At 39.4% G+C, this 62,742-nt stretch overlaps 3 protein-coding genes, 1 long non-coding RNA gene and 1 pseudogene across 4 annotated transcripts; 1 reads left to right on the top strand and 4 right to left on the bottom strand.

The window, feature by feature from the left end:
* Positions 1-3,721: 3,721 nt before the first annotated feature.
* LOC146448135 (uncharacterized) lies at positions 3,722-52,647 on the bottom strand. The gene is made up of 31 exons (XM_085102702.1): positions 52,468-52,647; positions 51,993-52,106; positions 51,105-51,361; positions 50,505-50,613; positions 49,573-49,704; positions 48,872-48,982; positions 48,691-48,774; positions 47,926-48,063; positions 27,761-28,011; positions 26,255-26,354; positions 25,254-25,349; positions 24,326-24,597; positions 22,987-23,095; positions 21,521-22,027; positions 20,663-20,806; positions 19,187-19,427; positions 16,951-17,105; positions 16,102-16,335; positions 15,112-15,374; positions 14,081-14,195; positions 12,365-12,709; positions 11,360-11,398; positions 10,718-10,835; positions 9,983-10,054; positions 9,815-9,886; positions 8,923-8,994; positions 8,132-8,203; positions 7,935-8,006; positions 7,259-7,330; positions 6,896-6,967; positions 3,722-4,207 (listed from the first exon to the last, which is right to left on the bottom strand). Exons 3-31 carry the CDS (start codon positions 51,321-51,323, stop codon positions 4,132-4,134), a joined length of 4,362 nt encoding a protein of 1,453 aa, XP_084958828.1. The 5' UTR covers positions 51,324-51,361; positions 51,993-52,106; positions 52,468-52,647; the 3' UTR covers positions 3,722-4,131.
* Positions 33,619-45,628, top strand: LOC146448136 (uncharacterized; annotated as a pseudogene).
* A 1,096-nt stretch (positions 52,648-53,743) lies between the features above and the next one.
* Positions 53,744-54,373, bottom strand: LOC146448134 (uncharacterized). Its single transcript, XR_014861283.1, has 2 exons — positions 54,344-54,373; positions 53,744-53,962 (listed from the first exon to the last, which is right to left on the bottom strand). It is a non-coding gene; the product is annotated as an uncharacterized LOC146448134 (long non-coding RNA).
* A 543-nt stretch (positions 54,374-54,916) lies between these two features.
* On the bottom strand, positions 54,917-55,474 carry LOC146448133 (uncharacterized). The gene has a single exon (XM_085102701.1). It carries the CDS (start codon positions 55,472-55,474, stop codon positions 54,917-54,919), a length of 558 nt encoding a protein of 185 aa, XP_084958827.1.
* Positions 55,475-56,251: 777 nt separating this feature from the next.
* LOC146448132 (uncharacterized) lies at positions 56,252-57,799 on the bottom strand. The gene has a single exon (XM_085102699.1). It carries the CDS (start codon positions 57,797-57,799, stop codon positions 56,252-56,254), a length of 1,548 nt encoding a protein of 515 aa, XP_084958825.1.
* Between the last annotated feature and the right edge of the window lie 4,943 nt (positions 57,800-62,742).

Raw genomic sequence — 62,742 nt, 5'->3', positions numbered from 1 at the left:
GGGTTATTTACTGTAAGCATTTTCCTACCTGTCGTTCTTTCTCAAATTCCGTTTCAAGGATCTCTTTAATCCTCCGCTGAGCTTGCTGCGTTGCCATGGCAACGGCACCTTGCTCAACAAGAAGTATCAAAATTTATTCCATCTTAGTCAATCTTGCACCATGCTAATTTCGGACATTCAGAAGTAAGTAGTTTTCAAAAAATGTTTACTAACACCTGTATACTGGAAAACGGTGTTCGGCCACCTTAAGTTCAAAAATTTTTCGTTTTGTGCATATTTTAATGTTTTTCTTAATCCTCCGCTGAGTGCGTTTCGATGCATTTTTAAAACGTGATGGAGGTCGTCCAACTGAATTTTTGACAAGTGCTTGGTGGCGAAGGCTGTACGATAACCTGTGAAGCCTTATGTAGCATGCTGCACAGCACCTTAAATTTCCAGACAGGGCCACACTGCCAAACTCGTTTTGCAAAAAAGAATTTCTTTTTTCAGTGGGCAAGTCACTCACTGACTGAGGCACAGACTTCAAATATTTGATCTTGTAGTGTGGTGTTTTGCATTTTACTGCAGAACATCTCAGGCGAATTGCCTCGTTTCTGCAGCTTTGGCTAGTTCTTCCAATTATTTTGTTTTCACCATCTTCAATAGGGCGAGATTCACTTTTTGTTACAGTTCTTAAACAGCTGATGCAAGTTACAGAAGACATTCTGTACAATCTAAGCAAAATTTGGAACTAACTTGACGATAGTTTAGACTTTCTTGTCAAACAAGCGCACTGAAAAATTATATATACAGGTGTTAATTTCCAGACGCTGAAACTTGCTATAACAAAACAACCAGTCTAGTAAAGTACAATGACTAAAAAAAATAAAAAATGGGAAAACAGGAACTCTGAAGTAATAGGCTTCTACACACTGACCCAAGGAGGAAACACCATTCGCGAAATATTTAGCAAGGGAGCCCACTTGCCATTGGCAGTTTTTAGTGGGGCCCAGCAAATAATAATAATAATAATAATAATAATAATAATAATAATAATAATAATAATAATAATAATAATAATAATAATAATAATAATAATAATAATAAATTGTATAAAATTATATTATTATAATATCCTATTTAAAATCCTGATTATAAAATCAGATAAAATTTGAAAAAACCTACTGAAAGTCCTAATTACAAAACCTAGCTAGAATTCCAACAATAAATAAGTCTTATAAGAAACAAACTTGAGTAATTTTAAGAATTTCCGGACAAAACAAGCGCTCAGGAAAAAAAAAATCTGGGGTAAATTTCCAGCAACTGTGCAATGACAGAAAAATCGACAAAAAAAATTCTCAAATATTAGGCCTCTACAGACCCGAGGAGAAAACGCCACTCAGAAAGCTAAGGAACAAACTTGGCTAATGTTGAGAATTACTTGACAAAACAAGCACTCGCTCGGTAAAAGAATTATCTACCAGTGTAATATTTCCAGAAACTAAAACAAAATAAAACAGCCACAGAAAATCCAATGACTGAAAAAATAAGAAAACAAAAAGCCTCAAATATTAGGCTTTTAAAAACAGACCGGAAGAGAAAACGCCGGAAACGGAGAAATAAACGACAACCTTTACAACAAATTTTAAAAGAAAGTGGAAAATTTGCCTGTACGGTTTCGAACAAGTACAAAAATGTACCGTATAAATTTAAAACTTACAAATAAGCTTACTGATTCTCTGAACACTAATCTCCGTAAAGACGGCGTACACTAATAGTGAAGAGCTGAGATTGTAACAGATTTGTCAACAGCTTTTGCGAAGTTGCCAAAAATAGTTTCAATCTCGGGTAAGCCGGCCGGCGCCGATCGTGTCTAAAACTACACACAAGTGACCACGAATGATCACGAGTGACCACAAGTGACCACGAGTGAGAATAACATGAAAATATTATACGGACGTCATTTTTATTAAACAGTCACTATTTAACTGCAAATGGACCGTTTTCGGACACCTAAATAGGTAAATTTGATTCCGAAGACGTTTCCGAGAGACGGGAGGGGAGTGGATGGGGGAGGGGTATGTGGGGTGGGGTGGTCTAAACCTACCTCCTCCCGTTATCTTTAATTCCACCCCTCCCCCCTTTTTTGCTGACTTTGCCATTTGAGAATTTTAGGACTGCAAAATGTAATTATGGAATAGTCATTTCCTTAGATTTGTTCCTCTGCAATGACTAATGGTGAAAAAAAAAAAGGAAAATCGCATTAAAAATAACTCTGTAGCATTTTGGGGCCGTAGGTCTTAACAGATCCGATATGCTGTGCCTTTTAAGCATGGTTTTGTCCATGCGTTTCAATGTTAAGATGGTTTTATCCATCTATATTCAGTTGACTTTGCAAGACAGGAATTCAATGCTTTGCCTGCTTTCTCCCTGAGGCACGTGATGTGGCAACGCGTGATTCGGGGGGCGGGCAGGCTCAAAGTACGAAACTTGATAGGACATGGGTTTTGTTGCACTTTATTTGAGCTGGCTCTGTAGCTGGTTTCATGTAAAACTGCTACACCGTGCTGACGAGTTCCAATAAGAACGAAACAGCTGTCCACGGTTGCAGCCCTGTTTTGTCGGTTTCTGTCGGGTTGTTGTCTCGCAAAGTCAACTTTTTCACGTAGTATCAGCCCTGCAGTTTGTGTTACAGTTTATTTTTGGCTGATTAGGTCTCTTGAAGATCCTACGTCAACTAGCAGTATTATCGTTCGCGGTCCTTTGCAGTTTTCACGTCTGTAGCATTTGCATTTTTTTAAAGGCGAAAATAAAGCCTTGTAAATGCTAGTCTCTCGATTTCATGAAACTAAGTCTTCTTGAAAATTAGGTATAATATAAAATTTGTTTCATAGATAAATATTCCCGCCATAAGAGCGTAAACGGAAGGCTACATCTGGGTACTAAGCTGGTGATATAAAAACTTACAGTCTTCTGAGTCTCGGTATAATTACCCCGGTTAAAAATTCCCACGCTGCCATTTAAAAGGACTAAATATAAATTTTGGTGCACGTCTCGACACATTCTATTTATACTCGACGCAAATCTCTTCGTCACCACCGCTATTTCACTGACAACGACCTTTTTATGCTAGAAGCATGAAACTAGTTTTAGTTTATTAGGAGAAAGTTCCTTTAATACATATTTTGCACCGTCAACTATTCATGCTTTTCTGAAAAATTTCTTTCGCATAGGCAAACGGGATAAAAGGGAAGTGGGGAAGTATAGAGAAGGCGGGAATAACATTTTACGGTCGAAAAAGCGCGAAGGCATGGAAGAGGCAAAGTCAACAAAAGGGGAGGGGGGTTGGAATAAAAGGTAACGAAATGCGGTAAATTTAGACACCCCCCACCCCCCTCCTTCTTACTACCGCTCTCTCCCCTGTCTCTCGGAAATGTATTTAGTATCAAATTTACCTATTTAGGTGTCCGAAAACGGTCCATTTGCGGTTAAATAGTGACTGTTTAATAAAAATGACGTCATTATGACGTGGTCATTCGTGGTCACTCGTGGTCACTCGTGTGTACTTTTAGACACGATCACCGGCGCCGGTTTAGGCGGGAAAATGGTTGGCGGCCGTCATGTCTTTCCCGCTGCATGAATTGTATTAGGTTCGAATATAAGATTAAAGACAGCACCGAGAATAATGCAAACAACTGTTCATTATTTAATTGTAAAACAACAAATACTCCTAAGTTACAATACACATTTCTGAACGTCTATACTGTAAAGTAAATTCAGGAAATTCAATCTCCAAACGAACGAGTCGAAATCTGCCGGCAAAAACAATCTCCATCGCGTACAGACCGTACAGTTTTCAAACGAAGATACGGTAAACAAACATTGGACTCACTGCCTCAAAAGGTTCCTCTAGGTTTCTCAGATCTTCTTCTCGAAGTACCAGAGTTAAACATTGAATAAAATCGTTTACAACTCTCCCACTATCAACAAAAACGTCACAAAAGCTGTTCTCCCCTATAATCGAACTACATGGCCGCGCGTTCTGATCGAAAGCGAAATGCGCGCGCAAGTTCTTATGGGATTTTTGACCGCTGGCTTCTTGAATTGCTCAAGGTTAAAAAAAAATCTCGTCTTAAATGTCATCAAAGTTACTCACAGAGATTTAAGATTAGCCAGTTGACTGAATGTATCAGATGGTACTTCTAATAGTTTGTTCTTATCCAGGTACCTGCGACGAAGATACAATACATTATAAATAAGTGAAGAAAAAGAGGCAATGTTGCCACAGGGCATAAAAGTTTTGCGATTGTTGTTTGAAAAAGACGTAAAAATTACTTCCCGCTTCCTGCGAATTTTGTCACGCAAAAATTAATGTTAGGTGAAATATATTTAAGTAGTAATATTTGATACAAAAGCCCACTTGTAGATATTTACTCTAAAGCCTCTTTCCTTTTAAAACAAGAATGCTGAAGTGAAAAGAACACAAGAACTACAAAAGTGCGACAAACAACACGTTTCCGTGCGTTTACAGTTTACAGGGAATCTCTAACTCAGAAACTAAAACAGTTCTAGGAGAACGCAAAAAAAAAGTAATAATAATAATAATAATAATAATAATAATAATAATAATAATAATAATAATAATAATAATAATAATAATAATAATAATAATAATAATAATAATAATAATAATAATAATAAAAATGAAATTCGCGAAACAGAGCCCCAGAAAAAAAATCATGCCTTGCAGTATTTAACATTTAATTTGCCTTTTGTGCATTCATCATTCATGAACGGTCAAACCATAGTTAACTGAGAGACTGGTTAGGAAACCTTGCCATGACAACAATGGTGCTGCAACTTGTGTTCGAAGGGCCGCGACCCTGCACAATCCTTTGTTTTAACGTTCACACCACAGTTGTTCCAACACATTCCAATTTCAATTGTTGTTTGTGCAGAGTCAAGGCCAAAAAGACAAACAAAAACATATAACTAGTAGTAATCAGAGATTAGTGAGATGCGTTCGACCATTTGGGAAAAGAAAGTTACATTAACTGCCAGATGTTTTTCACATGTTTATTTAAATCGCAAAAAAATGTTATCATTGTATAACCCAGTGTTTATAATATAATGGATATTTGGTGCGCTTGCTTGTCGGGTTTGACCTTCTCTTCACGTTTGGTGTGCTTGCTTGTCAAATTCTGGAGTGTGCTTCCTTGCTGTGTGGACTGTTATCAGGGAAGATGCATTGTTTACTTTTGAAGTTAGAGTTACTGGATCTTGCGAAAGCATATCGATATGTTCATTTCCTTCGTTTATTGCGGGAGTTGAGTTTCACGTTAATAGAGGAATAAAAGCCAAAACATTGATCTTATTTTAAAGCGTACAACATTTACGGTAGAATTCGGCAAGGAACTGGGGAAACTTTAACGTGGCCGTTCATATGCCATTGCCTTTGAGCAGACATTGAAAGCCGCCACGAGACATCTTCGGCGTAGCGTTACAAATTTGCATAAATATTATTGAGATCATCTCAAAAGGCAATGTCACGTTTTCTCCATTTTCTATCAACTGATTTAGATTGTAACCGTGTCTTCCACTGATAGATGACTGGATAACTTGTTCACTAAACCCAGTTTTAACAGTGAATGAAGCGAAACTTAAATATTGCGACTTTTTGGCCGCTGTTAATTCACAAGCCGAGAATTGAAACACGCGCGATCGCTTTTAACCTCGCTAAACCAGTACGCTGCACATAATTATGCTTTAATCTTTTGAATCAAACCTTCGAAAACAGCATTTCCTTGATTAAAAAATGCACAATACTTTCGCTTGTAATTGGCAAAGAAGCGAGAAAACGCTTGAAGAGCGAACTCTTTCCAGCTCGAGCATACACGTGCGCACATCCATCGCTCCAACAAAATTAAAAACGCAAACAAAGTTGGCGGAAACGGGTAAACAACACTACGCTGAACTTATCCATGTGTCTTCGCAGTCGTACACACTTCGTGAAGGCGTTGATAAATCTAAATTTAACCCGAAAGTATTTTTTTCTAACTTAAACAACGCAACTTCCCTAACGAAGCACAGCCGTCCAGCCAGCACACCATAAGCGATGCAAGAACGTGAAACTCCACTCCCGCTGAAACGAAGGAACTTTCGCAATAATTTCGCAAGATTCCAAATGCCAGTAACTCTAACTTCAAGCGTAAACAACACAACTTATCTGATAACAGTCCACACAGCCAGGAAGCACAGTCCAGAATTCGACAAGCAAGCACACCAAACGCCAAGAAAAGGTCAAACTCCCAAGCAAGCACACCAACAAGCACGCAAAACGTGAAACTCGACCCGCTAGCAACATTAAAAGATGGTTCTAGCGCGAAAACGAGGGGGCGACTCTTATACGAAAACGGGACTAAAAAGATGGCTTGGCTCTAGCGCGAAAACGAGGTCAGAGTCGTCATAAGTTCGCACCAGTTTCCCGGCCGACACATGCCCCTGCAAAACTCAAGCGGGGGGGCTATTTGGGTGTCCTTACAGCAATCTCGAAAAGTTCTGCATAGCCGTACACAGGCACACCAACTCAAAAGACACAGGACACAAAAACGAAATTAGGCTTGCGTTCTCCTTCGTCGAACGCAACAAAGAAGTCTGTCAGGTTTCATAACCATTGCCTTTAATAAACTATGGCCAAACTAGGAAATCGTACACTGAGCCATCTCTTGACAGCCACTTTAAAGCAACGAAAAACACAAACAAACAAACATATAAGCCGAAGGAGCGCCCGCACTACCTAACGACACTTCGCTTTTTGTAATAGCTTACCATTAAATTTCATCTGGTCTAATGGTCACGTGACGTGTTTGTGACCTGACCCAAGAGAGAATGACCGGAAACCATTTTAAAGACTTACAGATATTCTAATGACTTTAGTCCGCGAAAAGTTTCCTTTGTAACTGTTGTCAGCTCATTGCTGCTTAGGTCCCTAGAAAAACAAAGAAAGACAAAATATGGTAAGCTTGAAAACAGTCAATCGTATGGAAGTACGTTGACTTTTATTTTTTAATATGCCTTGCGACCGATTAATCACTTATCCCAACTCTCCAGTCAGTTGCTCAAGGACGAATGCCTCTAAAGTTTTGCTGCTAAATTTTTTCTTCACTTATTTTCAAACTGGAAGTCCTCCAGAAAGCCGAGTCCAGCTGAATCAAATTTTAATACAGTAATTGTTCCTTTCTGAAATAAGAGTGTAGATCTTGGTGCCACATATACTCACAGCAACTTCAATTTCGAAAGATCCGCAAACAGGCCATCTGGCAACGTTGTTATCTTGTTGTCCTGAAGGTATCTAAATTATAGAACAAAGAAAAATAAGGGGAAATTGAGAATGCACTGGCACTCTATTTTCTATCTTAAAGTTTCAACTATAACACAGTTATTTTGAGGACGGTGCATGTCTTCATCTGTAATTTTGATACGCAGCAGCACTTTTAATTGTAGATGATAATTTCATTCTGGGATCTAACAAAAATCACTTTCCTTGGGTGAACACTAGCGCAGAGAACTAATTGCGAATGCTCTCCACTGATATACATAAAAAGAAAAGAATTGTGGAAAGAGGAACACCGGAGTGCCCGAATAAAAACCTCTCGGCGCAAGGGACGAGTATAAACGACAAACTCAACCCACACGTGTGCCGGGTCCGGCTATCAAATCCGGGCCACATTGGGCGAAGGCGAGTGCTCTCACCACTGCGCCATCCCTGTTTCCCTAAACTTACCTCTTTCAGATTTAAGAGAGACGAGATCACGGAATGGGAAAACGGACAGGACGAATAAACAAACAGGCAAAAATAAGTAAATAAATAAATAAATAAATAAATAAATAACAAAAGCCAAAGTAAACAAAAAACAACTCTGAAAATACAAAGATATAAGTATGCCAGTACTTACAAATGAGTTAAGTTACTTTTGTTGTCAAATGCGCCATATTCTGTCTCCTTTATTTGATTTGAACGGAGGCTCCTAAACATCGAACAAAAATATTGGAGTTACGATAGAAATTATATTAGTATATGCATTCATCACCTATAAGTCAATAAAGCAAGATATTTATCGTTGATGTTCAGATTATTTAAGCCAGTACTTACAAAACTTCTAAACGTGATAGGCCATCAAACATTTCCTTATCTACTTTGCGAAGAAGATTCTTTCCCAAATCGCTGAAAAAAAGAAGTAAAATTAAAATGCTCTAGTTTCTATCTCAATTACATGCATAGCATGTGTGAAGTTTTCTTTCTTCAGACAACCTTGTAAAGTTTTATACAAGTCAAATGTTCCAGCATTCCTGTGATTTGTACCATGTCTTTAAGGCGTTCAATACAATACCTACATGATAGCCAACCAACAATTATGCAGTTCAATCCAGGTTAATGAACACCCCTGATGGCCGTGGTAGATGAATTCACGAAATTGCACTTTATTCGATATTGTACCGCAACTGTTACCTTTATCGGTCAAACTACAGGAAATGATCAACTATAAAAAGGAAAGCATACGTTTCAACGTTTGGCTCTAATCCAATCTCTTAACTTTAGGATCAACGTAAAAGTTTCAAAATATTTTGTTATGACTTTTATTTCGTTAAAGAATTGTCTTCTGGCGGTTTGACAACGTATGCGCAACCCATATTCAGCTATCCCCAAGGTTTTGGGGGCGTGGTGTTATCTTGAATACTGACAAGATCAGAGGAAAGATTGTCGATCACAGTGCAGTTAGATTCATATGTTGCAACATTCCGACAGTTTTAAGCCAGTGTGTTTACCTTGAAGCCTGATTCATGAACCAAATCAAACTGAGGTATTTGTAAACGAGTACGATGAACGTAAGCAGTTAAACACAAACGCAAATAATGCAACTACTTACTCGCACGGATACTTACAGAACGCGAAGGTTAGGAAGTCCAGCGAGACCACCGGCCGGGAGAGAGCAAAAAAAGTTGGAGTTGAGTCTCCTGCGACGTTAAAAAAAAAAAAAAAAAAAAAAAAAAAAAAAAAAAAAAATAGAAGAAGCCTTAAGTCGCATATGGGGAATTAATACACTGTAGTACGAGTGACGACCACCTTTGATTGCAACAAGTCCTTGAAAACGGTCTTGCCTTCTCTTCATGAAGCCATCAGCACGGGCTATGGACTTAGAAATAGTGACAACAAATTGGCTCTGCCTAAGCCTCGTACCGATTTTTTGAAACGTAGTTTCTGCTACAGTGGGGCACATTTGTGGAACAGCCTTCCATCTAACCTCAGAGCCATTAGATCTTTTACTAATTTTAGAAATGAGATAGATCGCCAATTGTCCTCCTCGTACTCCCACACGGCAAACATGTAAATCAGTTTTAATTTTAAATTTTTATCTTGTAACTGATGTTTAGATGTCTAAATAAAGTTTATGTATGTATGTACGTATGTATGGATGTAGTTTGGTTGCATTACATTGTGGGATATTCGACTCGCACCCAGCTGTAATGTAGTGTATGCATTTTATGGAAAAGGAATCAGCGATTTCCTGATTCCAAGAGAGTGGAATTAGCGGAGACGGGTGTACATGCACGCCACTTGAATTATTCACAGATAGAGAGTAGCCACTTTGTTTCTTTGGGCGCGAGGAAAAATCAAAAATAGAGCTATCTTCGAGAAGTGGGTGCGCACAATGCGCTTCAGTTGTTGCGGCTCTAAGCTTTGTTGCTCATTACTCAAATATCACTCTATTCTCGCTACTACCTTTAACGAAAATAACGACGAATTGAAGTCTAATTTGGTGTTTTGTGTACTTACAATGTTTTCACAGACGGCACATTTTGGAAGGAGTCTCCATCGAGGCGAAGAAGGATGTTGAAACTCATGTCACTTAAAACAAGAATAAGAAAATAAAAGCATCCAGTTAACCAAGATAGTGTAGACGCGTTGACGCTGCGTCGAGGCCAAGTGCAGTTTTATACTCACATATGCTCCAGTTTTGTAAGATTTGCGAAATCTTTCTCACGTAATTGAGATATTCGGTTCTCTTTAAAAAACCTGCGGTAAAAAAAGCCCAAATTAGCAAATGTTTCTACTATTCTATTAATTATTATTAATGCAGCTATAAAAGCATGTCCGGCATCTTCCAGAGGTAGGTCAACAACACGCTAAGGAGAATTCGAGAAATTTAACAACCATTGCGATAACCCAAGCCGAAAATGAACATGCGACTACGAGCAAAGGAACGCCCTTGGAAAATTTGAAATATATTCGAGCGAAAGCCAAATTTTACGAGCTATGGAAACTTCAAAGGAACCGTTTGATACCCCTTGAAGAAGAGCAATTAGACAATTTTAACATGTTTGAGACGTTAGACAAGCTTAAGGCTCTGTTACAATACGCAACTTTCCTTGCAACTTGTATCGCAATTTTGTTGCGACACAAGTTGCACCAATCGTTGCCAAGTGTAACATGCTCTGAAATGAACATGTCTCATAATTTTTTTGTTGCCGCAATTGTTGCGAGAAGTAGAAGTCGGTTCTACTTCTCACAACAGTGACTGCAACAAAAACGTTGCAAAACACGTTCATTTCAGGGTATGTTACACTAGGCAACGATTCGGGAAACTTGTGTCGCAACGGCGCGACGAAATTGCACGACAAGTTGCAAGAAAAATTGCCTAGTGCAACAGCACCTTTAAACTGGTGATCCTGAACTTACACTGCTCTAGTGTTGAAAGGAAAGTTGCTAGGTACTGTCAGCAAGTCGTCTCCTGTCACCAGAATCCTTTTGTCTTTACCTTCACCAAACGCTTCACATTTACAGCTCGATGGACACCCTAGATACATGTGTGCATGATCTTGATTAGCAAATCAAGTTAGTTACTTGAAAGGCAAGTAAAACACTTCACTAACGAAAATCGTTGAATAACACTAAAGCAATATAGTTATTAAGGCCAATCCCCAAAGACGCAAACAACCAACAAACTCGGAGTTAAAAATATATGTCAGGACGGAAATGGCATTAACTCTGTTACTTTGCAATAGGGGGCATTTCGTTTGGATTTATCCTTATTCCAAAAAGGAGTCATTTACTTCTTTGTTGGATTTAAATAAAGGAATTCAGATAACTCCAAAGGGTTAGTTTGGAGTTAAAATAACTCTTTGCAGTAAACATTACTGCGTAACCGGTGCCAAGCGCTGGAAGCCGGCACGCTTAGATTTGGCATTGATTGTTATTGGTAGAGAACTAAACTGTGCGGGTTTTAGCAAGTTAATTAAAGAGCGTGATAGAAAACAAAAATTGAATTGCTTTTGTTCCTCAATTGACAACCACTGGTTCTTCCCGGATTACATTTCTCACCTTGTTGACGCGAACAAGACTCTCCTTGATCATCATGAGCTAAAGACAGAAATGATGAATACCTTGGGTTAGCTTCTAGAAACTCTGAAAATGTTATAACTATATATCTTATTGCGTTCGACGTAGAAAAAATGCACCCCTAATACAGATTGGAGTGGAGATTTTATGGGACAACGTTGATTAAATGAATGAATCTTGGGACGCGTATCTGACATCCCCCGCAGATTTTGCAGGGGTGGATGACATCATCACCAACTTGGCAAAGGAGAGAGAGCCTCGGATCGAGATCATCGAACGCATTCCTCAATCTTTGATTACTACTAGTTGTATAACTTGTCGCGAAAGTTCCTGCTCGTATTTTAAAGGTATGCACCATGTTCAATTTTAGTCGATGTGGCTCATAATTTCATCAAACTATGAACTCCTGCAATGGTTCAAACTCCAGCACAGAAATTATGGAACCACTTCTCTATAGTTTCAGCTATTACAGGGAAACGTAATATCGCAACCAGCAACGTTTTTTTCCTGAGTCGGTCTGATATCGCTAAACGGGGATAATAAACAAAGGTGATGGCCAACTTTCGTTTACGCTGCGTCTACCTAACCGACAAAATAAAACAAAAACTCAACCAAAATAATGAATGCAATGAGTCCCGAAATTCCTCATATTATATTATCCCATATATGTTATTCCAAGTATTTTGCTTTCTCAAGTAAATCTAATTCTACCCAAAAGATTGCAAACTAAAACAGCTATGGAATAAAAGCCTGAAAAGTTATAACTTGGGATTTTGTAGTATGATTCGATTTGCAAAACAAAGCGGAAGAAATATGCTATCTTGGAACGTTTGGATGATTTTGTTTAGAGGACGAAAAAGTTAAGTATACTGCACATGTACGATCCATTCGTTCAAGACTGGGGCCTTTTAAAGTTAAAACACTATACCATGTTTAACTGACTAAGAAATGTTGAAGGAGCAGACTAAGAAAAGAAGAAATGCTTACCTGCAACAGATTGATAAAAGGCTTTAAATCTTGCTATGGGTGGTCTACCATGACAACGAAGGACAACTGTCAAGTAGCTTGAGGAAGACACAAAAACCGGAGGATAGCTATAACCGCAGACTTTGCCTATCGAGGGCGCAGTCTCGTCGCCACCATCAAAAATTTCCAGAAAGCAGTTTTCGCAGGTCGGGTGGTCCCTCAGGCGGAATTCTAGGAATGTGAGGCGAATGATGTTGCGGTCTGGTACTGTGATTTGCCACGTGCAAAAACTGTCATCTAAGTAAAACCCAGGGAAGGAGGGCGAGAAGAAATATCCTGAAATGTTGGATAACTTTTCACTGCAGGCTAGAAAAGAAAAAAGTCTAATGAATGAAAGACCATCAAAACAGAGATAGCAATCTGCGCTGTTGCAAACAAACAAGCCAAAAAAGCAAACAAACAAATACAACAAAAAGTATTATAACTCAAGCACAGTTTTTCTTTTTTTTTCTTTTGCAACTGCCTTTAAAAGTTACTAAATTTTCAAGATCACACTCATACTAAAGAGTCGTTTTTGATCTCCGAAAGAATGTCTTTTTGAAAACGCTTTAAAGCGTGGTTAAATTTGTCATCTAGTCTTTAAAACGTAGACGCCACAAATGTGTCCGGATTTGTGTGAACGGGGTCTAAGTTAACATTTATGATCACTTCATTCCGATTCAGATTCATTCAATCATGTTTCTGAATTTGTTTTTAACAAGTAGCCAAGTGCATAATTATGGAACGAGAACAGCCAAACCACTATCGATCGCATTCTTGTCGCACAAATCTTAAGCAATTTACAGTCCTTTACCCAGGTCCCAAAATCTAGAGCTCTCTCCCAATATCAATTAGTTCTTCATCTAGTTTTTTCACCTTTAAGGAAAAATTTTGCAGTTTTTATCTGCAAACTCATGAATTGATCGAGCCGCTCTTACGCAGCACCATATTTTCTGTTTATTAATGACAGCCGAGGTGGCCTCTGTTATAAGCCTGGTGGTTTCTTGAGGTCTCCTCGCCATTAGTGTGCTATTTTGTATTGATTTTCTGTTATTTGTTTATTTCCTATATAATCAGGACTCTGTTTAAACTAGCTATGCTAAACCAGATTCCTGTATAAATAAATAAATTAAATTAAAAAAGAATACCTTGACTTGTAAATTGAATGATTTTTTTTTTTAGTAAGGCAAATAAATGATGTTGATGATGATGATGATTCAAACGAAGAAATCGTAAAGTAAGCTGGAAAGGAAGTTTGCTTGTTTTCTTATCTTTGTAATGAAACATTATTTTTATTTTCTGGTTCGTAGAGCCGGCTCCTTTAAATAACACAGTGGTTAAAACAAGCACATTACAGGGAACTATGAAATTTTACCTCCTTCTTTCTAATTTTTGTTTTTTAATTTTATTCTCCTTTTTTTCTGTTTGTTTTAGACATCGAGATTTCGTAGCAAAAAACTGTTGTAGCAACCGAAGTTTGTGTATGGGACTGCAGTTTGTAGTTTGACTACTGCAAACTTAAAGTACAGAACTCACTCGAAAGAGTCTGTGGAAAGGATATCACTTGATTGAGGTCTTACACACACACTTAACGAATTTGCGAACTGATTATTCTTCCCTTTTCCGTCCAAAACGGCTATTCTGGTTATTTGCTCTCTAACCTGTATTTCGTGGAATGCAAAATATACATTATTTTACCTTGTTTCGCCAACTGAGGACTGTGCTGGCAATATCCAGCTGGATCCTCGTCAACATACAGTCCCGTCAAAGCAATTAAGTCCTCCATCTTCTCCGCTTTACCTTTTATGAAGACCTATTTGGTAAAACGGATTTAGAACTGTACCCTGATAGAACATAAAAACGGTGTTGCACCATGCAGTGTTTCGTGTGACTTTTTATGCAGTGGCTATCTAAAATATTACAGTTCACCACTAAATTTTCTCCGATTCTGATTGGCTAAACCTGAACAAGTGACGCGAAAGTATAGAGTGTTTTCATGGCGGCCATGTTGGAGGAGCCAAATAATAAAAGATATTTGCATAACAATACAGTTATTTTCCAATTCTTTTGTTTCGCTCCTGCGATATGGCCGCCCTGAACACATTGTATTCATCCACAGAGAGACACTATCAGGTTACCACGGTTTAGCAGAAATTCAATGTTCTTAAAACTAGCACACAAGCCTACGAAGCTTCGCTTATCAGGCCAGGGCAACTATCACCCGGTAGTTATTTGCAGAAAAGTTTATAAAACATTTTCATTTTTCGAATTTTGAAGCTGAAGTTGGCTTTTCGAAAATCCCAGCCAACGTTATTTCACACTCTAAAGGACACTTCTTTGCTATGTCCCCTTGAAAGCAAACTGATCTAATTTTTCCACGTTACGAAGAAAACGCCACTTTATCATTACACTTCAATCTGATTTCGTGAGAACGAATTGGAATATTCTGAACAGATATTCACCGACAAGAAACATTGGGTAAGCTTGAAAAATAATTCCAGTGTAGCAATTTCAACTTTTCGGAAAGATGGCGGCCACGCTGCAGGAGGTTTTTTAAGCTACGTCCCTGCTCGCTTTGCGCATTCCGAAACGCGTTATTTTCAATTCTAACGTTGCTAGGTAAGTTGCACTAGACATTGCCAAGTATAACACCGCCTTCAGTTTAGAAAGGGCGTTTAACGTTACTTCGAAGAACGCTTAATTATGAGAGCTGTTATACACGGCCCTACCTGAAAAGCCGATATGGCGCTCAATGGAGCTTGTCCGTAAATCCAGTTGTGACCAGTGCTCCCTTTCCAAGACCAGATGGGTACTTGCCGATAGTTATCTCGCTGTTGATAAATTGTTACTGATTTCTTCCCAAGCCCTCTCATCATGAAACGAAACTTTAGACACTTGGTATGCCAGTCACGTGACCTGTTATACGGTGGGCTCACAAGGACAGCGGTTTCATTGAAAACTGTAGTGTTGCTACCCACCACAACTCGGTCACCTGAAGAGGAAAAAGCCTTTCATATTGGAAAAGAAGTGAAACATTTTCTACCTGGACAAACAGCTCTTAGTTCAGCGACTGATCAAGGAATTTTATAGAGCAGGAATGCAAGTGGAAAATTTCACCTAGTAAATCTTGAAGAAAACTATTTACCCCACCCTTGCTGTTTTCTATGAATTCAATGTAAAATAATTTCTCTCTGCCATTGCACTGGTTTACATCCACGATTAACGAAATTAGTTCGAAGAGCATGAATCTTTTAAATTCTACTTGGTATTCTCTGATTGCCGTTTGCCGTATTAAAGATGTCAGTTGCAACGACATGATGTATATTGATGTGCCAAGTTATATCGTCGTCTGAAGGACTTGTATTCATGATGATAAAAAAAAACCAAACAAACAAACAACAAAAACCAAAAACCATTAAAAAACAAAAAAAACAAAAACAAATTAACAACAACAACAACAACAACAAATTTCGGTCACTTTCCACACACTCCTTAAGTTTACTTTGAATACTGGTCTGCACTATGCTAGGTGTTAAGTGTTGGTTTCTCTAACACAAATACATTTTGATTCAAGCTCAAGTTTTGAAAGGGACAGTTAGTTCCTGGACTCCCCCCTCTCCCCGCCCTGCAGGTAGCTGTTCATCAGAGATCTTTTCGGATTCAATAGAACCGACGGAGTTTCTTAAACCTTTAAAACGTTCACTTCATAGATGACTTGCCTTTTCGATCACGGCACGATCTCTTCCATTTTACCATCACTTCTGTCTTCAAACCTTTTCTAACTGTTTCCCAGGCCTTCATGTTTCCCGCTTCACCCCCGCATCCATGTGACATGCGGAGTATTTCCTCTGCTTTGATTGAATAACTCCACAGATTGAATCCACTCAGTTTTCCCAGGATAACTGGTGAATTTACTCCTGGAGATCTAAAACCGAATGTCATGGTTCCTCCTCCTATGAAGAAACGTTTAAGGCTTAGTTAATGAACTATAACAAATGGAGCCAATCGATTCAAGGGCACTGTCTGTTTTTTCTACTGCGCTACGTTCTACACATCTCGAGATGTTTTTCGAGGCTCACAACTACAGTATGTCGGAAAAGCAGATTAGATTAGAATTCAAAAAGGAAATTGGGGCTAACCATGTATTTCTTCGGAGATAATTAAGTTTCAATTTGGAAGACAATGCCCTACATTGTTGTGTATCCTCTTAGAGCTTTTTGGAATTATTGTTGTTTAATTATCAATGAAAAATTCCTCGTTACCCCCAATTTGTTTACGCAAAAATACTTGAATATTAGGAGACTTAATTTTGTTAATATCTCGTTAGAGAGCATTATTCGTCGTTGTATATGTTTATGCTTCAGAAATTCAAAGGTCAAAGGAAAGATCAAGTGAAACAAACAGATAATCAAAGAAACCAACCAACCAAACAACCAAACCACCAAACAATTCTCTCTAAGATAACCTTAGTTATAAATTACGAGTCAAAAGCGAAAATTGTTTACTTAAAAAAAAAAACAAAAACAAAAAAAACTTTTAGAGAGTTTTTGTATATGAAGTAACATTACCCTGAATTCCTAAATTCTGCCGTAAGCTTGTACGAAACGCAGCAGACTGAAATTTTCTTTCTCCATCTTTGTAAACAACCAGCAACCCATCAAAGTTCTCCCACGTGACGCACATGTGATGCCACGTGTCATCCGCCATGACCACTGGGATGACACTGTATAGAAATTAAAAAAAGTGATTTAATGCACGGCAAGAATGACTCATTAATTTAACACGTGGGAGTATATTTCCCATACAGTCCTATTAATTTAATTTTATTTAATTTACAGTTATTCTATGCGCTTTTTACCGAGCCTCTGTCAATGCGCGTACAATTGAAAAAGATTAACTTATGGCCTAAAGCTAACAATGTTACTAGATTACACCGGTGATTCGTCTTAATTAGCCGGTTAGTTTTCCTTTCCTTTTACCTCTTTTCTGATTTTGAAAGTCTTGGGGTATTTATCTTTTTGCTCCACCCGACTCGATTAGCTTCGCTGCATTCGGGTACGTCCTGTACTTCAACTTTTTGCTAATTTTATAATAAATGATAAATGATGATAGTTATAAAGGAACGTCCATAACTAACATCATTTCTTTGGCTGATGATAGTTTCACTTTCATAAGTAAGAATAGGCTCCTATTCGTCAACTCGTCAATACAAAGGATATAGCAGTTAATAGGATATATTATGGTATAGTCATTGCATCTATATTCTTCCGACCGTGAAACTCTCCATGTGATTTTAACCAATTTTAAACAATGCTTCGCTTCAAAATTGTCAAAGCCATCCCATCCATCGCTACTATCTATCAGCTACTCTCGAATTCGTGTGAAAAGAAAATTTATGCATTTATATGTATGTATCCATCAGTCGATGGAATTTTACACCTTCGTTGTACGTCGAAGTGCACAAGTTAATAGAATTGATATAAATTAAATCAAAATCAATGAACAAAATTTAGCATACTGCAAGCGGCGTTTAAGAACAACCTTTACCCTACTATAGAGTCCAGGTCTTGAGACTTTAAAAACCCGTGTAAAGTCCGATATTTCGCTTTAGTTTTCGAGGGCTTGTGTCTTGAACCTGAATCGAAGGACTCCAGACCGGAAGTATTCATTCCTTTGAACTGAGATTAACAATATCCTCCTTGTGGGTGGTTGAGTATTCTCAGCCACGTAAGCCACTATTTTGGTTTGAAGGGCTCCAAATGCGGAAGATCAGCTCATCACTTTGATCTGAGATTCGCAATGTCCTCGTTTTCGACAGTTAAGCAGTCTCAGCCGCGAAGGTCATCATTTCGTTTGCAATATCTTAAAGTGCCCCTAACCCTTCAATTTGTTTTCTTTTGGTAGATTTCCATATCTGTGAAGAACTCATTTTCGAAAAAATTTTTTAGAAATATTGAATCCTTTTTATTTTACGAGCGGTAAAAGTTACTGAAATTTTTAAATTTTTGCGCCCTTAAAGCCCCGCTGGACAAATTTTTGTCTCGTGGGCTCATTAGGAACGAGCCAATGAGAAGCGTCCTATATTTGACACTTTCTTAGCTGTGACGTAAGAAAAGGACACCAGAAGGATTCAGAAGGAATCTTATGCATGCTGATTCCTTTCTCTACATTTCGAGAGTTGCTGCATCCAAAAAACACACATTATTCAACCATTTTCCCTGTTTACAATTGAAGCATTACCGCGAATCTTCGGATATTTTTGCACGATGTCCTTTTCTTACGTCACGCTCCATATTTGGCCGAGTGGGGGACTAATGCGAATGATAGGTGAAAATATCGACAAGACTGCCTTCACTTCTAGCGCTCGTAAAAAAAAAAGGATTCAATATTTCTTAAAAAATTTTTCGAAAATGAGTTCTTGAAAGATATGGAAATCTACCAAAAGAAAACAAATTGAAGGGTTAGGGGCACTTTAAAGGTGTCTTTCTTCTAGCCCCTAACATCATCAAATAAACGCAAGCCCGGCCTTATGCACTGGTCAGCTGGAACAAGCTAAAAACGTTTACAGGAATCGATTGACCGAGCGAGCGAGCGAGCGAGTAAAATTATTTCCTGCTAAATCCCACTCTACTAGCTGATTGCTTCCCAGAAATGACAAGAATACAGAAGTGATAATAAAACCCTTAAATGATGAAACAGCTCACTAAAACACACATTGATACTAAACTACTTCCAACAACAACAACAACAACAACAACAACAACAACAAAAACACCAAAAACAACACGACAACAATTACGATACCTTGCTCTTTTATCGAGGTGAACCCTAAAGGTGTTGTTTCCAGAATAGAAACCCAACAAAAGTGATTCGCCTTGTTCAGACGCCACCTTGTATTCAATGAAGAAGCCAGCATGCGAGGTCTTAAGCCAAAAGCACAGAGTAAAGCCAAAGCTAAGAGGTGAAATGTCAGAGAAAGACACATTGCTAATGTTGGCCTCTGGAAGGTGGATCTCATAGTCATCTGCCTCAAAGAATCCCCTGACTGCAAAATCAACGAACATAAAACAGCGGATAAAAATACTTACTTAAAGGGCGTTTTAACACTCCATTGGTTTACCTTAAGTATATTTATTTGTTTTATTAGATTACAAGAGCAAGGGGGCAAGACATTTTCAAATTTGTACGATGCAACAATCCCTTGATGCTCCATCCAAAGGCGCTCTAAAGTCCAGTAGTGTCGAAACGGGCAGTTTGAAAACTTTTCGAACGGATTTTTGGACAACTGCAATACCTCTAATCAACCTTACAACTTCTCCTGAGATTTATCTGGGAATAATTTGACAGTGACAGTGAAACCTGACAGTGTTTATGAATGTTGTCGAATCTTTGGAAGCCCGAGATTCGACGATTCTCGTCAACGTTCGGGCATTCTGCTGATTAAAGGTGCAATTCAACCATTTCAGAAGAGTGTGTCAAAAAGCAAATTGCGTTAATACTCGAACACGAAAAGGAACATTACGAGCAATGCACCGTGTGCCTACCCTAATTTTTTATCTGTAGAAATGTGGCCTCTGTTTCCGCAGCACTGCGAACAACAGCTTTTCAACGTATTTTCACTATCTGCAACGTGTGCACCTTTGTGAAGTAACTTTCCGTTTTTGGCCGACAACTATTAAATTAAATTTAAAAAAGTACGATTGAAATTCCGTTCCGGTACTCAATTAACAAAATAAGTTTTTTGGCCCCTGCGCGAGTTTCTCAAAACTGCCAGTAACAATTCGGTCCTGGAAGGCACTTTTTAAAGCGCCCAATGTTCGTTATCAGAAATCTTAGCTTGGAAGCTAAAACACTGAAAACTAGCTTTATAAGATAAAGAAACGCATTGGGATAGTTTGAAGAAAAAGCTACCACCAATCGACAGGAAAATGGATCAAAAAACTCTGCAGGAGTTTTGAGAAACAAACCCGTCTCGTTTATTGTTTTTAATTTGTTTCATACTTTGTATTTGGACAGTGTAGATTGGTGTAACTGATAAAATAACCGTGTTTTAAATAAAAGTACAATTTCAATGGCAATGTCTCGGACAGTTTCCGTGGGCAGTTTCAATCATAACGTGTTTCGTGTAAGACGTAGTCTAACATTGCTCATATTTTTGCACTACGTGTTGCACGCGAGTATATGAGACATGTTGAACGGCACTGCGGCATGGTGTGGTGACCGCCAACATAAAATTTGCGCGGGAAATCAGTTACACCGTGTGTAGAGTCCTTATTTTACCTCGTCCACCAGTGTTCTTCTCATCTGGATCTGCGTCATGAAATTCCTGACTCGCCTCGTCACTCTCTTTGTATCTGGTCCTCTTCCAGGCTCGTATGCTTCTCCATCCACACCAGTCTCTTGTTATGTCACAAGGTAGCTCGTCTAAATTGTCAGTTGAACAATGTTGACGTTAGGGGCAATTCATTTTGTTACGGGGTCTGCTGGGCTGTTGGCATTCGGGTTTTGTGTGTGTGCTTGTGTTTGTCTAGCTAGGGGGAGGGAGGTATGCGAAAAAATCATGATGTTTCAAAGAAGGGTCACTTTGAAAATAAAGGATTAAGATCGCCCTTTGGACATTGAAACAATTTCCTACAGTGAAAGAGGGAAGATTGTTAATTTGACGTCCAATGTTTCCTTCACTTTTCACTCCCCCTTGTTTTTGGAAGAGGGGGTGGGGAGGTAGAATTCTAAGAGGTGCGCTAGAAAAAGTTAGAATTGGATGAATGAAACTAAACCATTCACCCTAACTTGTGATGAACTTGAAGGAAGAAATTAGCTTTCATCTCAACTAAAACTACAACATGTACAACCCACCTGACGGGAAGAGACGTCCGGGGGAAGAGAGAATATAAAAGGCAAAAATAAAATAGCGCAGTTTAAATCTAACTTTAAGACACTCGTTAGAATTCAAATTGCACACACATTTTAATCGAGTTATCTTTGCCGTATGCTAGCGGTTAACCTGCTATAGCTACCGCATCCGGTTTTCTCGAACCAAAAGCCGAATAACAACACCGACATCGTTGCAGTTTAATCAGATTTCCGATAACACTGTTTGGCCAAAAGTTAAGATTAGAAAGCTATTCACCAACTTACCAAGACAAATAAAGTCCCCTCGGAAGTCATCAAAATTAATATGTCCTCCAGGGCTGTCGTCAAGGTCCATAAGTACTATCCGACCAACTTTTCCTATGTATGCATCAAAAGCGCGAAATCTGACTCTCATCATGTGTTCCTTGCAGTTAAGGGTGTCGAAGAAGGGTAAGAGACGGAAGCCCACCCAAAAATATACCCTTGCGCTACTATTACAGCTTCCACCGATCAAGAAATTAGCATTTGGGCCTGTTATACGTATAAGCGATGACATAATGTTGCCGGTAGATGCGTCCCCTTGAATGTTGCCCGCTGGAATGTCTGCACTTGATCGGTTTTCGTAAGTTCCTATCCACCAGTTCCCCTGATGACCGGACGTTGTCTTGGAAGACCCGGATGTTCGTGCAAGGATGTTGTCACCAAGGGTGGGTTGGTAGTGGAAGGCTGATCCTCGTGCTGTCCATCCCTCGAGGGTTCCTTTTTCGAAGTCAAAGTTGCCACATGCTTCTTCTACAAAAGAAAAATAATAAACATAAGTCATTTATTCTAACTTTATCTACAATCAAGGACAAAAGCTCTTGGAACAAATGTTACAAAGTACTGCTACTGACTACCAATCTATTGTGACTGACCAATGAAGTCATGTTTTTTGGTTGAAGCCCATCTTACTAACCTCACCCAACCCCCCCAAGACAATGTTGAAATCCACAACTCAACTTTCATTACCCGGGCTCAACATTGTAAGAGAGGTGGGGGAGGAAAACGGATAGTCCTCGATCACTTGTACTGTTTTTCTGTCGCTTGCCTAGGGAAACATGGCAAATGCAAATTCTTCCCAACTTTTTGTATTTGATTGTAGACCGGACTTTTTTTGTCTTCTGGGGCAAGCGGGAGGGGGGAGGGGGAGGGGGTTGAGGGTCGGAATCCGCCCCCTCCCCTCCGTCATCTTGAATTTCTGGATTTTTCAAAAACTTTGGGAAAGCGCCAAAATTGAACAAAAAGTAATCAAAACTAATAAAGAAACACTAATATGAGCTAAAACAAAAGTACGGGAAGAAAAGTGATTTTTCTTCATAGTAAAAAGGAAATTTCTATTTTCTGAAAAAACTGCATGTCAAAAATTGGTTTCCATCGTAACATCAAAGTCGATCAATCCTAACCGGCCACATCACATTTTTCCCAAATAAATTCCCCAAAAAGTCCTATAGTTTCGGGGCTTTTCCTCATTATAATTTTAAAAAAGAGGTATTCAGGTTCAAAGTCGCCACGGGCAGAATCCCCCTCCCCGGGTCTAGATAGCTCACGTAACTTTCGTTGCTTAAATAAAATTCTCCTAGACAAAATTCAGGAATAGTTTTGTTCAGTAATTTAACTCCTAATCAACTCAGTTAGCTGGACTGCCTAACTATGCGTGAACAAACATACTATACTAACGGAGTGTACTGCAAAATACACATCCCTTTCCTCACCTGCATCAGGCTTCCAAGGAATGTATTCACAAGTCTCTTTGGTGAAGGACACGTCATCGATGGCGATAAATGGTCCAAACAATGATGGGCTGTATCCCACAAATTCAATCTGCACGTGATAATAAGAAACATACCTGTCACTTGGATTCAATTTTAAATTTCCGAAGACTCGAAAAGCAACATTATAGGAGTTATGGTATAGTTGTAGAATGAAAATCTAAGCGTCCATATACTCTTTCCCGCGGCTACTTGTTTAAAAATTACCTGTAAACCAGCACCCTGTGAAAATACCAAGTTTGGTCATTTTCGTATGGACGACACAGCAGCTGAGAAAACATTTTCCTCTGTGATTTGTTTTCTTTAGGGGTGAACAATAGCCGAGATTGGTAAATTTGTTAATTACCCATGTCACCTTGTGGCCTTGCCACGTAGGCTTTCCGACAACATTAGAGACTGAGACTAAGAATTTGTTTACGCCAAACGGCAAACCGCAAGCGGCAGAAATGACCACGAAACCATTTTATCCTATATTTTGCGCTCCCTATTACAAAACATCTTTTATTTAAACACGATAGTAGCTAAAGCAACACAATTGCTAGTGAGGTCGTACCTAACTTAAGTTTAAAAACATGCCTAAAAAGTAATAACAATTATATAAATAATCTTACACATTTAAAAAACTTCAAATCCGTTCAGCTCTTTCTTTGCGTTTGAATTGGGCTTTCCCTGCTAGCAGAGGCCTCTTTTCCGTTGTATTCGCTGAACTGACGGGCGCGAGGAAAAGAGACGGTCACCTCTTCCCTGGGTCGAAACGGACTTTGATTCAACCGCCGTCCGTAGTCGTGGACGACGCTTACAAAACGCATTCTCCCAGTATTGTTTGCTGACCGTGACTTGAGCCCACTGTCTCTCGCGCATTCGTTTACAGTTACTCCGCTGTCACTTAGCGAACCCGCATAGTAACATGTCATCACGTGACGGTTCGGTCGCTAGATAACCGTGGCACATGCTCAACACAGTCCGTTTCAGCCCAGGGCAGAGGTCTCTTTTCCTCGCGCCCGTCAGTACAGCGAATACAACGGAAAAGAGGCCTCTGCTAGTTTTCAGCTTCCAAGTAAAATTGAGTACTTTTGCGTTAGCATGAAAAGCCAAAATTATTTTTTTACTATTCTCATCTATGTACTTTTTTTATCAAGAATACACGAACGGGAATCTCACGTTTGCCGTAAAGGCGATTTTACATCTCCCTATTACTTGAAAGAACCGTATACCGCGTCCCATTCAGGTTACATTATAACTTCACGCAGACACAGCTTCCTAGTTTTTGGAGCGCACCTACCTTCGCATTGGAGTAATTACTGGTCAAAGGCGTTTGTATATACCGCGTCTTATTTGTCACTTTATCCTCGAAGAAAAGCTGCTTGGTTTCATTAGATGTTATTCCCCGCTGTAACACCATGAACGACACTGCGTGCCAACTGTGCACGTGATCATTGCCAATCATGAACCGGAAACGGAAGCACTTCCACTCATGAGCATGCGTGTTGATGGCCGGAGATGAGAGAGAAGTGGGCAGCTTCGAGGCTCCACCAGAAAGTAACACGAGTCCACCTGACACCAGAAAAGAAGAGTCAATGAATATCGAATATTCAAAGCTCTGTATAATACAAAGAGGCCACATTTCCTGGCTCTCCTGAACGGAGTAATAGAGAAGATCTAATAGAAATATAGACGGCAGAACAGTTGGTTTTGCTCTCAAATTCACAGCGCAAAACGTGATCGCCAAAAACAGGGATTCTCGCCCACAAGCTCATCTCCCCAGTCTTTAATCCATTTCTTCGTTCGAGACTTCTTGTTCCACGCGCGTTAGTATATCAAATCTCGCAAAAATGCCTGCAGTCTTTATAAGTCTAAGAGAAACTTGGAAAAGATGCACTCTTTGTTTTTTTCAGTTCGCTTTTTCGATTGACCAAATAATTATTAAGAGATGCGTTGATACGAGTGAAATAAGAGCTAGCGTTTTTTCATTTCTATTTCATTCAATTTCTTAAATTTTACAAATATATTTATTCATTTTACCATTATACTCAAAGAAAGTAATTGTTTCAATAAACGATGTTTGCCTGTAAGAATCAAACAAGTAAAGAAACAAACTGAAAAACCGAAACAAACAAAGAAAAGACAACAACAAAACAAACAAACGAATAAAAAAATTTCAACCTACCTACCCCAACTCAAGGTATAATTTTGATATCAACGAGTCTTACCCGACTTCTCCAATCCTTCCAGGAATGTGACAAGCCTCCATCCCTCTTGGGCTCGCCAATCGCACATGCTTTCTTGAAAATGACAGTCTGGACTCGCTAATTACAATGGAACAGAAGGAAAAGAATTTCCACATTTAAAGGGAACGTTTGCCCTCACAGCAAATTGACTTTAAATCTTTTGAAGTCTACAAAAATGGATATGATTATCCCCTATTTCGCTTTCAAATTGTCCGCTTGCCGTCATTACGATTTTATGATGTCATTTCGTTGCCGCATTGCCAAGAAGCTAGCCTCCCACGCAGTCGTTTTTAGGGGACTCGTATTACCTCCTCCTCTAAAACGACTGCGTGGGAGGCTACCAAGAAGCAGAAGTTTGTCTGTATGAAACATTTGAGCCACCAAACGACTACATGAAAATCCCCTATAGCTGTCCGCGGAAATTTAAAAGCAAGCACGTGGCAATAATCAAATGCTGTTTTGTCTCACACTAATATATGTCTTCTATTTCGAACAATTCAATGTCAATTTCCATTGAGAAAGGAGGTTCCCGTTAGAATGATATATTCGTTGAAATTTTGATAATAATCAAGCAGACTTCGATTAAAGAAAGAAAGGAAAAAAAAATCAAAGAAACACAAAGTGAATGAATGTATAAAAGGATGGCCGAACGGTCGACTGTGTACATGAATGAATGGCAGGGTGCATGCAGAGAAAAAAAAAATGAAAGAATTAAAGAACACATGGATAAATACTTAAAAAGAAAGAAATGAAAAGGAAGAATGGATGGATGAATGAATGGGCCAGAGAAGATAACCTTTACCCCTAAGACTGCCTAAGTTTACAATTACAACAAGTGCCAGAAAAGTAAAATCAAATTTTAAATAACTTTACGATTTCACAACAAGTGCGAAAATGGTTAACTGGAAGGAACCCACTGTCACTCATTCTTCAACCTTTTCAATTCATATTCTAATAAATTAAGTTATTTCTAGTATACGTACTTTGTTCGAGAATTGTTTCACATGCTCCATCTAAGACAGTTAAGTCGTCTACTGCAATGTCACCCTGTTTTCCCCCACCAACTGTTCCTTCCAGTACAAACTGGAGAAAAAATAAACAACACATGCATAAAGTTATGTTATCTTCGGGCCGAAGCGACCTTAATGAAGAACGACGGCTACGGCAACTCAATAACATTCAGTTTAAATGAGTACTAGTGGTTGAAATATCCACAAACATAATTCTCCGGGGCGACGTTAACCTCACAAAGCAAACCAGAAAATAACTAACCTATATTCACTTTCCCCATGAGACGCTGAATTAAGGGGCTGTTTACATGGTGAGAGGGAGGTCCTAGCACTAGGAAAATCCTAGAGGGCGGAAAATCCTATCGCCATATGTTTTCTCTATTCAGTTTACGTGCAAAAAGTTGTACTTGGCCCTAGCGCTAGGATCTTCCTAGAGATAGGAACTTCCTAGCTGAGAGATAGGAAAATCGTAGCACCATGTAAACTACTTTCGCTCGGAAGATCCTAGTACTAGGGACAAAAAGAACAAACATGGCGGTAGCCAGGTGTTCAGCTGCTCAAGGTCGACAGTCACTCTTCTTTTCCTTGTCCACTTGGTAACCACTTCGGCCGAAATTTCTGCATGTAAAGCAAAGAAAAAATTATCCACCTTCTCGGATCTTCCTGGTGCTAGGATCTTCCTCCCTCCATGTAAACAGCTCCTTAAATCAAATGCCAAGAAATGTACCACATATAGAGCCACTTTTTGAATCATCAAACCTATTTTTTTAGGGACGTTTTCGTCTCCATCGTAGCTGCTTTTTTAGGTGCCCAAACACCTTTCGCAACCACGGCTACAGCGCCGACGAAAACGTGTCTCGGAGGAAGAAAATGAACGTTCGTCGATTAATGAGTGTTATGTGGCTGAACTATCCAACAAGCTGAATTCAAACGCAAGGCATTCAAGTACATAATAAATAAAAGGAAATTCACTGTCCTGTGTTGAAGTTCTATATAAAACTGCAAGTTTGATAATTTTGTGCTTTTGTTGTGTATACGGTCCGCGTAGAATGCAAAAATATGCTTTACAGCACACCTAGAGAGAAACCTTTTTCTCTCATCAAACGTCAACCATAACCGTACGGCTACCTTGGTTGAGCAAGTTAAGACAACGTTTTACTAAAATGTCAATTAGGAGCAAAAGCACAACTGTCTGGTGTTTTACCGCTCAAGTCTCTTATAATTAAGTAGAGACCTTAAAGAACCACGACGACACTCTAATTAAAATAGAAATTCACAACATTTAATCTACTGCGTAATAATTACTCCAACTCGCTCAACTCGTAAAATGTAGTTACCTTTCACAGAAACTGAAATTGATAGAAACAACATTTAATAATTAAGGCCGGAACGCCGTCAGATATAGCTATAACGACTTGGCTGAGAACATAAGGAAATCTTCATCGAATCAGTGAGACTTTCATTCACTGAAAAACTTACTTTATAAAAACTTGGACTACTTAGAGCCGTCTGTCCAAATCTCCAGCGGTTTCCTTTATCTCCAGACAGTCTCCATACAAGGTACTCTGATTGGTTGGTTTTTAGGTACACGCTCAGGTTACCGATATCTGCCCCATGCATGTGATACCAGAACTGTACACAAACTGTCTCATTGGGTTCTATCCAGCCACTTAAGAGCCTTGCCTTCTCTCCGCGTTTCCTTTGAGATGCTTCAATGAAGATGTATGCGCCTGATAAAAGTAAAACAGGAGTGGGTCGTTTGTAGCCTGCATGATTAGTAAGAAAGTGAAAGGAAGTGTTGAAACAAGAAGTAGTCCCCCCTCTTGTTTTTCCTCTCCCTCCTTCCTCTCCGTTACGCCAGTTATTATAGCAGGCCAGCTTTGGCTTAATAGGTGGTTTGCATCTCCACTGCATGTTGGTGGACAAAACAAAAGAAAATTTGTTCACAAAGTTTGCATAAAAAATGGAAGTGAACTCCCAGAGTAGAAAATTCTCATTGTTCCTGTCCACCAACATGGCCGCCATGACGTCACATGCAAACCATCAATCGGTTATTTTACGCTTCGCAATTAAGTCGAGGAGCAAACGTGCAGACAACCAATAAATGAATACAACAGCAACAGCAACGACAACAACAACAACAACAACAACAACAACAACAGCAACTACGTTAAAGATCACTGCATCATGGCGGAACGTACAAGACATGTGCGAGATAGTACTAGTCGTTGTAATTTTTCATGTTACTTGTGCAGTATGGTTTTGTTTAGGACTGGCCGATAAGCAGTAAATTTTTTGTTACCCAAAAGAGCTACTAAATCAGTACTCTTTGGTTATTAACCCTTAAAACCCCGATAGCGACCAGCATCTAATTTCTCCTAACATCATTACTGTTTGGATTTTCTCAAACTCATTAACAATTTTTGAAGAGAAAACATTTCAAGAAATCACTACCGTGAGGAGAAGGTTTGGAAAATTTTGTGAAATTTTGCTTTAAATTTCTCCAAGATTTAATATTAATGATTTAAGAAGCTATATCAAACACTGATCTTTCATCCGATTTCCAAACACCTCGAAGTAGGTTTAGAAAACTCTTCTCGGTATTTAGAAATCGGATGAAACACCCTAAGCTTCCTCGTGTGTGATATATTACTTCAAGAAATAAATGGAGAAAAGTGGAAAGAAGAAGCATTTTGACATTGGGGGTTAACCCTTTAATCCCTAAGAGTGCCAATTGGCGAGTGTAAGTAAAACGCGGGGTCGGGGCCATCACAGGTCATTTGTGGGTCAAATAAGGATTAAAGCCAATATAAAAAATTTAAGTCTCTAAAGCTTACTAGCTTAGGATAGGTCATCGGTGACAACACTCGATGCAGTTCCGTATTCTGGCGGACATTGGTTCCGTGAATTGACTACCTTTTATTCTTCTAAGAAACGAAATGAGGCAAAAAAATACAAGGTGCGGGACAATATATTACCTTGAACTAACAAATTCTTGCGTTCGAATTCATGCGTTCGAATTCCTTTGTAAAGCCCGGCATTTAAATGCCGAGCTTTACAAAGGAATTCGAACGCATGTTTATTTCATTCTCGGAAATAATAGGCACGCGTGACATGGATTGACTGTAACAAACGAGCACGATCATGGAAGGCGGCGGGGGAGTTCATAGTAAGTTCATGCACATTTTAGTTCAAGAATTTGTTAGTTCAAGGTAATATATTGTCTCTTACCTTGTATTTTTTGCCTCATTTCGTTTCTTAGAAGAATAAAAAGTAGTCAATTCACGGAACCAATGTCCGCCAGAATACGGAACTGCATCGAGTGTTGTCACTGATGACCTATCCTAAGCTGGTAAGCTTTAGATTGCGTATTACGTGTGCGCGCCACGTTTATAACAGGGACGCCGAAACCGGAAATTGACTTTTTGTTTTGCAACTAAGAACGATCGGAATGCGAAAAATGTGTTAATTAGAACAGTTTGTCACATGGGATCCCAACCTCGAACAAGATGGCCGCAGCGTGGGCCAGTGTACTCGATTTTCAAAGTCAAAGTTTCGCATCATTGGAGTGTTAAGAGCAATTCTCCAGGAAAGTGAAGCAAAGTTGGAAATGAAAATTTTTAACCCCCCTTCATTTTCTGTGTGGAGGTAGGTTACCTGGAGGGATGAACAAAAACAGCCATATTTGGATCGGCAGGTGCGTCGTTGCCATGGAAACCGCACTTGAACACGTCGGCCTGAGGTCTATGTTTTGACCGAAAAATTCACTCTCAAATAGTAAAAATAAACGAGTCTGGTTCTCGAGTACATGTGAACCAATTCAAATGAAATTCATACAGATGGTAGAACCACTCTCCCAGTTTATAAAATTTGTTGTTAGAGTATTTTGGGGTCTATAATCAAGAAGACCTTGGTCGTTCTACTATGTTGCCTGTCAGTCATTTTGACAAGAAGGAAAAACAAGCACAACCATATTCGTTATTTCTCCGAAAGTACTCTTTCCACATAAACCAAATTAGCAGCAGAGCTTACATAGATATTGAAGTTTCTAAATATCATAAAATCTATTTGGGGAAAATTATATTCTGGACATGGGTGTTGAAGACATCCGAGGCAAGTTACAAAAAATTGCAAAATTGGAAATGTTGAGGGCTCCAGCATTTGGTTCAAACAGGCTTTAGATAGTGAATATCAGCTTCAGAGGTTTTTTCATTCATCTTATCTGTTATCTACATTTGATTGATTAGGTTTTGGCCAACGAATTTGCTGAAATATAAATTAAAACAAAGCCTACCTTGCAACTTTTGGGAATTTCTTCAGGATGCTGTTGTCGTATAGGATGGGTCTCTCCTCAGTTCGCTCGCTCCATTTTCTTGACCAAATCTTGCACAGACTCTAGCGGAAAGGACAAATCTAACTGCCTAGCCTCGCCGAACATCTTCTTTCAGACCAAAGATGATGATGCATTAACCCGAACAGGTCAAACACAGTCGTGTGTCGAGTATCGAAATAATTCATCAATACAATCCATCCAGGAAGTTAAATAGATGCATCAAGATCACAGCTGAGCAAATGCATGTTTGCGACGATTCTGAATAACGTCTTTGGCTAAATCGAGCCGTACATTCCGTGGTGCATGGTTGAGAAGCGAAGAAATCGTTGTTTACAACCTGTTTACGACCAAACATATGTAGACCGGAAATGCGAGTAGCAAAACTGCTGACCGGATGTAGTTTTAAATGCGATATACGCGTTTTTTTTGTTTGTTTGTGTTTGTAGCTTCGGCTTATTGTCGCAATGGCATTATCTCTTCTTTAGATATTTTTGGTACAATTTATCATTGATAGGGGGATAAAAGGACGACTTTTGATCCGCTTTTATGACTGTTTTACAGTGGTGAATAAAGAGGACAAAATAAAAGCGCTTCACTAGTCGTTTTATGCAACCTCATAAGCCGCCCATGTTTCCTGAGTTTCTTTGTTTGTTTGTTTTAATTCATTGCTTATTGGATGTTAAGGATGGCCTGCATGTAAGATACGTCGCTGATCTGGGGCATTAGCGTACACATTAGAAGTTACGTATACGAAGTTGGAATTTTTGACCCACCTCTCCTCCAGAAATAAATAAGTCCTCTTCAAGCCGATAAATTTTCACATTCAGTACCTAATACCTGCCCAAATTTTGGCATTCTTTCTGTTTATTTATTTATTTATATATTTATTTATTTTTTGCTGTTGTTTTTTTTTGGTGGGGGAGGGGTGACCGGACGTAAATTTGTGCCGTCGATCAAAAACACTGTAAGGGAAATTTGCATATCGTCGTGCGAAGGAAAATATCCTGGTCGGTACAATAGAAAGTTGGTCTCTTTCAAATCTCAAAAGGGACGTTTCGGTTTGTGAGTACAGTGGAAACAATATAAAACTCAGTCAATGTCAAAGGGATATTTCCAGGCACGTGCAAGCCTACGGACTTAGTATAAACCGTGATGAAATCAGCGACGAAATAGATCTTATTCTTTGCCGTGCAGGTAAATAATTATAAGAATTTTTCATTCTCTTGTCACGAATAGTTTATCATAACTCAATGTGTAATTGCATTTTCACAGACTAAAGAGCAATCTTTTTTTTTTTGGGGGGGGGGGGGGGGGTGGCTATTATGATCATGCGTTCAATTTTCCGCCCAAGCTTCAGTTCAGCTTCATTTCCTTTGTCTTTGTTTTCATTCGGTTATTGTTTTTTTTTTTTTTTTTTTTTTTTTTTTGGCTTTCTTCACCACTGCCATTGAGAAACAATCCCATTACAAGAGGATATCATTACACATACATCCGGTGTTACATCCCATTACATTGTGTTACATCCGGTCAGCAGTCGTGCTTCTCGGACTTCCGGCCTATGCGTTCAGTTTATTTACCATTCTTGGCTTGTCGATTATCGCAATATCTGACTCGAGTTTAGCCAAAGACGTTACTTTGGATTGTTCAAAGGCATGCATTTGCTTTGTACATCGATCTCGAGACATTTACTTTACTTCCTGGCTGAATAATATTGATGAATTTAGGTGCTCGATGGCAGAAATCACAAGCATTACGACCATGTTTTGGACTTTGTCAACTATTCTTCGTCAAGTGTGTGCGGGCTACTTGTATCATCATCCCTGGTCTGAAACACAGCAAACTGGATATTCAACGGGAGTAACTGTTAGTCTGTGCTAGATTTGGTCAAAAAGACGGAACGTGCGAAGGAGAGATACTGGAGAGAACCACGCGACGAAAGCATCCTGAAGAAATTCCCAAAACCCTCAAGGTAGGTTTTGTATCAATTTATATTTCATCAAATTTGTTCGCCAAAACCTTATTTACTAAATGTAGGTAGCAGAAAAGATGATAAAAGATACTTTTGAAGCTGATTTTCTCTCTCTAAAGCCTGTTTGAGCTAAATACTAGAGCTCTCAAAATTACCAATTTTGCAATTTTTTGCAATTTGTCCCAGGTGTCTTCAACACCCATAGCCAGAGTGTAGTTTTCCCCAAATTGATTTTATGATATTTAGAAACGTCAATATCTATGTAATCTCTGCTGCTAATTTGGTTTATGTGAAAAGAGTACTTTAGGAGAAATAACGAATATCGTTGTGCTTGTTTTTCCTGCTTGTCTAAATGGCTGACAGGGAACATAGTAGGACGAGCATTTTCTTCTTGTTTATAAAACCCAAAATATTGTAATGGCGAATTTTATAAACTGGGAGAGTGGTTCTACCATCTGTATGAATTTCATTTGAATTGGTTCACATGCACTTGAGAACCAGACTCGTTTACTTTTACTTTTTGAAAGTGGAACTTTTGCTCAAAACATGGTCCCAAGGCCGACGTCATATAGTGCGGTTACCATGGCAACGATACATCTGCCGATCCAAATATGGTTGTTTTTGTCTATCCCCCAAGGTAACCTACCTACACACAAAAATTGAAGGGGGGTTAAAATTTTTCATTTCCAACTTTGCTTCACTTTCCTGGAGAGTTGCTCTTAACGTACATTTAAGGTGGCTTACTACAGTATTTGTGACAAAATAAATATCGCGCGCGCGTACTGTCACGTAAGCCCCGCGCGAGTACAAATCACGCGTGCTCTGAAGATAAACCCCAAAACAAACATGGCGGCCGCGAAAAAAATTTTACAGGTTGGTTTGCCCTTCAGTAAATTGCTTGTGAACGGTTGTTCCCCTGGCTGAAGAGTCATAACTGGGCTTCCCTTTAACAGATGTCGGAGTCTAGGCTTTCGAAAAAGATTGTTTTGCCCCGTGAACGAAGTTTATCGTGCTAGCGTGACCCGCTTTATCACAATGTCACTGTCACATGAAGCCAATGAAGGTATGAAGGACGAAGGTAGTTCATCATCGCTAACCGATCTCCGCTTCCAAAGAAAGCGTAAAATAGCTGCTCGTATGAGTAACATGCGTCTGAGCAGAGAAAACGAGCCTCCAGTCAAACAACTTTGCCACGAAGACGCTGGAGATAACCAGGTGAGTTCCAAAATAATTTTTACAGCGTATAACGGGTAAAACTAGTCACGTTTTCCCTGAAATCGTACAACCGGCTCCAATGTTTATTCGCCTCGCGAGCGGGTTTACCGCAGCTTGCATTGTTTATATTCGCACTGCGCCTTGTTCTCCTTTCTGAGAAAAATATAATAATACTTAATTAATATTTATTGTCCAAGTGCTGTACAACAAGAAGCATGAACAGCAAGACCACGGATCATGAGCCGGCAGATGTAAACTTGTCCTTGGAAGGGTACAGGATTATAGACATTGCAAAGGTCCAACGGGATCTCCAAAAATGCCAGCATTGTGGAAAAGGTATTCACGAAAATAACACTACTCTAAAAGTTCTCCATATTTAAGTAAAGAGGGAAGGAGACTGTTGGCAGGGTAGTTCTTAGTTGGAGATATAGTTAAGTACTTTTCAACATTGCATAATAAATATTTTTCAACAGAAAAAACAACAACAAACACAAACAGGCATAAACACAACGGATGTGCAGAAGCTTATTGAGAATTACAGCAATGACTGCCCCCCAAATATTCACAGTGAACTCTGTCAGAACAAACTCCATAGTACGGTGTTTGTAACTAAACTCCCTTCAAAGTGGGCATCCCTCTACACCTGTTTCTGGCTATAGGGGTGAATTTAGGGGAGTGGTGCAGGAGGTGCACCCCACCCCACCCCAGAGATGACCTGCGGCTTTCTGATATAACTAGTATTCTGCAAAAAAATGGTGGTGTACCCCTTCCTAAGAAGAATCCTGGATTCACCCCCGAGGGGTACTATGTCTGCATCTGGGAAAGTTCCCTGTCACAATTGTTTGTTGACCAATTTTGAACTGTTCACGATAGAAGATGCCTAAATGTTCAAGAGGTCTTTAAATATACATGCTCCAGACACAATGTTTTTATTCTCCTGTTAATCAGCAAAAACATCAAAGACATATCTCAATGCAGTGTGTGTATACCTGCCAACTCTCACGCATTATGCGTGAGTCTCACGCCTGGAGACCTGAGAGACATCGATCTCACGCATCAAGGACAATTTCTCACGCCTGACTCACGATTCCGGACGAGTTGTTCTAAAACAACTTCATTTAATTTCAGATTTGTTATGTATTATTTCTTTGCTTCTTATAACAATCGCAAACGCTTTCAAATGTCTACAATCCGTTTGAATCGAAAGTGTTCAAACGTCGTCAGAATATCGTCGGACATTTTCGGCAACGTTCGGAAGTCTTCGGAAAATCTTCGGAAGTGGCTCGGACGTTTTCGGAATCCCGGTCATGACGAGACAAAAATCTCACGCCTCTGACTCAGAAAAAGGTTGGCAGGTATATGTGTGTATGTTTGGGGGGGGGGGGGGTGAGGGGAGATTCAAATATATTAGTGATAAAGAGGTGCAAATTAGCCAACTTTGTATACTGCCAAAAATTCATTAGGCTAAAATTAAAGTTATTCTTCTTGTCAATTGAATGCTGTTTAAGATTAATGTAAATGAAATTAATACAATTTTTAACCCCCAGGAAAATTTGCTTGAAAAATTCTAAGACTTATCTACCTACATGTGACTGCAAACAAGCTGGATATAAGCAGCAATATTGTTCCAATCAAAAGGACCATGTCAGCTATTTTTAGCAACATTATCAAAAACGATTCAATGTTTACCAATAGAACCCTAAAAATAATGGTTCAGCCTTGTTAAAAGTCACTATACCAGTGCACTAAAACTATAAATAAAAGACAGACGACCCTTAGTCTGGGAAAGACTAAGGCTAATTAGTAATAATTCCAGTGCCCCTTCCACAACAAATTGGTAAATCTTGGTGACATAGCCCCTTTAAACAAAATTTGTTATGTAAATTGTCCATTTCAGACTGTGTTATTCCCTAAAGGAAATTCTTGTCCCTTTGCATATCACAAAAATATACTTTCACATACAAGTGTGTTGAATTCAGTTTGAAAGAAACTGTTCTAAGAGTAACATCAAATGATGTCAAATGGATAAAATAAAAGCAGCAAAGGACAAGAAGTCAATCAAAGACAATTAACAAATACAATAAATTAATAGTGATTACAGTACCACTCAAAAGTAAGTTACCACCCTCTCGCGAGAGGGTGAAAAAACTGAAAGTATATTTATTAAGGCTTGGCTTTTACGCGAGAGTTTCGCGAGAATATAAAGTTGAGTGTCAGTGTAAGCGAACGACGGCTGCGAACTGAGAAGACTAGCGAACTTGATAAATCTCTGTTCTGTGCATTTATTCGGAAGTCGCCAATGGGTTATCGGAGCGGATGGCTACTGAATCTGCAGAACCTTAATAACGCGTCTTAAATGTAAATAAAACGAAAATGTTATAAACATGATAAGTTGGACCTTTTATAGTTTTTTTTTTATGAAGCCATTGTGTTACACTTTCTTGAACACAATGAGGATGTCTTATGTTTCACTTGCAAGTTCGGGTTAATTTGGTTTTCAAGTGCAAATTGTTTCGTTGGTATTTCATACATACATTCAATGCGTTTAAAGGCGAGATCGCAATGCTTTGCTAATGAAACCTTCCGATCAAAATCTCCGGCTTTGAAGGTTGAGATGTAAGCGCGGCGCGGTAACCTTTAGCATCTTCGCGTTGCCGATATGCAAATTCGGTGCACAATGAACTGAAATCAATTCTGAACCAGAACTACAGTTTACGCCAGCTCTTCAACAACGTTAGCGTTTTCGATTTTCTTTATGCGCAAATTTGTTTTTTTCTTGGTAGAAATCGCATTTGCTTGCAACCACAAAGATTGAAAGCAGTTCGATTCCATAGCGGTAATTAGCAAAGCACGATACATGTCACTTATGCAAATTTGAACCGCGGTGAACTTGAAAAACATTTTAAAAAATACAGGCACAAAACTTGACTTTAAAAAGGCTGGTTTTTTTAATGTAGGAATTGTGTGTGTGCGGGTAAGTTTCAATTGCAAATTGATTTCCCGGCGAGTTCGCTTAGCGCATCGCTCTACAAACTCGTCGCTTTTTTTTCATGTAAAACGAAACCTTTGAAGTAACTGAAGACATGAGCTTGCTTAGCGGTGAGGGTAAAAGGAGGAATGAGTTTGTGGAATGGAATGTGGAATGACGTGCGGAATGGCATAATTATGCAAAATACGACTTGCGGAATGACATAATTATGCGAGATACGATTTATGCATAATGACTCACAAAAATACATTAAACTGAAAAAGCGCGCCTTTTTTTGGGCGCCAATTTGCAAATACAGCCTTTTTGTAACCATTTCAACCGAAGAATGCATCACAAAAACCCAAACAATGGTATCTTCGAATTCAAACTTTTTTCCTTCGATTCTCATCGCATAGTCGTTGATGCAACATAGCAGCTCGTGGACTTTTATCATTCGCGAGTGAACACAAGATTTGTAATACATTTGCATTAAAGAGGCTTGTTTATTTACGTAACCTGGTTTCCATTCCACACGAGTCGTCCGCCATTACGGGAGATGTATACAACTCAATCGAAGGCTGGTTAAACTTGACATGTTTCAAGCTTTCACAGCGCCTCGCAGGAAAAAGACGTGAGTAAAGAACCGCCTCTGTTTATTTTTGAAACGATTTATGTCACTTGTCGAGGATTTATCTGATTTATCTGCTCATTTCCGTTGTTTTACGTTTTATATTAATCAATTTATCATACACAGCCAAACACACACACACGCAAAAAATAAATAAATAAATGAAAACAAAAATAAAAATTTAACCGCAATCTATACCGCAGAACTCTTTCCCCGTATTTTGACGTGTAGCTTTCGGTTTTTTATTTTCGAAGGAAGGATCTTGATGTAACAAATTTTCAACTCCAACATTTTATAAGGAACTATATCTAAGCAATTCGGGAAAGATTTCCGCACAGCGCCATACATTATTTATCCATGTACAACTGTCACACTAACCCACTTCCAAAAACGACGAGCGTGAAAACAGAGTGTGTGCCAAATGTATAGATAATTATGCATGGGGCTGGGCAGATATCTTGACGCAACTCGTACTAAAAATACTGTAAGAGACTAATGTCACTTGAAGCCTCGGTAATTAATACCATACCGTAATTTTTATCTACTTTCTTTTCTTTTTCTTTTATTTATTTTATTTTAAAGAATCGATATAAGCTTGTATTGTACTGGTTATCCCATACCATGAAATCCCGGTTTTAAGTCCCCCTCCCCTGCTAATAAATCGCTTCGATTTTTGGCCCAATGTAGTTTCCTTAAGGGTTACCAAAACAAAATATTGAAATAATCAAGCAGTTTCCTCATTGCACAGAACAAAAAAGCTTTCCTTTGAGGTTTTGAAAGCAGAGATTCAGATTTCCACCGCAACGGTACAAAACTGCACATTTTCAACCCCTGTCAGGGACAAGCATTTTTACATCGCCCTTAAATTGACCTCCCATTTCCCTTTGGGGTGTAGAGCAATAATAACTAACTGTTCACATGGAGTTAACGTTTGGCAACAACAACAACAACAACAACAAGCAAGAGAGGATCAAAAGTATGAATTCTCCATACATGTTCCGATACATACCCAGCTGTTCACTATTTATGACTTTTTTTTAGGTCAACCATACAACCAGAGTTTTGTTGTTTTTTGTTTACGTACACATAATTTTTTAAAAATTAATTTTTATGATTCTTGATGACTGACCTAAAAATAAACCAAGGGGAATCGTCATCATTCCAATAAGTCATGTATGACCATTAGAGGATTAAGCCCACACATATACTTGATCCTGTCTTATGACAACCAAAACTATATCCACCATAACTTTAGCTGGTAATTCTAGTTGTCATAGCAGTTTCCATGTCCACATGTATAACGCTTGTAATATGAAAACTCTACAAACAGTATCTTCATTTAACATAGTTTGAACATACTTAAGCATAATATAAACAAGGCTGTTTTCACACTAAAAAATGAGTTGTTCATTACATAATTAGGTATGTAATGTAATTTGAAAACAACTCAACAAACTTATCGTTTTCAAAGTGATGTTGTAAGGTTCTTGCTTACAGTTTGTAAAATGTCAAAAAAAAAAATGATTTAATATGGAACCTTGCCAGTATACAACAAAGATGCATTATCATTTAATTAGGCCAAAATTTAAAAGCAAATTCTAAAAACTGATCAATTTTAGTTTTTATTTGTCTGAGACAGTTCAAGTATCAGACAAAATGGTCAGTAAAAGAAGAAGAAAAAAAAAGCCAAAAAACCAGTATATAATACTAACATATTCTTTAAGGCTTTGCCCCACTATAAGCTAGCATGATGTTGAAACACCAACTTAGATACCCACTACAAAGATCAGAATAAACAATGTTTGGGGTAACATGTTTTATACTTTGAAAATAAAATACAATGTGACTGGATTGTTCAGCCATTGTGATGGATGATAGTTGTTATAGTGGTGAAGAAGCTTTCTCCATCTCAGGAATATTTTATGTTATCAGTATCATTTATTTGCAAGTTCTTCTAACTGTAAAGTATACACGCTGAAGGTGATTCCATCACTGATAAGTCAGAGGGACATGCACTATTCATGGTTAAAAATGGGCATGGGTGTTATTTCAACACGTTGCAACAGTTATTGCAGTTCCCCTCCCCTACCCCTCTCTTCTCCAAAGTGGACTGAATTTCATGTTTCCTCTCTAAAACCGAGATTTTATGGTATGGGATAACCAGTACAATACAAGGTTATATCGATTCTTTAAAATGAAAAAAAAAAAAAAAAAAAAAAAAAAAAGAAAGAAAAGAAAGTAGTCTTATAGTGACGTTAGTCTTTTACAGTATTTTTAGTACGAGTTGCGTCAAGATATCTGCACAGCCCCATGCATAATTATCTATACATTTGGCGCACACACTCTGTTTTCACGCTCGCGATCGTCGTTTTTGGAAGTGGGTTAGTGTGACAGTTGTGCATGGATAAATAATTGAATTGCCTAGATATAGTTTCTTATAAAATGTTGGAGTTGAAAATTTGTTACATCAAGATCCTTCCTTCGAAAATAAAAAAGCGAAATCTACACGTCAAAATACGGGGAAAGAGTCCTGCGGTATAGATTGCGGTTAAATTTTTATTTTCGTTTTCATTTATTTATTTATTTTTTGCGTGTGTGTGTGTGTGTTTAGCTGTGTATGATAAATTGATTAATATAAAACGTAAAACAACGGAAATGAGCATGACTGAACCACAACACATTCGTCATAACCAGATAAATCCTCGACAAGTGACATAAATCGTTTCAAAAATAAACAGAGGCGGTTCTTTACTCGCGTCTTTTTCCTGCGAGGCGCTGTGAAAGCTTGAAACATGTCAAGTTTAACCAGCCTTCGATTGAGTTGTATACATCTCCCGTAATGGCGGATGACTCGTGTGGAATGGAAACCAGGTTACGTAAATAAACAAGCCTCTTTAATGCAAATGTATTACAAATCTTGTGTTCACTCGCGAACGATAAAAGTCCACGAGCTGCTATGTTGCATCAACGACTATGCGATGAGAATCGAAGGAAAAAAGTTTGAATTCGAAGATACCATTGTTTGGGTTTTTGTGATGCATTCTTCGGTTGAAATGGTTACAAAAAGGCTGTATTTGCAAATTGGCGCCCAAAAAAAGGCGCGCTTTTTCAGTTTAATGTATTTTTGTGAGTCATTATGCATAAATCGTATCTCGCATAATTATATCATTCCGCAAGTCGTATTTTGCATAATTATGCCATTCCGCACGTCATTCCACATTCCATTCCGCAAACTCATTCCTCCTTTTACCCTCACCGCTTGCTTAGCGCATCGCTTTGCAAACTTGTCACTAAACGAAACCTTTGAAGTGACCGAAGACACAATTTTTGTAAAATAACTCATCTCTTACATTGTGCACGAATCGAAACCTTTGAACTGAATGAAGACAAAATTGTTTCGAATCACATAACTCTTACAATGCGAACACGTTGGCACGCGTTTTTAAAATGGCACGGATAAACGCATCACAACACAAGTGCGCGAGAAACTCGGTTGTTTTCCTTTCACGAGAAACACGGTAATATTCCAAAGTTTCCGCTTCAGTGATTCTCGCGAGACGAGATTCTCATATCGAGAGACGAGAGTGGCGTCTCTTAAGACGAGAATCTCGTCTCGAGAGACGCAACTCTCGTCTCGCGAGAAACGAGAGGAGACTGGTAACTTACTTTTGAGCGGTAATGTACATTATTGATTAACATTATTTACAGGGCCACTGTCACTGGGAAATGTACTACATGAGCAAAAGTTTGGACTTGCTTGTCGTCTTTCTATTCTCGGTTTTCACTGTCACACCATTGAAAAAAAAAATCGAAACCATTCCATAAATAAAGTCAAGAAATTGACATGGTATAGAGGATAAATAAATAAGGCATCTGTCCAAGTGTCAGGTCTGTGCGGCATTCCGTACTCGAGTTATTTGACAAAATGTTCCACATAAATTTATAGAGCTTAGTATGAAGACGCCATGTTTGTGTCCCTCTGAGGGGCACAAACATGGCGGCTGGAAATACGAAAAAACATCTGGAGTTCACTTTTGCCAGAAAAGGGGTTTGTTTGCCCTTGTGAATTTTCGAATGTTTAGATTAATACTTTTCCTCAAACTTAAATTGTTTAGAATGCTGAAAATCACGCGAACAATCATTTTTAAGATACGGAAAAGCTCTGTCACGGCCGTCCTCTTGATGTCACGCACGATGAAAACTCGGAAATTGAAACTGTTCTATTTTCAAAAGGAAGCACGACATCGAGCTAAGAAATTGTGAACAGACATATTTTTAGGTAATCTTTCCTTGAATGAAGGTAAAAATTTTGTAGGCCTCCCAGTTTTGAATTCTAGAATTTGGTGACGTCACGTGAAAACCAAGAATTAACTGTAATATCTGTCAGCAATTGTACAATGCATCTACAAGCGAACAACACAGAAAAGGAACACGGGGGCCAAAAGCATACGATGCCAACACAAGATTTGCCTTGGCTTCAATCGACAATGGAATTGGCTTTTCCCATGTGAATTCCATACTAACATCACTCAATATTCCAAGTTTAACAAGGAGCACATACAAAAAAAGAGAAAGAGAGATTGGAGAAGCCGCTGAATGTGTGGTAAAAAAATCGTGCAAGGAAAAAGGTGTTGAAGCTGATAGTGACACTTTCAGTGTCTTATGATATGGGGTGGTCAAAGCGAGGGAGAGCCCACAATTCTCTAACGGGCCATGGTGTGGTAATGGGTTCAATTACAGGAAAAGCACTTGATTACACAACAAGAAACAAAGGGCGCTTTCCATTCACCAAAAATTTTCGGTTTGAATTTTCGGAAATTTCGGTCTCGAATTGAACGGGCTTATACTCGGTCATCACGTGGTCAGTTTTTGCCTCAGGCTTCTTGACGCCGTTTATCGTATGTGTTCAAACAGTCCGACTGGAAACTTTTGAATGGAACACGAGAATTTTCGAAAATACCGAAATTTCCACTTTTCAGGAACACTGAAAAGGTTGTCCTAAATTTTCGAAAATCTTTTCCGGAAGAGATCCTGTTCCATTCGATTCCCACCCGAGATTTTCGAAAATTTCGTCGAATGGAAAGCGCCCAAATTTTGCAGAACGTGTTCATCAGCAAAAAAGATGGTCATGATCCTAATCCCCATGACTGCAGACTAAACCATAACAAATCCTCTAAGTCAATGGAACCTTTAAGTGCTGTCAAACTGTCCAAACGAGTTTCTTCTATTGAGAGTGACACCCCAGCGAAATATTCTGTTTTTATTGGGGATGATGACTGTTCAACAATATCCCAAATTCGCGAAGAGGTTAACTACAAAGTAGAAAAATGGTCAGACACAGCTAGTCCATTCTAAACGTACATTAGTGAATCACTTGTACAAACTTAAATCTGGAAAATCGTTCCCTCCTGGCGAGTCAGTCCTTTCTAACAAAGTGATTGAATACTTTGGTAAATGCTTCAGCTATGCGATTGCTCAAAATGCAGGCAATGAGAATGGTCTGAAGCAGTCAATCTTGCTCATTGTTCCCCATGCATTTGGTGACCATGACAATTGCAAAGAGTGGTGTGGTTATAAAAGGGATACTTAATCATACAAACATAAGGACTTGCCTTATGGGAAGGACCTTATGGGGGAGAACCTGAAGAAGGCATTGGAGGAAGTGTTTGCAATTTACACCAGTGACAATGTCATCAATGGTACCATTGGTTCTAAGAACCCCAAAATTCGCTTCCATGGAGGCAGTGAAAGTGCTGACCAGCAGGTTGCCTGTGCAGTAGCACAAACAAATATGGGCAAGCAGTACCTTGTGAAAACTTTGGAGGTAGTGGATATTACACCTGGATGTACAATGACCCAGCAAGTCTCAAAAATGGACTACGAAAAGAAGCAAGACAAAAATCGAAAACAATGCCCAGCATTTAAGAAAAGAAGGCGACAATTGGCCAAAATTCGATCAAACAAGAACGGCACGTCAGAAGCAAGAGAGGGAATTGTGTACCAGTCTGGAAGCGCTTTAACTTAAGAAAACGATGTTACTAATGCATCTACAATTTCAAAAACTGAACTTTGTGACATTGAAAAGCAAGTACCTTCACATTGCCACAGGCCAATAAAGAAATTTCAACAATTCGATGCGAATTCTGAATACAATTTTATCCTATTCGATACTGAAACTAATTGTGGTGGGAAAAAAGCTGAAATTGTGGAACTGGCAGCACTATGCCACAACACTGGTCAATCGTTTACAAAATTTGTCTTGCCGAAAGATAATATCAATGTGCATGCAAGCAGAGTTAACAAATTTTATATAACCTCATTTGGGAATGGACGAATCCTGTACAGAAATGGCATCCAGTTACCCACAGAATCTTTATCGCAGTGCTCATTAGGTTTTGCTGACTTCCTGAAATCCACCATTGTGCCAAATCAGAAAACAGTGAAGACTGTCATTATTGGACATAATGCAAATGCCTTCGACACACCTGATTGCTGATACGAAGCATAAATAACAATGAAGATCATGTCCGCGCACAGTTTTAAGAACTCGACTTGTTTTTCTCAGACAGTCAACCACTGGTGAGGCATGTAATAAAAAACAGACAGCTCTGCCACGCAGACGGCACAGTGCCCAAGGAAAATCTTCGGGATGTTCACAAATGCCTATTTCAAAGCGAATTTGAAAATGCGCCTGAAGGTTTGGCCGATGTCACTGCACTTCGAAAAATCGTCTTCGAATCCAACGTTGCCCTTACGGCAAAAAACATTGTTAACAATAGCCAAACGGTGAATTTTTCCACTGTTGAAATTGACGTCAGCTATCTTGACAACGCCCACGGGCGACTTCTCACCTTCCATAACAAGTTATACGACGATACTGACAACTCCGTAATCAAGAAATCCTTGCGAAAAAGCTCGCTGACAGTGGTTTGACACTAAATGCATTGAGGAATCTGTACGCGTCACACAGAGCACATGGAGGTGCCGCGCTGTTGTCAAATCCGCCTTCTTCTTCGAAAGGGAAATCACCACGAGGAACAAAATGTGCAATCACGTTGCAAAAGATAGTAAACTATCTGAAATCCCATCCATGATGTCAAGGTGAGTGAATAAAATGTCCAAATCAGATGAGGTATTCCGCCATGTTATTTTCCAGTGTATTTTCCGGGGTGTTTCGAACTGCGCGACGCGACAGAAGATCCCTCGAGCAGTGCTCCACATAATTATAAACAAAACGATTCCTGAGAAACGTTGAATGAATTGACTGTAAAATGTGAGGTAGCTGCTGTTTCAATCGCTTGCTGGGCTCCATAAAACAAATCCAAAGTCAGCTCTCGCAAAGTTCACTTGCTTGGTTTCACATGATCATTCTCGTCCCCTGAAGACCACGCGGTGATTTCACTGCTATTGCGCGTGCGGGTTTTCCCTGAAATTAGCGCATGCGCGATACAACTTTAATTGAGGTCGCAAAAAGAGACTTTCAGGCGCCAAATTCTCAAAAAGTAGTCGTACAACCCATGCCCAAATTTTGAGAACTGATAAAACTCACCAAGTATTAACCTCAGGCAGGCAGTTTTTTATAGAAATCTGTAAGACAGACTTTTATTAATTCAAAATATGGGTAAATTACGGCATTTTCCTTTACGGTGAAAATTCTGTCTTCCGGATTTTCGTTTTCTTTTGCAGAAATGTTTATTCATGGCTACTCTTCATATTCTGAAATTTTGAGCTAGGGTCGTCCAGCTAGTTTTGGAGGTGGAAACGCTCAAAACATCTAGTTTCCAGTCCTTCTCCGAGAAATCGGCCTGCTATTTTTGTTGTTTTAGAGCTTGTCAAAATCGTCAACACCAAAAAAGTTCCTCCTTGCTGTTTCCTTCCCAATGGAATGATATCTTATTTAATCTACTGAAAACTGTAGTAAGCCACCTTAAAAGATTGAAAATGGAAAGAAACAGTTTTTAAAACTCAAGAGCAGCAAGTTAATACAAATTTGGCAATGGGACTCGACATATCACTAGATTCCAAAGCGCAAGTGGTGGATTACTCGCAGTGGATTTAGCCTTACTTGGTATGTTTTTCCGTTGTTTACATACTTGTACCTACAATTTTGCCACAGAATAAGATATTATACATTCTTCTGCATTTTGGAGGATCTATTGTAAGCAGTGCTGGCATGTTTGGCTTGATGAAAACTCTGTCGAAGGGATGTATAATAATGAAGTATGCGATATAGACCACAGGGAGCCCACACAAACGGTGTGACTGGTGACTTTTTACAAAATTTAAAGGATTTGTATGGAAATATTGTAAGGTTGGTATTATAGCCAAATGTTAGGGAAAATGTTTATCTGAAAAGTCACAATAAATGTAAACTTACCTCAATCGTTGTGCTTTGTCGTTCGTTTGCCTGAAAACGGCGAATTTAGGCGATTTTGATGGTTTTGCTTTCGTCGTTTACCTGAGAGTTATATAGAGAGAAAAGAGGGGAAAGCTCTGTCAGAAATGCTCCAGCGCCAAGGCAATTTTCACCCGGAAATTCGAATCGCCCCACTTCCAAACCCAGCACCAGTAAAGTCGAGATGTTAAGCTTTCCTCTCGTACCATTCGATTGAAAATCCGTTCAAAACCAGAATCGCCAGCCGGCGAAGAAAATCAAGATATCCTCATTCGAAGTTCAAATTCACCATCACAAATTTCTGTGTGCAGGTCAAGAACTGTCACGCTGACTGCTCCATTCTGATTGGATGCGGTAAATACTGTGATTCAACAAAGCCCATTTAAAATTCATTCCCGTGGGAGAGGAAGCACCAACGCTTCCTTCCCCGAAAAAACATTACCTTTCAAATTGAAAACAAAACCATTGACTGTATGCGATCGCAGAATTAGAAGACACTGTTGACTGTTGTGACAGGATGCGCGCGAGGGATTTTTCCGGGAAGCTGACCTCAACTCTTACTAGCTAAGGAGAATAAAGAGCGTTTTCGTCGTGTCGGGTTTCGGTCACGCGATACTCACCTCACCTCAGGGCAGTTAGTATCAATTTGACCACGCTACCTCTCCCACGGAAGTGATTTATGAATGGGCTTTGTTTAACCACAGTATTGACCGCATCCAATCAGAATGGAGCAGCCAGCGTGACAGTTCTTGAACTGCACACCAAAATTTGTAACGGTGAATTTGAACTTCGAATGCCGATATCTTGATTTTCTTCGCCTGCTGGCGCTTCTCGTTTTGAACGGATTTTCAATCGAATGGTACGAGAGGAAAGCTTGACATCTCGACTTTACTGGTGCTGGGTTTGGAAGCGGGGCGATTCGAATTTCCGGGTAAAAATTGCCTCGGCGCTGGAGCATCCCTGACAGAGCTTTCCTCCCTTGTCTTTCTATATAACGCTCAGGTAAACGACGAAAGAAAAACCATCAAAATCGCCTAAATTCGCCGTTTTCAGGCAAGAGCACGACAAAGCACAACGATCGAGGTAAGTTTACATTTATTGTGACTTTTCAAATAGACATTTTCCCTAACATTTGGCTATAATACGAACCTTATAATATTTCCATACAAATCCTTTAAATTTTGTAAGCAGTCACCAGTCACACCGTTTGTGTGGGCGCCCTGTGTATAAACCGGCAGCTAGGAAACTAGAGCGAGGAATCGAGGTATTAAGCGCTCAACACAAGCCTTTGCGTCTGTTTGTGAAAGCGACGCCATCGAGCACATGTTCTTGAAATGCGAAGATGTACTCCTCAGGTTACCTTTTTTTGTTTAATATCTCGTCTAGTTCTTGAATGTTGATCATGAATTCGAATCTGGTGGTAAAAAGCTCAATAATTTTTCCTGAAAGCATCTTTTTTATTTGCCCAAGCGAAATTGGTCCCGTAATTTGATCAGCTGTTATGTTCCCATGGAGAAATCAAATCATGACTATTTTAGAATTCTTCTTTTCAAGCCAAATTTTCAGGAAATGTTGCTGACACGAGAAGGGTCATTTTCTTTTTCAATTCTTTGTACAATTACATAACACTTTGAAAAAAATAAATTTTCCTCAGATGTAATAAAATTTTTTGGTTAATTTTTGTTATTTTAAGATTTTTTTTCCAGAAAAGTGCTGGGTTTCTATGATCGGATTTATTTATTTTTTCTGAGAAGCCCATTTTATACACTTTAAAATGAGATATTGTAAGCCCTATTGCTGTAAATGGTTGTCGAGATTTAAAATAAATTTAAATGTGGTAAATTTCGCCTATTTTTATAAACTTTATGTAAGCTATTATAGAGGTGTAACGTACATTGACAACAAACCCTAAGATTGCGCAGTACGCTATACGGACTGAAAATCGTCTTCAACAGATTTAATGATAACTACCCAACGTGATTGCCGACCAATTTCAATGCTCAACAAAAGTTTCATTGAAAATCCCTCGACTCAAAAGCGTTCTAGCCCGCACTTCCTAACCCTCGGTTATTTCTAGTATTTTTCAATTATTTACCAGTTTTATTTGTCTAGTCTAGCGTTCCTTTGTTTTCTTACCATCCTTTCTGGACGAGGTGTGATCGTAACTCGGTCCAGTACTTTCCGTTAGTGTCTGGCCCGAGCCCACGGTCCAATTAAACGCGACATCCTCATCACGTTTCAATCCACAATTACCATTTTGGAAATTACAGTAACCTGGAAAAAACGAGCAAAATATTTCGTGTATGCAAATTTTGAAAGAATGATCAGTTTTCCAAGATTTGAAATTCCTTGCCACAAGAGATGTTTGGTCTCCATTTCCCGAAACGAAGAACGATTGTTGCAGAACTTAGCAGTAAATATATTCTAACATCGTCCATAAAAAGGATTCCATCCTCATTTTTATGTCCAAAGGATGGTTCACTTTACCAGATTAGCTCTACGTTTACCTGCATCGTTGGAGTGAAACAAACAGAACACGGCAGCCAGGGTCATAATGTTATTTCTAACCAACATTTGTACATTGTTAAGTATAACTTAAAGAACCGACAAAAATATAAAAAAGCACCAAAAAATAAAACAAAATGGCCAAGTTTGGGGCCATAAATGATTCAGAATTTGTGTGGAGAAAGGTGCCGAAGAGCAAGTTATTAATTTCTGGCGACTTCTTCCGCACAAAGCCTTTAATTTTTCTAACAAATAATTCAAACCATCATAAAATGTCAGGCTTATTTTTTGAAACATTGTTTTAGATTCTTATACTTTAAAAGCACATCCTATAACAGGGCGAAAAGTAAGTCATGTGACGTCCTAGCTCACTGATCTCTTCTGATCTCGTCTTACCTCTGAATGATCTGCATCTTTTATTGCCGGATGATTGTTTATTGGAGGAACACGCCAAATCATTCAGATGACACTTGCCAGATCCTAAAAATATATTAACAAATAAATGAGTGAAGAAAGCCCACAGAAGCGGAACATATTCACTTACTCCAGTTGGCAGAACGCGAGTAAATTGTCCTACCGCATATAGACGGTGTGTTCGTTCCATCTTGGCAGAACGACGTGTGGCTGCATGTTTTTGACCAGGTAATGCATGAGCCATCCAGACATTGATGATCCCGACAAGGATTTCCTGAAAAATATTTATTTCAATAGAATGACATATCCAGTGAGCTTTTTTTAAACATCAGTTTTCTATTACAGTAATAACATTGTATTACAACAAAATACATTATACAAGAAACTGGCATTGATTAATTTTTGTTCTTTCAACAGATATACATGCAGAGCACTCCACTCTGGTGTTTTTTTTCGGTATGGCAGAGTGAGCTTTTACTGTCGTTACCATCATTTTAACAGTGGGGAAAGCGTGGCATGAACTGAATACAGCGTTACTCTGATTTAAGGTAAAATAATGTATGGTTCCCTTTTGTGTAGATTGAGGTACCTCGACCTCTTGGGAAGTTTTAATTTCAAAGAACTGTATTCAGTGGTTCACAGTTCCCCGAAATTTGTTCGTATTTTGTCCGGAAACAAGAGAATTGTTCCGATAACAAAGAAATTCGTCCAAATATGAAGGCATCTAAACCTGTTAGGTTCAATTGTTGTAGTAGTGGAAAATTGTGGTGTACAGTAAGCATCCTTTTTGAGAATAAGATATTGTTACAAATCACACTGGAGACGTGGCTTAGTTAAGTTAACGTATTCAAAATGCAAACATACGGCAGTTTGTTTCATCATCTCCTTCAGAACAATCTTTGGTGCCATCACACAAAGAAGTCGCAAGCAGGCAGCCTCCCCTCTGGCAAGCAAACTCGTTTGAAGGACATGCGCAGTTCTCTTCGTCGGAGCCATCTATACAGGCAAGGGCGCCGTCACAAAGGAAATTTTTAATAATAATAATAATAATAATAATAATAATAATAATAATAATAATAATAATAATAATAATTAATAATAATAATAATAATAATAATAATTTATTCGCTTATATTGCGCATTTTCCATGACAAGATGATCAAATGCGCATTACAATAATTACAAAAGCACAATATGTATATATGTTACGTGTGACATTCGCCATTGGCACATCTAAACTGGTTATCACTGCACCTAAAATCTGAATTAAATAATGGTACTTAATTTGAAGAAACCGCTAAAGCCTTCCCGAGTCAGTCTTCGATTATGTTTGGTATGAGGTCATCGAAATGGAAAATAAAATATTGAAGGATGCAACAGGCTATCCTTCATAACTAGTTCACAGAAAGGTAGGGGGAATCACGAAAGTTTCGTGCGATGTTGGCAAAGAAGCAACAGTATCGCAAGAAAGAACTGTCCGATAGCTTTCAGTTTATCGTAACTACTTTCGAATTTTGATCCATAAACCTCAGACGTTTGAAGTTACAATCAAACAGATTACAGAAATAAATGGTAGTTGTTGTAGTATTAATTTGAATCATGATATACCGTTTCATCCTCAGACTAATAGTAAAATGGCTGCAGGGAAGGAAGCGTTCATTTCTTGAGTTCATTGAAGTTCCAACTGTGTTCATTGTATAACAATGGCACAGGCAGCCAAGCAACTAGATAAAAAGTCTAACCTTTCGTTTATATAAACACAACTATGGTAATAAATAAATAAAATCACAAGTCACCTGGCTTGGCAAAATAAGGGCTTAAGGAGCAGGTCTCTGTGGTTATAATGACATCGTCGATTGCTAAATTGAGTTGCTTATCGCCAAAAGCTTTTCCTTCGAAAACAACCTACAAGGAAAAACAAAACAACAGGTATACATGTCAGGTTCTATTGTGTTTGCTTTTTATGCATTCAGTTTAATATAATGAATAAGATGGTATTTCAGTTCAATTTTCCGAAACGTTCAATCAAAGGGAATAATATGGGCAGTTATTCTATCAAAGGTGGTTTAGCTGACAAAATCACTAATGGTAGACAAAAATATAAAGGCTTTTGGAAACAGACCATTCGGTGCATGTGGTACACTGATTCTAACAACCGCGTAGATCTCACAGAGGGTAAGACGTCAAGACGGGGAAGGGGACATCGCAAGCGCAACATAGATCAATTTCGAAAATCATAAAATTCCTAACAGGAAGCATATTGCTTAGAAAGAACGCGACAACGAGGTGTGCAGGAGATGATGGGAAAGATAGGAAAGAGCTGCTTCCCTATTTCACCCCGCGCTTCTCGTGAAATATAAATTAAAAGAACACGACAAACGAGCTATTCCGCCCACCTGAACTGGTACCGCGCCTGACAAAGTCACTTGAGCCGCCGACCATCTCGTACTGTAGTAGTCGCTTAACTGCCATACCAATATCGGCTTTCCGTGATTTTGTTCTTTCAGGAATACCTTGAGAGTTGACTTGGAATAGGTGGGCATGAGATATCTAAAGCGCAAACACAAGCCCACTATCTGATGAAATGGTTTCCACGGTAACATAGGACTTTTCATTTGAGCTTTGTAGGACCCATCAATGAAGGCAAAATAACCTGCAAGCAGAGTTGCTTTATTCAATAAAGAAGAAGCATAATTCCTTTTTTTCATTGAAACCCTGCACAGCCGTGTTGGAACAGTCGAGGACAAGAATGGATAAGCGTGCGTTAAAGCATGACATTAGTTGCATGACAGTGAGTAAGGGGGTGGGGGTCGATAGTTTTCACTCATTTCAAGATGACGATCGAGTAATGCCTTTATCCGAGTCAGCCTGTGTCACTGACTGAAAAAAAAGATATAAAGCATTATTCCACAAGAGTTAAAACATAACGTCTCATTTATTTCACAAGAAATGTCTTGTTTAAACAATTCAAACGTTAAAAGGATCCACTACATCACCAATATGAAGCCGCTTTTGGATCCAGCTATTATAAACCATACTGTGCCGCAGACAACCCGTCTACGTTAATTGACCTTAACATATCTGCGGCTGTTTAATGTGATGAAAATCGACATCTTGAAGTGGAAACATGAAAGAACTTTGCACGCGCGGGGCTTGCGAAATTTTTTTTTAACACATGAAAGTAAAGACATAAAAAGGAAAGCATGGTTGCGTCAATTTCTTTAAGATATGAAATCAAAGCAACTGGTCGTTAACACGTTTGTTTTTAATATTTTCCTCCGTACCTGGATATTCTATGAAGCTTTTTTCAGTTGACAATTTCCACTTGGCTTCTTCGTCTCCAGAAGTCACCCAGTCACAATATGCAGATTGGAAATTGCAGCTCTTTATTACCACCGCTGAAAAGAAACAGTCAGCCGACGATAGTCGCTATTGTTTTTTATTGTCAAATGAAGTTCATTTTTAAAGAACTGATTGCAATTAACTTTTAGTTCTCAAGCCCTTCCAACAAAATGCTAGTCCAAAGAGCTACTGCAATAACAAGGTAAATGAGATATTTCCACTGGGTAGTAAGGAATACCGTACCAATAGTGGCCAAGATAGTAACGAGATACAGTAGGGCAAATGGTTAGCTTTGTAATTTGGACCTACATATCTAACAAACAAATTGTAGACATTTTTTCCGGAGTGGTTCGTTCCTCCCTTCCCCTCCCCGAAAAAAAAATTTAAAGCGGAAACGGAGACGAAGAACAAAATTACCTTGAAGATGCAGATCTCCTAACTTTCTCTCATCCACGAGTTGCTCCGAGTTGTCGACAAAGGAATAGCTGATCTGAAGTGAGAAAGTAAAAGAGAAAAAAAAAGGACGACGTTTGCAAAAACAACAACCAAACAAACAAACAACAATAGCAACAACAAAAACAAAAAAAAAAACAACAAAAAAAAGAATCAGAGAACTTCAAAGTCACTTCATCCAAACAGCGCATATCAAGAATGAGGCACTCGCGAGTTAGCTTTTTGCCGCGTTTCACACCGGCTGCACATGTTTGTTCCAAGTTTTGATCGGTCAATTGTTAGCCAGACGATAGTGATGACAACAACTGATTCTGTTTTAAACTACTAAACGCTGACAGGTACGAACAATCTGGCATTAATTCGAAGGAATCTGAACGTTATTGAGTGTCTTGGAAGTTGTTATACGAGTCATAAATCTGCTTATAAATCAAATCTTGCGTAAATGCACTGTTATCTGTTAATACATACTTCGATGATGGAAGAAATGAATGCTGTTGTTGGCTCTTTCCTCTCAGTTCGAAGTTAAGTCTTTCCATCTTAAATTTCGGCTCTATTCACGCCAAAAGGTCCTTCAGTTCTCGAACGGCTGTTTAACGAGATAGTCCAGCAGGGGACCGGGGGCGTCTTTTATTCAAAATAATGAGCAAAACGTCAGGACTTTAGGCGGAAAGCTTTTCCAGGCTACAACGAAGTTAATCAGTGGAAATATAGAAGGCTTTATGAAATAAGTCAACAACTGTATTTGTCAAGGTACACGACACCGTTGTCAATGTAGAATATTTATTTGATCATGAGACACGATAAGAGAAATTGGAATAACAGGTAATAATTTTTTTCGCGGACGAGTGCTACATCCACCCGAGCATTTTCTCCAAAAAGACACTGTGCGCTCACAGTGATAACACTAAAATGTCAGTCAGAAGCAATCAATTAAAATTTTGGATAGAACGCCAAGACTCATTAACAGATGTTCACAAAGTTCATGGATTTGTTTTTTCTCAGTCAGGTTACCATCAAATGTAATTCCTTGATATTTGGTGGAGGTGATTGTTCTTGGACGGGATATTTTTTCACTCTAAACAAACGGGACGTTTTCGAGCTCTACTGGACTTCAATTAAAACTTCCATGAAACAGTTGGGTAAGATTAAGTCAAACGGGTGACCGGCTCGCGGGAAAGGGACATCACTTCCTTGAGGTACCAAGATCTAACCACAACTGGACAGCAGAATTACTTGACTTTGGTTCCAACAGCAGTTTATTCAAGTTTGTAATCCAACTTGAGCGTGTAATAGAAAATAGAATCGTCTTGAAGCCAAGAATGTAATCAAGAAGTGTTACATTCTGAGTTGCTTATACACGATTTGTACATGCGGCTTTTGTTATACGCTGACAGAAGGATGTAAACAGTAATCATAACGGAACCGAACGTCCTTTAAAGATAGCGAAATACTTCATACCCTAATTCTAATGCGGACGCTTATTATCGAAATTATTCGGTACTTGGCAGGAAATGTCTTTAATTAAGCTAAATTACAAAACACAGAGCAGATAGTTAAAGAGTTGTAAGTTGTTAACCTGACGTTAGCTCGTACCGGTTTATGGTAACTAAACAAAGAAACTACTTCTAAGTACTTTAAGTTAGTCATAACACTGAAGATTATCAAGGCAGCTAAACTATTCATAACTGAACCACATGCAGGCAGCAGAACTCTAATAACTCAATACTGAATCGATAATTTTACAGACTGTTAATTAAATTCCTACTGAGTTACTCAGGAATCTGCAAATTTTGAGCGGAACTCTTTACGGAAGTAAATGAAACGAAAACAAACTATTAACCTAAAGTAACACTTTCTTAAGTGACCAGTGTGTAAGCACCAAATCAGCAGCACTTAAGTCATAGACTTGATATCCATTCTTTAATGCTCACAGAGGTAATTCAAACGCATACAAGATAAATGGTCAGCTATGCTTCAACTGAAAAGCAAAGATTACAATATTTCTAAGAAACGAGCAAATAAAGGAAAACACTAAATCGAGAAACTTACAAATATTCCTCTGGTCCAGTAGAATTGATGAAGATAAACGATCAAAACACGGTAGTACAACAGAAAAACGAAGGTTAAAGATCACGCGGTAATTGTGTAACAAACTAGACAGAAAACTGATATCCTAGAAAAACTAATCACATGATGATGCAACAGACTTTGAACTGTCACGCGCGTGTAAAACACACGAACAACTAATAGTCAAATAACGTGGGCGTCTGAATCCAACATACTGGCCCCTAAATGCGAAATGCGAGCATTTAAAATCATAAAACTGGGGTGATTCAAACGACTGAACATAAACGTTTCTCTAAATTATGTATATTGTTCTTTGGTAATGGTAAGGGATCAAGAAAATCAAGTCTCAATAAGTGTCTAAGACGTAAAAATCAGGCTTGTGGGTCCTTGTGGCATCCGGAGGCCTCAAGTAGTACAGTCTTACAATCGGTCGGTCCAAGATTGCGGACTTGGTCCTCAAGGTCACCATCCTCACGAGACCGTCGCCCCAGTTTGGCTTCACGTCGATGATTAAACCGAGCGGCCATGAGCTTCGTGGAGACTTCTTGTCGACTACGAGCATGACGTCTCCAACTTGGAAGTTGCTTGTTGATCGTCCCCACCTTTGTCGTTCTTGCAGGCTGGGGAGGTATTCTTTCAGCCATCGGCGCCAGAATACGTCTGATAGGTATTGAACTTGGCGCCATCGTCGCCGAGAATACAGGTCCTCTTTCCTGAATAGCCCAGGTGGCAATGTGGAATTGGACCTCAACAGGAGAAGGTGATTAGGAGTAAGGGTCTCGAGACCCCGAGGATCATCGGACACTTTCGTCAGGGGCCTGCTGTTTACGATAGACTCCACCTCACACATCAGGGTAGAGAGACCTTCGTCATCGAGGACTTGCTCCTTCAGCAGGGCGTTCATGACCTTTCGAACAGTGCGGATACAGCGTTCCCATACTCCACCATGGTGAGAGCCTGCTGGAGGATTGAATGTCCACTGAATGTTTCCCTGTAGGAGAAACTCAGCGATTTTTCCTGGTTCCAGTCGTCGATTGCTCTTACTAGCTCCTTCTCACCACAGACAAAGTTGCCACCGTTATCAGACCTCATCTGCTCCGGCTTGCCTCTTCTGGTAATGAAACGGCGCATACGGTAGATAAAGCAATACTTGTCGAGGCTGTGAACCACCTCTATGTGAATCGCACGAACCGTTAAGCAGATGTACAGCACACCATATCTCTTGACCATGCTTCTTCGTCTACGTAAAATGAAGGGTCCGAAGCAATCCACTCCAACGAAGGAAAAGGGAGGCTTGTCTGGAGTGATTCTGTCCTTCGGCAGGTCAGCCATCTTCTGTTCTCCGACTGGTGCTTGTCTCCGTCTGCAAGGACTTCCGCACTGTGACTCTTGCTCCGACAATCCAAAATCTCTCTCTAGCTATGTGAGAGCACATGCTCAGCGCCAGAGTGTCCTGAGATGTAGTGATAGTATCGGGCAATTAGATGGACAACGTGGTAGGACGTGGGAAGAATAACAGGATGCCTTGCATCTTGTTGAAGCGGCGCGTTTGCAAGCCGTCCACCAACGCGTATCAGACCGTCTACCAAGTGTGGGTAGAGCTTGAATATCTTGCTGGTCTTCTTAATGTGACGCTTTCGTGTTCCATCGGCGATCCCATCACCTGCTTCCCTTAAAGTAGCTATCTCTTCCTTGAAGCTTTCTTTCTGGATGTGATTGAGGATCTCCCTCTCTGCATTCTCCATTTCTTCAACGGTGATTGGTTCGAGCTTCGTTTCTTTGTTGGGGATAATAGGGCCTGACTTCCGACATTTGAACGCGGCGCGGAGGTTTGAGCGATAGCGCAGCATCCACACCATAGGAAGAAGCGCTCGAAGATGTTATCGATTGTTCTTGCTGAGTCTGCTGCATTTGTGATAAACACTTGGCATTCCCTCTTGACTGCCGGGTCGTTGACTGCGATGGGTGAGGCATTAGGTTGCTGATTAGGCCAGGTCTCCTCCGAGGTCCAAAGAAACTTTGGGCCCTTTAGCCAGCGCTCGTTCTTTAGCAAATTCTCTGCCATGAGACCTCGTGAAGCATCGTCTTCTGGGTTTTCCTTCGTTCCAAAACGTCGCCACTGAAGGGGTGAAGTGACTTCTTTTATTGCGGCGACACGATTGGCGACAAAGGTATGGAACCGTTTATCTTCGTTGCGGATGTATCCCAGAACGCACGTGCTATAAGTCCTGAAGATGGACTCGTGAATTGGTATCCCGATTTCCTTTCGGATCATTTTGTCCAACCGAATGGCAACTACGGCGGCCGATAGTTCTAATCGAGGAATCGTCAGCTGCTTCAGGGGTGACAGCCAAGACTTGCCGATAATGAAGGAACAGTGTACACCACCCTCGGTGTTTGTGAGACGGAGATAGGTGACGGCACCATACGCGTGTTGCCAGGCATCTGCGAAATGATGGAGTTGACTTGATGAAATTTCTCCAAAGTTGCTTGGTTTGAAGCATCGCTCTACCGAAAGGGTTTCGGGCTTGGGAAGATCTTCAAGCCAATTTCGCCATTGAGTGAGTTCTTCATCCGATATGGCGTCGCCCCAGCCCAAGTTCCTACGGCATAGGTCTTGTAGTAAGGACTTCGCCGGCAGAATGAATGGAGCTGCAAACCCCAAAGGGTTGTGGACAGAGCAGACAACCAACAGAATGCCTCGTCTGGTCGGAGGTTTGTCCTTGATAGTAATCTTGAAGCCAAAGGTGTCGGATTCTACGTCCCAACGAACTCCTAGTGCTCGCTCCATAGGCAACCGGCCGAGGAGAAGATCTTGCACAGATCCTGCTCTTTCGGACGCCGGGATTGTGTCGAGGACGTTTCGTGAGTTGGAGATCCACTTCGTCAGATGGAATTCCCCTTTGGCTAGTAGTTGACGAAGCTCGTCCGCCAGCACGACGGCCTTTGGTTTGGTTGGAACGGACTTAAAGCAATCGTCCACATAGACGTTTTTCCTGACGGTGTCAACTGCGTCTTGGCTGAATGCGTGCCGATTATCTTCTGCTGTTCTTCGCAAACCGAAGTTGGCACAACTTGGTGATGATGTGGCGCCGAAGAGATGCACCGTCATCTGATATTTTTCTGGTTCGCGGGTTAGATCATTCTCCGGCCACCACAGGAAGCGAAGAGCATCGCAATCATTGGGGCTGACTTGGACTTGGTAGAACATTGATTCTACGTCGGCCATGAGCGCAACAGGTTCCTGGCGAAAGCGCGTCAAAACGCCAACAAGGTTGCTTGTCAAGTCGGTACTGAGCGGCGCAGTCGAAGACCACGCGAACTTTACATGCTCCTTTAGAAACGAACGTTACAAAAATGTAACAGAGCTAAGCAAGTATATATGGAGTCTCAAGGAACAGAAAATCAATTATCAGATTAAATGGAGAAAAGTGAAGCAAGCTAGATCGTATTCAAATGTCAACAAAAAATGTAATCTTTGCTTATGGGAGAAATATTTCATAATTTGTAGACCGGAAATGTCAACACTCAATCATAGAAATGAACTGACATCGATTTGCAGACATTCTAAGAGGTTTCTGTTAAATACCGCGTTTACTTAGTTTACTCGATCGTTTCACATTGCGCCCAGTTTTACCGCCCAATAGAATCTTGACACATCACGCAAGCAAGCATTGTTCCCAATTTTCAAATTTGTATATCTTTTCATGTAACCGTTATTGTTGTCAGTTGCCTGATGATTGCTTCGCTAGAAGCATGAAACTCCGAGTAGCAATTAAATGTGTTTGAACTAGTCCGACTCCAAAATTTCATCTTTTATATATATATATTTATATATCTGAGCTGATTTTCCAGAAGGTGGCTACAGAAATTGAAGTTTTTGTTACCTTTTCTCAAGATATTTATTTAAATTTTAAATTAATTAAAACCCAAATATTTTTCTTCAACCCCCCCCCCCCCTCCCTCCCTGATTTGCTAACCTAGCCTCACTCTCTCTCAAACGTCTTCTAACCGCGCAACGATTTGGCTTTGAATTCGGCGCGCGCTCTGAGATCAGAACTAAGTCATTAGACCTAGCGTTTCGTTTGGCTTCCTGAAGCAAAGTTTTCCTGAGGACATCATTAAGTCTAGTGAGGGAAGAAGTCTTACGAGGGCAGTTCCTGCCTCGTCTAATATGCTTGCTACCAGTAGTCCGCTTTTAAGCTAAACGGGTAATTTTCAGTTACTCGGGCTTAGACTATTAAAGGCTTGTATATTGTGAGCTTTGCTTGAGGAGGTGACAGTCTTTGGCTTTAAAAAGCAGGTCTTAGGGATGAGTTCTATTCCGGCAACGTGAAATTTTTGCGAATTTTTCACCCAGCCAAAGACTTAGTATATTTTTGTGGTGGAAAAGGGCGCTAACCCTTCCCTTTTCAAATGTTGATTGCAACATCCGGGACTTCAGTTAGTATGGAAAACACTAGCAAGGATGGGCAAGGATTTTCTCTTCAAAAAGCGTGAGTTTGAAAAGCTATTCTATTATTTTTCGCCGTTATAACTGTAGCGTTGTTAGGCTAGTCATCGATTAGTCGAGAAGTGCGATTATGGTCGGATTTCCGGACTCAATGTCATAAATAATTTCCAGATGTTCGTTCGGCGTGATTCTCATTACGTCTTGAATTTATAATTAAGACGGAAAATCATTTTAGAACGCTGTCTTGCCCCGATTAAGCCGATTCTTTTGTAAAAGGCTAGTCTTTAGCACTTAAACACCGGGTTTTGGTTGAGATTTAAGATGCGTTGGCGCCGTTAATAATATTGCCATATGTCACACTTGTTTAGTCGGATCACATGCCCAGGTCATGTCTCATTTCACTCAGGTGTCAATGTCACGTCTAATTCCAAAGAAAAGCCCCTCTTTTCTCTTTCATAGTATTTCCTGACCTTACTTTCTTGTGATGAACCGCAACTGGAGTATTGTTAATGGCTAGCATATTCCTTCAGCTTAGAAAGTCTCAAAATGTGCTCAATTTCTGTAGCCACCTTTTTGCAAATCAGCTCAGATATTAGCTCAATGGTATAAGTCAAATGAGTTCAATGAGCTTGAACACATAAAAATATGGTGCATATGTTATAGCCCTGCTTGTCTAAATCACATATTTTTTTGTCAAGCAATGTAACTGATGTTAACAGAGGGCCTTGAAGCCCGAACTTAGCCTGTCATTTCAGGATATGTTGTGTCTATGAGACCTGTTAGCCTTTGTTCTCTGGCACTCATTAAGGACATGATTTCTAGCCCAAAAATACAACTCTTGAAAGCACCATTTCTTGTTCATTTCATTGCTACGGATCATTCTGAAGTGATTTATGATGGAAAGCAGAATATCAAACCTTTCCTTTAAATTCAAGCCTATAACCTTGTGCTTATTATTGAGAGTGTATCAGCCGAATTACAAAGAACGGGTTGATATTCTCGTCTGCGTGATTAATCATGTCGCAATAAACTGTAGCAATCGAATGCACAGGAGACATTGCCTTCATAATGTGAATTTTTAAGCTAGAAATTGTGTTCTTAATGAGTGCCTTCAAACAAAACCCTAGCAATTGGCTTTCATTCATCATATCCTGAAATAACTGGCTTACTTCAGGATTTCAGTCCGTCTAGTAACGTCAGATTCATTGCTTGAAAAACAACTATGATTAAGACAAGCAGGGCTATAAAAGTTTCCTTATGTTTTTAACTTCTTTGCACTCATTTGGGTTATACCCTTGTGATAATTATTATTAGTATTTAGGCTCAAATTATTCAGATCGGCTTGATATTCTTCTTTGTATCATTAATCACTTCAAGATAAACTGTAGTAACCAAATAAAGAGGAAATGGTGCCTCCACAAGTTATATTTTAGGTAAGAAATCATGTCAGTTTATGAGTGACACAAAGCAAGGGCTAGCTAGTTCCTTGCATCCATCATATTTTGAAATAACCTGTAAAGTTGAGGCTTTAAGCCCTTCTACTAACAGCAGTTACATTGCTAGACAAAACAACTGTGATTAACAAAAGCAGGGCTAGCAAGAAAAGCCTATATTTTCATCATTCCACTTATATCATTGTAATATCTGTCTGGATTTGTAAGAACATACCCTCAGAAATTAACCACATTTTAAGACTTTCTATGCTGATGGAATATGCTAGTCCAGAACATGACTTTAATTAGGGCTCATCACAAGAAAGCAAGGTCAAAGAATACTACAGACCTGGTATAGAAGGTTTGTCTTTGAAATTGGACATGACACTAGCACTGACATTTGAACTGACATGAAACATGGCCTATGTGTTGACAAAACAAGTGCGACATTTCGCAATTATTAACGGCGCCAACGCATCTTAAATCTCACCCAAAACCCGGTCTTTTAGCGGTCCAGTCTAGCTTTCTACAACGGAATCGGCTTAGTCGGAGCAAGACAGCGTTCTAAATTGATTTTCCGAATCTCTTCTATATTCACAAATCGAAACGAATCACGCCGAACGACATCTGGAAATTATTTATGACATTGAGTCCGGAAATCCGACCCCAAACCGCACCTCTCGACTAATCGATCACTAGCCTAACGACGCTACATTTATAACGGCGAAAAATAATCGAATAGCTTTTCAAACTCACGCTTTTTGAAGAGAAAATCCTTGCCATTTCTTGTTCGTGTTTAGTGATATAACTTTAAGTCCCGGATGTTGGCAAAAAGATTGGAACGGGGAACACATATGGCGGTTTTCAACAAGAAAATAAACTAAGTCTTTGGCCAGGTTAAAAATTCCCGATAATTTTATCTTGCCCGACTAGAAATCATCCCTAAGAGCTACTTTTTAAAGCCAAAGACTGTCACCTCCTCAAGCAAAGCCCAAAATATGCCAGCCTTCGCCCAAGCCCGAGTAACTAAAGTTTACCCGTTTAGCTCAAAACAGGACTATTGGTAGCAAGCATATTAGACGAGACAGGAACTGCACTCGTAAGACTTCTTTCCCCACTAGATTTAATGATGTCCTCAGGAAAACTTTGCTTCAGGAGGCCAAACAAAACGCTAAGGCTAATGAATTTCTTCTCAGCTAAGAGCGCGCCGAATTCAAAGCGAGTTCGTTGTGCCGTGTATAAACGTTTGAGAGAATGGGGCTAGCTGGGCAAAACAATTAAATGAGTCTACATCGGGTAGTTGCGGGGGGGGGGGGGGGGGGTAAGGAGAAAAACAGCTTTTGTCTTAAAAATGACTGTTGGAGAACCTTGTATCGTACATCCTTAAATTTAATGGGAAATTAAAAAAAACAAAACAAAAACAAGTTATATGTTAAGAAAAGTTAACCAAAATCATAGATTTCTGAGGGTATGTTCTTTTAAATCCAGACAGATATATATATATATATATATAGAAAGACTGTGTTTTGATTTTTCCGTATTACAGTGCTCGATACATAAAAGTAGAGCGTATTATATCGAAAATAAAGAAAAAAACTACACTTTCATCCCGACAAGCCTGTTTCGTGATCTCTCACTCTTCAGGGGATTTTAATGACAAGAATATACATAACCATCGTTTATATACTAAAAAATTTACATAATTACCGTTGCGGAAAATTTAAAATTTAAAATTTAAATGTTGCAATGCTTAGTTGTTACGTAGTAACGCTTTCTTTCTGTGGTGACAAGAAGATGCTAGTTCGTTACGTTTGTTCAGTGATGACAGATCCGGTCGACAGATAATTAAAAATTTCTCTTTGAGGCAGAGATTACATCTTTTACTTGCGCTGTTGTAAGGTGAGCTAGATGAAATGATACGCCATGAGATAGAGTGGTCAATGTCGCGGTCTTTAAGAGTCCAGATGTGTTTACTGAGTTCAGTTGAGTTTCTGTGTTTTGCGTGACGGAATGATGCAGAGTGGTTTCTGTATCTTGTCTTGAAATCGTTTTCTGTGAGCCCGATGTATGTTTCAGAAGTGTTGTTGTCTTTGCGTGTGACGGTTGCTTGGTAGATAACTGATGATTGGAGACAGTTTCCGTTAAGTGGGCATGTGTTCTTTTGCCGGCAATTGCATGATTTGCTGTCAACAGTGTTATCTGCGGTTTCATCAGTGTGTTTGGATAAATTCAAAATACGCTTGTTGTGGCTGTCGAAGAACACATGCCCACTTAACGGAAACTGTC

The sequence above is a fragment of the Pavona decussata genome, unplaced genomic scaffold, assembly GCF_977016875.1.
Source record: "Pavona decussata unplaced genomic scaffold, jaPavDecu1.1 SCAFFOLD_1370, whole genome shotgun sequence".
Taxonomy (NCBI): Eukaryota; Metazoa; Cnidaria; class Anthozoa; order Scleractinia; family Agariciidae; genus Pavona; species Pavona decussata.
The sequence above is the reverse complement of the archived record's forward strand: the minus strand, read 5'-3'. Positions and strand labels throughout refer to the sequence as shown.

Excerpts from the sequence above, each read along its gene's own strand:
- LOC146448135 (XM_085102702.1), bottom strand. The coding sequence starts at position 51,323 with ATGAAAAGTCCTATGTTACCGTGGAAACCATTTCATCAGATAGTGGGC. Across the intron at positions 28,012-47,925 it reads CACCTCGTCCAGAAAGGATG|GCGCATACATCTTCATTGAA; the intron begins GTAAGAAAACAA and ends TACTTTTATCAG. Across the intron at positions 8,007-8,131 it reads CTATCACGTTTAGAAGTTTT|GAGCCTCCGTTCAAATCAAA; the intron begins GTAAGTACTGGC and ends TTCGATGTTTAG.
- LOC146448133 (XM_085102701.1), bottom strand. The coding sequence starts at position 55,474 with ATGAACGCCCTGCTGAAGGAGCAAGTCCTCGATGACGAAGGTCTCTCT.
- LOC146448132 (XM_085102699.1), bottom strand. The coding sequence starts at position 57,799 with ATGGCCGACGTAGAATCAATGTTCTACCAAGTCCAAGTCAGCCCCAAT.